The following is a 72,089-nucleotide window of genomic DNA, read 5'->3' as shown; positions in this document are numbered from 1 at the left end:
AATAGTTAGCTACTTGTTAGTAGTTGAAAGTTATATAAAATCAAACTAAAGCAAAAAGTTGTCATAAATGGAGCTTTTAATATTCTACCAGTCAAAAACAAGGGAACCATTTTGTTCTGAAATACGATACCAGCGTTCTTTGATGTCAAACTTAAATTTTCACTATTCTATTACATAAGTCAGTCTTAAAAACAATATTTACTTCCATTTATGCTCCATCACTGGTTATTTCTCTTATTACATTTTAATAAGTTTATGTAACTCAAAGCAGTGCCGAAAAACTCCTGCTCGGTTCCATAGGATTGATTTTGCTGTGCTTGTGTGTATTTCTTTAATTTTCTCCAGTTTCGCCCGCTCATCATTCAGACTTTCCAACACTAACTACACTAGTTTTGAGGACTTCATTACAAGCTGAGGGAAACTTTTCGGAGAATAAAGATCCTTCAAACAAACCAACATTCTAGGCCTTAAACTGTCAAACAAAATTTCGAAAGAATGAACGAAGCCTCACCGTTTTACTTTTATGTCTCCCAAATGGGCTGAAAGAGCTTCTCAGAGCCTACTGACCACCCCCAATCTACTCGACGCATTGGGACAGCCGGCCCGGAAAACTCGCGGCCCAAGTCGCACAGTTTCCCCCTAATCACAAGATGGTAACCTTAATGGAAAACGGTTCCGCGGCTAGAAACTCTTCGCAAGGGCCTTCTTGGAAAGTGTAAACACTTCTTGCAGGACAAAGCAAAAATACGTTGTCTACAAACCCTCACCACCCTTTTCACCCAATATCACTGTTTGACTTCATGGGCACCATTAAGGGTGGTTTCTTCGCGCGGCGTTTTACTTACACGCCCTCCAGCACGCGCGCGCACACACGCACGGCTCTCCATACGTTCCAGCGGCCTCTTGGGACTAGAAAGATGAAATATAGTCCCTGGGCCATTTCCCCCCAGTTTGAGTTAATTTAGTTCAAAATACCCGGTAACGTCCCCGAAGAGAAGAGACAGGGGATGAGGAAGAACAAAATTATTTTCCCCAAATAGCTTGGCTTCCCTCTCCCCAAACTCACAAAAGGCCAGAATGACACCGACTCTGCCGAGAGGGCGGGCAAGAAAACTTCAAACGCAAGGCGGCCGAGAGAAGTTTAGCGGGAACGGGAGAGAGGAAGCCACAAAAGGGGGCGCCCGGGGCTTGTCCCCCAAGCGCACCCGGGGCCCCGCTCCCCCTTTCCTCCTCTTACTTTTGGATGATCTGGGTTAGGCCGGCTTGGGGCGGAGGCGGTGGCGGCGGCTGCATCCCTCTCGGGCCTGGGGGCGCCGGGGGCGCCGGGGCACCGGGCACGCTGCGGGCATCTCTGTCCGGTTGCTCGGGGCCGCTGGGCTCGGCGTCCTGGCTCATGGCTGCGGCCAGCACCTTGCGAAACAAGACCGGCCCGGGCTCGCGGCGGGAGAGCGCGAGCGAGGGGCGACCCCGGGGCGCGGGCGCTCACTGGCCGGGGTCCCCGTGCCCAGTCCCCTTGTCCTTCCCGGTGGCGCGGGGAGGAGACGCGAGGGGCGGGGTGGAGGCAGTCCCGGCGGCCCCACCTCCTCCTCCTCCTCCCGCCGGTCCCGCTCGCCCGGCCGGGCCAAACAGAGGTAGGGGCCAGGGGGCGTCTCCCAGCCAGCAGGAGCCCCTGGGCGCCCGGGTGGTCGGGGGAGCTCTGCCCGCCGCCCGCCGCCGCGCGCCCTCTGGGTCCCCGGTGCGGCGCCCCGCAGCTCAGTGCAACCGCGTGAGGCGGCGAGACGCACGCCAGTCCGCCGCCGGACGCCGAGTTCTCGCCTCTCCCGCTAGCGGGGCGGCCTCCGGGCTATCCCCCGGGACCGCGCGCGCGGCTTCGCGCGCTCCTGCCAAGCGGGGCGGACCGAGCGCGCCCCGGGCGTCTGCGCTCTTCGCCAGCGCAAAGTGCGCGGGGCTTGGCACCTTCCCGCGACTGGAGCCGGGCCAGCACCACTGGTGGCTGAGGGGCCCGACCCCGCGGGGGGAAAGCCCGGAATTCCCGCAGGTCGGTGGGACTGGTAACCCCAGGTCTTAGATGACCGGACCCGAGGGCTCTCCAAACTGGCCATTCCAGCTGCTGATTTCAGGGGTCCCCAGAAGTAGCCGGCGAGGCCGCCGTGATTTCTCTTCATTTATTTCCTCACTTCTCTAAAGGACCTGCCACGATCCCGCGAGCGCAAAGACAAAACCACGTATATGTTTTATTCTTGTTATTTATTGCCCAGATCTCAGTAGGAATGTAAAGGATGAAAAGGAGTTCGGTGACATCGCACCCCCAAGTTCACCGCTTCTGAAGCTCTGTTGGTTGCTGGGGAGCCAGTGTGCGCCACTTCACCTGCACACACCAGTTCACAGTTGTGGACACAGGCATCCTGCGCGGAGGAGTCACCCCGCAAAGTGCAATGTGATGTCCTGGAGCACGGGTAGAGGTCTGGGGAGTCACCTGGTGCCGCAGAAACATCTAGAAGCTGGGCAAAGACCTCGGAGAGTGGTTACTCTGGAGATCCTTACCCTCCGTGGGGCACACGGCTTTTTAAATCCTGACACGGGCAGCACCGAAAAGCGTCCCTTGGGTGCGTTGGAAGCCAGAGCGCGCGTCAGGGTGCCCCACGGCCTGGAAAGAAGTTTGCTGAAGGTCTCAAGCCAACCCATCCTCCTCCCGCAGCCACGTGAAGGAAAATTCTGGAGATGGGTTCTCCGGGACCGGCAACTAATTGAATTCCCTGAAAGATGCTTTCTTCTCTCCCTAGACTGTGAGTTTCTGTCAACTTCCCTGCCAGTTTCAGGAAGGTAAGCCTCCCTTGATTGCTGTCATCCTACTTATATCTTTCCCGCTCCCTCCCTCTCTCTCTCCTATACATAAAATGCCCTGTCCACTCTCACCTTTCTTCTGTCTCTCTCTCTCCCTCCTTCACCTACAGATAAAATGGTTCCTTGTATTCATAAAAGTAATCTCAATTCGCAAAATTGAATCTCACCAGAAAACCCAGGTAAAGAGGTACTGATTGTTTATTCATTTCACAAATGAGGCAAGTCAGGGTGATTTTTCCAACTATATATGGCTAGTAAGAGGCCATCCCAAAGAGTCTTCTCGGGCTCTGGGAGTGGTTAGTTCATCATCTTTAGTTTCTATCACTGAAGTCCTGACTATGGTTTCCATAAAACTCCACCTTCCACTGCTCCCCTACCTCCTTGGTTGAGGGAAATTATCTGAAATTAACATTGCAACTGTCCCAGAAACTAAAACTTTCCATATGCTTACATTAAAATTTCACTCTGAGAATCCCCCAAAACCTTTGTGAAAAAAGCTTTGTAGTCAAAAAAAGACAGATCAGCAGTTTTTACCAGAGAGGTTGAGTGACTCAGTCTCTGAGTGTCAGTTACCAAATATGTAAACTGGCAGGGATGAGACCCGGACTTGCACAGTCACTGTTAGGATTAGAGATAATGGATCTTGCACATTTGGTGCAAGAGATATTCAGTCTGGCAGGTATCACAAACATGATTCCTTATATTCCAAACTTGTAGCCAAATAGAACAACAGACCTCAAACTCCAGGAAGCTGAATGCCTGGAAGTCACAATATTAATATAACTTAATCCTTTCTCATAACATTTTTACTGGCACAAAAAAACAAAGGAAGAAAGGAAGGAAAGAAGGGAGGGAGGGAGAAAATAAAGAAGGGAGGGAGAGAGGAAAGGAAATTCGTATTATACAAATGCACCTCTCTACATCTCAAAAATGATGTATTAGTTTTGTGACAAAATAATAACAGTGGGTAAATCTTGGGTATTCATTAGACTTTTCTTTCATCCTTTCTGTAAGTTGAAATTTTCAAAACAAAAAAGGAAAAAAATAATAATTCACAAGGTGTTTTTAAGAAGCCCCATTTCCATGAGTATAGCTTAATGTTTGCAGTTTATGTAAGAACTGAAATTTGAATTGAAGCAGATGTGAAGGGTGAGGGAAACACTGCAGCAAAAACCTAAAGCTAGTTCCTGTCTTATCTCAGATCCCCCAAAATGTTGTCCAGGATAATAATGAACAAGACTTTCCATTTTGCAAGTCAAACATTAAGTGTATTAAGCAATTCCAATGAAAACTATTTATTAACTTAATGTCGTTTCACTCCTTTCCAGGAAAAATGAGAAAGACCCCTGGCTGGGGTTGCAGCCATGTAAGAATCTTTAGCAGTCTTGCTTTTGTGGGTCTGTCCTGTGTCATCACCACCCCCATCACACTAGGATGTGCTTTACAGTTACTGAAGTGAGGGAAAGGCTGGGGAGGGTGTGTGTGTGGTCACCCGACTTGACAAATGGGGAGGGGAGGGCTGGTAACATCTCTGTTCCACTCTGCAGAAGCATTCTGTCCCTGCTGACATACCAGTAAACAGTGATCAGGAAGTGAGGCTTTTGCTGTCTATGAATATATTGAACATTTCACAGGAGTCAGCTGCTAAGTGCTTTCATAGATTATTATTTACTTCATACTCCCAATAATCTCATGACGTAGCTACTGTTGTTACCTTGTTTTAGAATTGAGGAAGCTGAGGCTAGAGGGCTATAAGAACTTGCCCCAGGTCACCTGGCTTTTAAGAGGCAGAAGCAGGACTGCAGTTAGGTCAGTCTGACCCCAAACCTCTCCCACTGCCTCAGTGGCACACCTAGACCTAAGATGCCACCTGTCTTCTTTTGCTGTGATGCGGCCTACATCTTCCAGTGAATGTAAAATGCCCCCTGCATTGTGATTCAACTCTGCCACTCATATTTATCCGAATCAGTAAATTAATAGGCAGGATCCAAATTGACGCCTTATAAACAAGAAAATTTAAAGAAATTAAGCAGCCTAGCAGTGGGTAGTAGAAAGGAGCAGGAAATCGAAACTAGGTCTCTGTCACTCTCAAACTTGCCAGGGACTCTGGTTTGTTTTGTAATATTGATAAATGTTTACTGGGTTCCAGACAGTGGTTCTAGGAGCTTTCTTATGCCTTATTTCATTTAATATCACCAGTTTGCAGACATAGAAGCTTGATGAACCTGTCCGAGGTCACAGGGATAATAAATAGTGGAGCTGAAGTTCAGACCCTGGTCTGACTCCCTGCAACTCCCTGCCCTCTGTTCAAGGTGATGTGAGCATTCATCTCTGCGGATGGAATCATTTAATCTGTACTGCTATTCCATATATGTATATTACTACTATTTTTTAATGACAATTTACTTAGTAGATTATAAAGTTTGATAATACTCAGAACTGGTGAAAATGCAGGACACAACATTCTCATATACTGTGGGTGAAATTATCAGTTGCTGCAACCTCTTTGGAAGTGAGTTGGCACTGTCTATTACAGTTACAACAAAGGAAACTGATTCAGTAGTTACCCTTTTAGGAATTTATCCTATAGGTTTATTTGTAGCAACAACTAAAGTTCCATGTTCAAGGAAGTTTATTGTGGCATTGTTCATAATAGCAAACCAGAGACAACCAGAATGCTAAGCAAAGGGACTGGTTACATAAAGGATGGTCCCTACATGGAAGGGATTACAAGGTAGCTCTCAAAAAGAAGGGGGCAGGTCTGTATGCACTGCTAAGAAGTTGCCAAGACCTGTTACTAAGGAGAAAATACAAGTTCCTCAGCAGTATTGCAGTATGATTAAATTTGTATAAAACCAAAGAGTATAAAACATTCCAGGAAAATTATACAAGTAATTAATTATTAACAGTAATTACCTCTGGAAATTGGGATGGGGCAGGAACCTTTTTCTTTTATGACCTTTTATATCGTTTTTATTTGAAATAAAATTTAATCGAAGTACAATATATATACTGTTTGAAATTTTTTTACTATAAACATGTGGTTTTTTAAATTAACTAACAACAAAACCTTTCTTTCTTCAACTAATAATTCTTAATAGCACTTAGCACATGAATAGGATTTTATTTTTAAGGTAAAACTTCGTCTGGAAGAATGAAGGAGAAACACACTGGACAATGTATTTTCCAGAGTAGCCTTTTGTTATTCTAACAACCCAAGTAGAGACAATTGAATAATTAACTCATCAAGTTGCCGTCAGTCATCTTGATACAGTTACAACCTACTAGTTTGATAATTGTGGATAAATATTAAGCAACCTATCAACATTAGCCATAACATATTAACTGTTATCTGGGTATTAATAACAACAGTTATCATTTCTTGAGTATTACTCTATGCCAGACTGTCTTGAGCACATAATATTTCTCATTTAATCCTCACAATTACCTTATTAGGTGGCTGTGTTTATGCCCATTTTAAGGATAGGAAAACTAAGGCTCAAAGAAGTTAAGCCACTCAACAGCTACTAAGTGGAGGAAGTGCAAATCTAACCCCAGTCTCTATTCCCCCTAGGATAGAGCTTTTAACTGCTCTGCATAGTGGCATGATGTTTCTTGGTATAATGGGGCTTCTGAGACCAGACATTTCCTCTGCTAAATGCTGGCTGGTTTGACACTCTCTGCTATCTCCAGTACCTCATCCTTTATTTTCCTATCTCTCCACAAGACCTGGCTTCTCTTTTCTATCCCCCTGAGGTGAGCTTTACCTGTTTGCTGGCTTCTCTCTCAGAGCTACACCCTAATCTTTTACTTAAACTCCATGGAATCCCCGCAGATGTCTCAAAACAATCATAAAATAAAATCCTGTGCTAGCTTCATAAAGGATTGCCTCTCTGAAAACGCAGGAGAGGCAGTGGCTGAAGGATGCTGTTTAAAAATAATATGGTTACTCATGGATCTGGATGCACGTTTGAATTTGAAGGAGACAGTCAGGGAACTTTAGCTGAGCAAAAGTGAGGACATGACCCAAGAGGTTCTTTTCTGCCTAACAACTCATGGAGAGCATCCCTCATTGGCTGTAGGGACAGGCTTAGCCTCCATCTCTCTGGTGGTGGATTTATCAGCCAGGCCCCTTGCCCTGTGATGAGCCGCACAGGTATTGTACTATAATCAAAGTAACAGTTGGCTGGGAGTCAGAAAATCTGGGTTCTGGACCACTAGGTGTATCCAGTGTTCCTGAACAGAAAAGCAGTCATCCCAAACCAGGAGTGACATCAACATCTTTGCCTTCCCTAAAAGCATCACTGCCCCAAGCCTAGGTAGCTTGACCTCTGTCTTTCCACAGCTTGCTCAGTACCTGGCCATGAACCAACAGTGGATTGAGTTAGAATCCTAGGCGCTCAGAGCCGGGTAGGGCAGGGTTACCTGCATCTGGCTTCCAGGAAAAGAAGAATTTTGAGCTGTGCTTTGAAGGATCCAGAGAATGGCTTTATCTCTTTTGCTATTACCAAGAGAAAGCAAAGCAGCAGGGTACAATAAGGGGTGTTATAAAACAAGTTGCAGCTGAATTTTCTTGGAGGGGGGATGGGAAGTGATGGAGGTATGAAATGAATGTGGCAGAAATGTTAGCTGGTGGCTAGTTGCATGATTTAACTTCCATGGGGCCCCGCACCCCCTGTGGAGACCCAGCTTCTACACTGCAAGCTTAATCCCTGGGGAATGTCACTGTCATTCAGAAGCTGGTAGTGTGACTCGGGCCCCAGCCAAGCAAAACAGCACTTCTCAGAGGCAGGGGATTCCTTTATCCAGCCCCTCCCTCCAGGTGCCTCCTCCGTCTTCCCTTATCACCAGGGCTGTCTGTCTGTCAGGCCAGTTGGTCGGCAGGGAATAAACATCTCAGGCTGTTTGCCTACTGGCTTGGGGATCAGGTGACCATTATGGAAAGCAACACCGGAGGCCTTTGCATGCCAGTGTGATGCCAGGAACAGTGAGAACCTGTGATATGCTGACCTCACTGAGTGGGCACCCATGCAGCTGGCCTGGAGTGGGGAGACTGGTGCTACTCCCCGATGTGGCACCTATGGTCATCCCAGGGTCACCCGAAGCAGGATGCCCTGCCCAGCCACCTCTCAGCATAGACTCTGGAGTCAGAATAGCTGGATGAGAAACCCAGCCCCATGACCTGTTAGCTGCATGGCTTTAGGCTACCTTACCTCTCTGAGCCTCAGTGTTCCCATCTGAAAAATGGGAAGAATAGTGCCCCCATCATAAGTGGGCCCTGATCCAATATGACTGGTGTCTTACAAAAAGAGGGCAATTGAGACACAGATTACACAGGGTGAATGCTGTGTGATGACAGAGGCAGAGACTGGCATGACACAGCTGCAAGGCTGGGAACACCAAAGACTGGCAGCCACCACCAGAAGCTAGGGAGAGGCAAGGAAGGATTTCCCCAGAGGCTCAGATGGCCCTGCTGACACCTGGATTTCTGACTTCTGGCCTCCAGAACTGTGAGAGGATACATTTCTTTTGTGGTAAACCACCTAGTTTGTGGTGCTCTGTTACAACAGCCTGAGGAAAGTAACACAGGGAGGAAAGGGACTGGTGGAGAGGGAGGGGCTGAGGGATTTTGTTCCCTTGGTCTGACAGCCCAGTAAGCCAGGTGAAGGGACGCACAACCAGAGGGGACTCGGGGGCTCCCCACCTTATCCCCCAGTCCCTGAGGGCTTGAGCTCAACTCCAATCCCAGGGCCACCAGGGAAGGCAAGTTGTTTGCACCCCGTGAGAATAGGAAGTGGGGAGGAGCCAGGAAACAAGGATCCATGGTCCAAGAAGGAAGGACTCTGACATCCAGAAACCTTCACAGCCTCCCCCCTGGTCCAGCCTCCAGGCTCAGCTCCTTTCACACTTGAGTCTGGCCAGGCTGGTCTAATCCTTTCCCTGGAAAACACCTTATGCGTTTTGCCCCCCTGCACCTCTTCTTCTGTGCCCTTCTCCCTCTGTGCCCTGCCTGACTGAGCCCATTTCCATCCCAGGAGCGCCTTCTAGCCCAGGAATGTCTCCCTTCTTGGAGAGCATATCGCACTGCTGGTCTGCACATCTCACTTGGCAATTAATCACGTACTCCCAGTAAGTGTGTATATTTTTTATTTGATAATGTGATCCTTCTTTACTGTTCTGTGGTTTAAGTTTTCATGTGTCGTGCCTCATTCTCCTGACTTTATCAGCAATGCCTGGGCTGCAGGGACTGGGCATGCCTCTCTGAGTAGCCCTTTCATCCTCAAACGTGGAGATTTGCCGACAATAGAATGTATATTTGTTTCTTTGATTCAGCACAAGAATGTTGGCTATGAAGACTTGGAAATCTGGAGCGGTTTTTAGTTCTGCCATTGGCTTGTTTGTAGCAGTATCATTAAGGGCATGGCCTTTAGAACCAGACAGACCTGGGCTTGAATCCTGACTCTGTCACTTTATAGCTGTGTGACCTTCGGTAAGTTACCTAACCTTTGCGTGCTTCAGTTTCCTCACCTCTAAAATGAGGTTCATAGGTTGTGAGTGTCATAGCGCCGTGTGTCTGGCACATAGTATGCCTTCAGAGTTCATCTGCGGATGAACAATATATGTAAGTGCTTGGCACCACGCCTGCCAAAATTCCCTGGGAAGCAGACTCTGAGACGGAAATGGGCTACGGCAGGTTTGTTAGGGCCTGCTCATGGGATCTATACATGTGGAAGAGAAAAGAAGGAAGCAGGATTGGGCAGAAAGAGAAGTCAGCCTATAAGAAAGTCTCATGGGAGACCTCAGCCAGCCCCATGGAAATTCTGAGACTGGGGTGACCCATCAGAAGAGGCAAATGGCTCTCAGCATTTCCACATCGACACTCCCCCTTGGTTCAAGTGAGTGTGCCTCTCCCTGTCATCTAACAAAATCCTTGTTGCACTTCTTTGGCTCTGATTGAGTCCTGTGCCTATTTGTGAACCAATCTACAGCCAAAACATGTGATAATCTCACTGGCTGAGCCAGAGACTCATGCTCACCCCTGGTGCCAGATGCCACGTCCACTCCACCTGAAGCAGGCACTTTGGAGAGCCTGTGATTCCCCTAGTGGAAAATCTGAGGGTGCCAGGAATAGGTGGATGCTGGACTGTGAAAGCCTGACAAACATCTATTCTTTAACCGAAAAGGGTGTTAGCATAGGAACAGCCTCTGGTAGGGCAGGTGTGTACTGAGAATGAAGGACATGATGATGTGTGATGCAACATGCATGGCAGGGTGTCTGACTCAGAGCAAGGTACTAAAAAATGTTTGCTGAAAAAAATTAAATAAATATTCCAAGTAAATGGGGGGAAAAAAGCATCCCCTGAGTGATCCCCAAGCTGAGTTTTCAATCTGAGCCCTAGAGAGGCTTCTGAGCTGTTGCATGTTCTGTGTCTGGATCTGGATGGTTTCATAGATGTATTCACTTTGTGGAAATTCAACAAGCTATACATTTATGATTTGTGTCTCTTTCTACACATATGTTATACTTTAGTGAAAATGTTCCTTAAAAAGTAAAAGAAAAAAAAAAGAAATCTCACATAGTCTAAGGCTACATAATAAGACTGCATTCTTTCTTCATATTCTAGTCTTTTCTTTCTGTCCATAATCTTTGACAAGTTACAACCACTCCATTCCTAGGTGTTCATTGCCTGAAGAACTATTTCATCCAGAATGATTTTTATGATAATTGAGTGTCTCTACAACCTTCACCCCAGACCTCCAACAACTAGAATTCAGATTTCTAAGGGTGTGTCATGAAGATGAAGATCATTACTAAAGCAACAGGTTTTTTGGTTTTTTTTCTTTTCTTGGCTGTACTGCGCGGCTTACAGGATCTCAGTTCCCTGACCAGGGATTGAACCTGGGCCATGGCAGGGAAAGCCCGGAATCCTAACCCCTAGGCCACCGGGGAACACCAAGCAACATTTTTTTAAATGTGTGTTTCATATTAAGCGTCAAGGATTCAGATAATTATCTAATATTTTTGTTGTTCCTGAACTAGTTAAAAATAAGTGGTAGAAACGATGACAGTTCATTCCTAAATACCAAGTATTCCCAAAGAACAAGGATGTTCTCCTCTACAACCACAATATCATTAAGACACCCAAGAAATATAACGTTGATACAATAATATATAATTTTCATTTCATATGCAAATTTTCCCAGTCGTCTAAATAATGTCCCTTATATTTGCTTTTTGGTTTCAGTCTAAGATTCAACCAAATTTTTGCATTGTATTTGTTATTCTCTTTAGTCTGCTTTATCCTAGAACAGTTTCCACACCATTTTTTTCCATCATTCATGACATTGACATTTTTAAAGAGTCCAGGTGAATTGATTTGTAGAGTTCATATTCTATATTCTGAATTTGTCTTATCATTTTCTCATTACTAGATTCAGGTTAAGATTTTTTAGCAAGACTACATATGTGATGTTGTATGTTTTCCATTCCTCACATGAAAGGCCCAATTTTTTCAGATTGTACCATTATTAGTGATACTAAGTGGTTTTGCTTGGTTAAAGCAGGTCTCATCTCTTTCCCTTTGTAATTAGAAATCATCTGGGCTTCCCTGGTGGTGCAGTGGTTGAGAGTCCGCCTGCCGACGCAGGGGACACGGGTTCGTGCCCCGGTCCGGGAGGATCCCACATGCTGCGGAGCAGCTGGGCCCGTGAGCCATGGCCGCTGAGCCTGCGCGTCCGGAGCCTGTGCTCCGCAGCGGGAGAGGCCACAACAGTGAGAGGACCGTGTACCGCAAAAAAAAAAAGAAAAAGAAATCATCTGTGCGCTGACACTTTGAGACTATGTAAGTGTCTTGGTCACCAGTAGTCATTCACCCAATGGTTTTAGCATCCACTAATGACCCTTGCCAGAAGCTGTTATAAATGAAGCCTTTTCTAATTGAATCAATCCTTCTATGCTTGTTAGTTGATTCTGTTTTCTTCTAGTACCTGTATGAATTTATTTTTTATGCTTAGACCTCTGATTCATTTTGAGTTTATTCTGGTGTACAGTGTAAGGCGTGGATCCAACTTTATCTGTCTCCAAATAGCCATCCAGTTGCTCCAACACCACTTATTAAAAGAACCAGCTTTTCCTCAGTGATTAGAGACAATATCTTTATCATATGCTAAATTCCCATGTGCACTAAGGTCTATTCCCGGACTTGCTATTTTATTCTAATAGTCTGTCTATTTATTTACCAGTTTTAATCATAGATCTTTTATAATATCATTTACTATTTGAGAAGCCTAGTCTCTTCTCACAACTCTTCTTTTGACGGTGTTTTTTTGTTGTTGTTTTGTTTTGTTTTTGGCTGCATTGGGTCTTTGTTGCTGCACGTGGGCTTTCTCTAGTTGCAGCAAGCAGGGGCTTCTCTTCTTGTGGCGCATGGGCTCTAGGGCACACAGGCTTCAGTAGTTGTGGCACACGGGCTCAGTAGTTGTGGCGCACAGGCTTAGTTGCTCCGCGGCATGTGGGCTCTTCCCTGACCAGGGCTTGAACCCGTGTCCCCTGCATTGGCAGGCAGATTCTTAACCACTGTGCCACCAGGGAAGTCCCTTTTGAGGGGTTTTATAGCTATTCTTGCATGTTTATTTTTCTACATGATTTCTGGAGTTGACTCCTCTAGAAAAGAATATGGTATTTTTATTAGGATCATGTTAAAATTATATATTAACTTCAGGAGAATTAGAGCTTTATGATGTTGAATGGTCCTGTCAGAGAACAAGGGATGTCTCTTGCTTTGTTCAAGTCTCCTATTATGCCTTTTGGGAGCATTTTAACGTTTTCCTCAGAGAGGTTTCGATTATTTTAGTGGTAGCAAATAAAACACTTGACACTCCAGCAGATCAAAGTAAAAGTTTTATTACAGAAAAAGTGATACCAGAAGAGAGGACAGAGCCAAGAAAATCACCACATTGACACCAGCTGCCAGTCTCATAGCGCAGAGGCACAAGAGACCTGGAGCCAGATGGATAAAACCAGCCAAGGCAGAAAGTGCCGCTATAGCACCTCTCCTGAGACTAGACGCCGCCCTCCTGATACCTGCGCTTGTGATAAACAAGGGATTCAAAATTACTTACATAGGTGGCTACAAGGAAAATATCTGCCTTTGGTTTCTATAGACGCTACATAGAAAAATATAGCCTGTTCCCTGTTTCCAGGAACAGGGATTTGTGTTCCTGTCATTGCTTTTGTGTACTTTGCCTTGCTCCTTTTTCATATTAGGTTAACTAGAGGTTTAAGTATTTTGTTGATTTTTCAAAGAACAAGCATTTGGGAATGTTTACTATTTCTGCCGTCTTTCTACTTTTTAAACTCATTAATTTTTGCTTTAATAGTTCCGCTTTTGGCCTGGTGGGCTAAGCCCACTGTAGCCTACGTAGACTATTAAAAGTAGTTTTCATTCACATGGGGCAGTCAGCAGTATACATCAATGGTCTCGCTCCAGAACTTTAACTCTCCTGTCATCTGTCATAAAATAGCCCAAAGGATCTTGGACAAGCTGGAAATTCTGCAGGATTTCACAAGAGTCCTCTATTTTGATAATATCATATTAATAATAGCAGATGAGCAAGAAATATGTTGGAGTCCAAATGGTGAGATAGTGAACCTTATAAAGATTCAGGGGCCTGCCACATCAGTGAACTGTTAAGGATCCAGTGGTCTGAGGCCTGCCAGACATCCCCTCCAAAGTAACAGACAAATTACTGCATCTTGCATCACCCACCACCAAAAAGGAAACACAACACTTGCTTGACCTCTTTCTGTTCTAGAGGCAGCATATTTATTTCACACTTGGGATACTGCTCTGACCCATCATCTGTCAAGTGATATAGAAGGCTGCCAGCTTTGACCAAGGCACCGACTAAGAATGGATTCTGCAGTTATGTCCAGGCTGCTGCTTGGGTCACATGACACAGAAGACCCTATGGTGCTGGAGGGGTTTCTGTAAGGAGGAGATGCTGTGTAGAATTCATTACAAACCCCAATAGGAGAATCATAATGTATACACCTGAGTTCTGGAATAAGCCATGACATGTGCAGCAGAGAATTATATATGTAAGAAAAGTAGCTGGGCCCTGGTAGAGACAGAATCTCTGACCTTGCTGACCATGGAGTAACAAGCGCCTATGTGGCCAGAGATGCTGTAATCTATTTTTATTGATGTGTGACAAATCACCACAGATGTAATGGCTTAAAGGAACACACATTTATTTGCTTACAGTTGTATAGGTCAGAAGTCCAGAATGGCTCAGATGGGTTCTCTGCTTAGCATATCACAAGGCCAAAATCAAGGTGTTGACCAGGCTAAGTACTTATCTGGAGGCTCTAGGTAAGAATCTGCTTCCAACCAGGTTGTTGGCCAAATTCAGTTCCTTGCAGTTGTAGGACTGTTCTTGTTGGCTGCCAACTGAGGGCTTTTCTCAGCTCCTTAAGGCCCCTACATTCCTTCTCATGTGGCCCCATCATCCTAAAGCCAGCAAGAGTACATCTAATTCCCCTCCCACTTCAAATCTCTCTGACTTCCTCTTTTGCTACCAGCCAAAGAAAGCTCTCCACTTTGAAAGGCTCATGTGATTAGATCAGGCCCACCTGGATAATCTTATCTTAAGGTTCAATGTGCTGGATAGCATAACAGAATTACAGGAGGCATAGCTCATCATATTCACAAATTCTGAGGATTAAGATAGGACGTTTGGGGGCCATTTTAGAAATGGTCCTTACCACAGCTGCCTATCATGAACTGGATTATCTTAAACCCACTAAGTCAAAAGCTCAGGTAGGTCCACCAGCAATCCATTGAAAGATGGAAGTAGTATGGCAGGTCTGGGCATGACCAACACCTGAGCACACAAGTAAGCTGCACCAGCAGGTGGCTGAGACCCCTTGTCATCCATCACTGTTGCACCAGTGCCTCTCCCTCAGCTCATATCTATGTTCACAAGGGAAGGTCCTTTATGACCAGCTGACAGAGAAGGAAAAGTCCTCATAAATGGGTTGTTTGGTACATGGAGCCAAAAATGAACTGCTGCCCATGTAGCTCCGCTCTGGTGTAGCACTGAGAGGAAGTCCTCCCAGTGGGAAGAGCTTCAAATGGTACACTTGGTCATTCACTTTCTGTGGACACACAAGTAGCCCAAGACAAGAATATGCATAGACTCATGGGCAGTGGTGAGTGAGCTGGCTCATTTGACAGGGTCCTGGAAAGAGAAGGACTGGAATATTAGGCACATGGAAGTCTAGGGTAGAGGCAGATGGGTGGAGCTATGGAAGTGGGTATAAAGTGTGGAGATCATTGTATCACATGTTAAGTGCTCACCAGAAAGCATTCACCATAGAAAAGGCAGGGAACATCCAAGTACCCAGAAAGACTTGGCCAGTTAATATCAGTCAGCCTCTGTCATCAGCCACCCTGGTACTGTCACAATGAGTACATCAACGAAATATCTAGAGTACCAGGAATGGAGGTCATTTATCAACTCAACAGCATGGGCTCCCAATCATTAAGGATGATCTAACTAATGCATTGCTGAACATCCAACCTGCCCAAAACTGAGACCAAAGCTGAGTCCCAGATATAGCACCATCCCTGAAAAGAGAACAAAAACTTGCAGGCAAGTCATCTTTTGTGGGGTCGTTATTCTGCGTACCATGGATGAAGTGTGTCAGTTGCAGCTTTAAGACCATTTCTAGCAGTGGGGTCTGTACTTTGTCTCACTAACATTTCTCTTGTAAGTTTTCCCCTCAAAGAAACCACTAGAGTCTTGGAGGAACTGTTCCATGCTGCGTTAAGTTTGTTATACAAAGCAGGTGCAACTGAGAGATACGAGGGGTGGACTGAAAGAGTTGCTTCCTATAGGCTCAGAAGGATGACACCTCTGTGGCAATTGCACAGCAGTTTAACTTCCCCTCTGCACGGTCCTGCTTCTCACATCCCTCACAGATTTTGTTACTGAGAGCACTTCTCTTGTACACAGATATCAGTCTTAGAGTCTTTTTTTGGGGAAACCCAACTGAAAATATCTGCCTTTGGTTTCTATAGACGCTACATAGAAGAATATAGCCATGGGGAATCACCTTCTGCTTTTCCAAAAGAATTGTTGAGGATATTATGCTTTACATAATTTAGTGCCATCATAAAAAATTGCTTTTCTAAGTTAGTGCCAGGAAAAACATGCATTGTATTCTCCATAATAACAGCTTTGCAACTTACAATACCTCCATTTTTACCATGGCTGCCACGAAGCTCAGAGCCTATCTGAGCAACCACAGCAACAGTTAGCATATTGGCTATAATTCCCACTCAGTAGTACCTATTTTTAAGCCATATTGTAATGCTTTTATTGTAAGCTACCTCAAGCACTTTATTAAGAGCAGCAGGGTATATATAATTTAAACACGATAACCCACCACTAGTACCCTTAGGGGAAAACCAGCACACTCTCACTACTCTTAACCATCTGAATGGTATAACTCTTGTGGTTCGAGAATTGGTTCCTTCTGTTTATTAGTAAGTTGAGCTCGAGCACGTTACCTAACCTCTCTGGTTTAGTTTCTGACCTAAAGAAATGAGGGTAACAATACTATCTATAGGACTGCTGTGAAGATCGATGAAATAACATTCACAAAGTGAGCATGTAGCTGCTCAGTTATTGAAAGCTGTCAAAACCAGCACCAGCACCACCATCATTGTCATCACCAATGTCATCACCACAAGGACAATAGAGGCATGCCCATTGCTGTTTTAGGCCCCTTTGGCCTAGGGAATGGCAAACAAGACTCTGATGAAATTACCATGGAATGAAAATAGTCTGGGGCTCCAAATCCTAAAGTACCTGAACCCCTGAGACCCCTAAGTTTCCAAGTTCTATCAAAGGGTCATGGATGGCTCATGTCTGGTGGCCGTAATGGTTTTGCATATGGTAACTTGTGACCATTCAACCCATTCCGGTCTTCCTGGAGTGACTTACCCTTAACTGGCAGCTGTTCTTCTGCCCTTGCTGGCATGGGTTAGGCTCCCTGGTCTGTGCTCCCACAGCATCCAGGGCTTCCCCCGTCCCACCCTGCCTTGTATTTGCCTCTTGCAGGCTACATACCCTGGAAGCTGTGGGCTGCTCTGTGAAAGTGAATGTTTTTGTCTTGCTATTGTATCCCCTGGATCTAACACAGCACCTGACAGCATCAGAGGAGCTAACTAAATATTTGTGCAACAAATAAATGAATAATGCTCCCCCCCTAGCTCTTTTAATCATCATACCCAACAAGGGAAAAGGAAGTGGGTGAGTTAGGAAACATTACTAGCATGTAGCAATTAACAACCCCAATCATGAACACTAAATGGGAAATTAGGAAAATAATTACGTGAGAATGTTAAGCAATACACAAGTTAAATTTCTTTTGGCCTCACCTGGAAAATGGGGCTATTAACATCTACTATACTGGTTTGTTGTGATGATTAAATGAGACAAAAAAGGTTTATCATAGCGCCTATTACTATGAACATGTGTTTGATAAATGATATTTATTTTGTTATTGTCATTTACAGTGATATTCAGTAGTAAGTGAAAGAAAAAACAGAACAAAAATAATTCTTTTAGGCTGATTTTGACTAATAAAACAACAAATTTTAACCATTTCTTTTAATGTAGCAAAATAAGGTTATTTTTTCTATAATTTCAAAAATTTTGTGATTAAAGTAAAAGTGACCAGGGTTTATTACCAGCTCCCTGAAACTCATTCATAAAGTAAAAATAAGTATCATGTCCTCCTTGCCTCATAAGGTTTCAGTGAATTAAATGAATTTCCAAATGTGAAAGTGCCTTAAATGTAGTCACATACCTTTTTCAGTTCTTTCTCTCTTGCCTTAATTTCCCCCTCTGGTGTCCTTGCGAAGGATGTACTGGCCATGAGGCAGACCCTGAAAAAGAAGCGAGAGTCAGTAATTCAAGTGAAAATCCGTGTGGGGCTGGCCATGACTTTACGAGTCAGATGCCAGGCTGGAAGGGATCTGGTGGGCACCTCCAAGGGAGAGGGAGCCCACAAAAAGAATCTTGGAATATCTGGGAAGTGGAGACAAATCCCCCATGCTGGGTCCTGGGTTTGGAAGTGCTCCAGAAAAATGCTATCAAGACTCAAGAATTTAATTTTAAAAATGCCAAAGGCGGCTTCCCTGGTGGCGCAGTGGTTGAGAGTCCGCCTGCCGATTCAGGGGACACGGGTTCGTGACCCAGTCCAGGAAGATCCCACATGCCGCGGCCAATGCCAATATTCTGTTGGCAGAATATCAGATTGCTCTGTTTCATTCATGCTGTACGGGAGAGTCAAACACAGTTTCAACTACAAAGTCAACATTTGGGAAGCCGGGCCAGGCACTTTTCACTTAATCCTCACAAAAAACTCTGCAAGGCAGGTGTTATTATGCCCATTTGTTGGATGAGAGAACTGGGTCTCAAAATTCACAAGCATGAACAAGATCATACGGCAGAGCTAGGATTCAAAAGTAGGGCTCTGGCCTGCTGAGAGCCTGGCTCTTTCTACTATACCACAGTATAGACAGAATGTTGGACTCTAAAGATTTGCTCTATAAGTTCATATTTTAAGGCACTACTGCTGCTTCAAGTACAAAAGAATAATAGATAATATCAAAAACAATTAATCCTTGCTCCAGAGCACAATAAACACCTCTGTGGACTACTGAAGATGAACCTGAAAACCAAAAGTCTTGAGCACATCAAGAAATCTAACCCTAAGAAAGAAAGCTAATAAAATCAAATAATAGAAAGGAAAATTTTAATACAGATTAAATTAAAATAATAGGATTTTCTGAATAACATTTCAAATGATTTAGGATGCATTTTTCTCATTGCATCTTAACAAGGTGCATGGTTTAAATTTGTCCCATTAACAGTGATGTTCATTTTGACCACCTGATTAAGATGACATCTTCCAGGCTTCTATGCTGTACAGTCACTCTTTTCCCCTTTGTAACTAATAAGAATTTTGTGGGGAAGCCATTAGAATGCTGCTGCATGTGTGCAAACTAGAGTCAATGATGTCTTCTACTGAGATAACAGCAAAGGAGGTGGGCATATTTCATAAACCTCAGGAAATAAAAGCCACAAGCCATGGTAGTTATTTGGATATGAGGAATGAAAGAGGGAGAAGCTAAGGACAGTGTAAAAGTATTCTGGCCTAGGCAGGTGGGTGGATGGAGATGAACTATGGCACACAAGAGAGAGAGTAGTCAGGGGAAGATGGAAAGTTCAGTGTGTGGGTAGATTCTCCTAACTTGTGAGTCATTATTCTTATTTTAAAATTATTTCAAATTTAATTTTTGAATAATATATTCATATCATATGAAAATATTAAAGAATACAGAATATTTGGAAATTAAACAGCAAACTACTAAATAATCCACGGGCCAAAGTAGAAATCAAAAGGGAAATTAGAATATATTTGAAATGAATGAAAATAAAAGTACCACATATCAGGGCTTCCCTGGTGGCACAGTGGTTAAGAATCTGCCTGCCAATGCAAGGCACATGAGTTTGAGCCTTGGTCAGGGAAGATCCCACATGCCGTGGAGCAACTAAGCCTGTGCACCACACTACTGAGCCTGCGCTCTAGAGCCTGCGAGCTGCAACTACTGAAGCCCGCGTGCCACAACTACTGAAGCCCACATGCCTAGAGCCCGTGCTCTGCAACAAGAGAAGCCACTGCAACGAGAAGCCCGCGCACCACAACGAAGAGTAGCCCCCACTCGCCACAACTAGAGAAAGCCCGCGCGCAGCAACGAAGACTCAACGCAGTCAAAAATAAATAAATAAATAAATTTTTTTAAAAAGAGGAGATAAAAAAGTACCACATACCAAATTTTGTGGGGTGCAGTTAAAGTGGCGCATAGAGGGATATTTATAGCTTTAAATGCTCATATTAGAAAAAAAAAAAAAGGAAAGCTCTAAAATAAATTATCTAAGCTTCCATCTTAAGAACCTACCAAAAGAAGAGCAAATTAAATTCATAATTTAAATTAAATAGATAAATTAAATTAATTTTATCTATTTAATTATCTATCTAATTAAATTAATACTAAATTAAATTAAATAATTAAAATAAATAGAAGGAAGAAAATAATAAAGACAAGGGCAGAAACCAAAGAAATAAGAAATGGACAAATGGATAAAAATCAATTAAACCAAAAGCTACTACTTTGAAAGAATCAATAAAATTTATCCCAGGGATGCAAGGATGGTTCAGTATCCATAAATCAAACAATCTGATAAGTCATCTTTAACAAGAATAAAAATTATATAGCCATCTCAATAGATGCAGAAAAAGCTTCTGACTAAATTCAACATTCATTTATGGTAAAAACTCACCACAAAGTGGGTATAGAGGGAACATACCTCAACATAACAAAGGCGATATATGAGAAGCCTACAGCTAACGTAATACTCAATGGTGAAAACCTGAAAGCATTTCCTCTAATATCAGGAATAAGGATGCCCAGTCTTGCCACTTTTATTCAACATAGTTTTGGAAGTCCTAGACACAGAAGTCAGGCAAGAAAAAGAAATAAAAGGAATCCAAGTTGGAAAGGAAGAAGTAAAACTATCACTGTTTGCAGATGACACGATATCATACAAAGAAAATCCTAAAGATGTCACCAAAAAAACTACTAGAACTCATCAATGAATTTGGTAAAGTTGCAGGATACAAAATTAGCGTACAGAAATCTGTTACATTTCTATACACTAACAATGAACTATCAGAAAGAGAAAATAAGAAAACAATCCCATTTACGATCACATCAAAAAGAATAAAAAGGAAAAATAAACGGGACTGTATCAAACTAAAAAGTTTTTTGCACAACGAAGGAAACTATCAACAAAATGAAAGGGCCACCTACTAAATGGGAGAAGATATTTGCTAATGATATATCTGATAAGGGGTTAATATCCAAAATATACAAAGAACTCATACAACTCAACATCAAAAAAACAAACAACCTGATTAAAAATAGGTAGGGGACCTTAAGAGACATTTTTCTATAGAAGACCTACAGATGACCAACAGACACAAAAAAAGATCCTCAAAATCACTAATCAAAGGAAATGCAGGGCTTTGCTGGTGGCGCAGTGGTTGAGAGTCCGCCTGCCGATGCAGGGGACACGGGTTCGTGCCCCGGTCCGGGAAGATCCCACCTGCCGTGGAGCGGCTGGGCTCGTGAGCCATGGCCGCTGGGCCTGCACGTCCGGAGCCTGTGCTCCGCAACGGGAGAGGCCACAACATTGAGAGGCCTGCGTACCGCAAAAAAAAAAAAAAGGAAATGCAAATCAAAATCACAATGAGATATCATCTCACACATGTCAGAATGGCTGCTATCAAAAAGAACAAATATCAAGTATTGGTAAGGATGTGAAGAAAAGGGAACTCTTGTGTTGGGCTGGTGGGAATGTAAATCGGTGCAGCCGTTATAGAAGACAATACGAGGATTCCTCAAAAGAATTGAAAATAGAGCTACCATATGATCTAGCACTTCCACTCTTGAGTATTTTTCCAAAGAAAACAAAAACACTAATTAGAAAAGATATATGCACCCTTGTGTTCATTGCAGCATTATTTACAATGGCCAAGACATGGAAGCAACCTAGGTGCCCATCGATAGATGAATGGATATAGCAGCCTTGAACTGAGCCTGGGAAGGGCCTGAGCTGGTGGGGAGGGGACAGGGGCTCAAATCCTTTCTCTGCCACTTAGCTGTGGATTCTTGGGCAAGCTACCTTAGCTCACCTTGGCTCAGCCAGTTCACTTCTCTGCAAAATGGGGATAAATGAGGCCTGGCTTAAAGCGTTTTCAGAGGTAAGTAAGAGAGCGTAGGAAAAGCACCTGGCACCCGCCTAGCACAGAGGACAAACCCTCTAGACAAGGTACTTCTCTCTCTCCAAATGATGTGTGTGCCGGTGTGTGTGTGTGTAAAGGTGTAAATACACGTGTGTGTTCGTGAGTGAGAAAAGTCAGGGCCGGCGGTGGGATACAGCACACAGTTGGCTCAATTACTCATGGCCTCAAAATAAAAAGGCTGCTCCAAGCATGTATGGGCCCCAGGATGACTGTAAATCCCACAGCCCCGGGCCCAGGCCAGAACGCTTGCCAACCCTACCCCACCTCCTCTGCTGGTGGCCAGAGCCCTGCTGCCCTCCTCTCTCCCCAGATGGCCTGGTCCATGCCTACCCAGGGCCCTGGGAAGCCACAGAGCATCAGGGGCTCCAGAGTGGTCCTGAAGGGTCCAGGGAGGGGGTCCGGGGCAGAGGCTGGGACCCCGGTTGTCTGCAGGGCTTTTTGGAGACTGCGCTGCTTGCCTGCTCCGGGGACCTCTCCAGGTTAAGGAGATCCATCTGGAACCAGCGAGTGGAGGGCTGCACAGCCCGGGCCTCTCGCCTTACATGCGGCTCAGCCAGGGGTGTGGATCCTTAGTCCCTCCCACACAGGAGCTGGCAGAGCAGGTGGAGCTCTTTAGCCTCAGCGTTTCTGAGGGCTCAGGGATCCCCTTCCTGTTCTGGAGCTTTGGGAGAGCTGGCCGTCTAAAGGACTCCTGCTGTGACTTTATTTCTAAACAGATAGCCCCCTCCCCGGGGGAGCTCCTTTTGGCCCCAAATATTACAAATGTAACTTGGATGCCAACTGGCATAAAAAAGAATTAAACCTAATTCTTACGAGCAACCAAGGCGTGCAAAGCACTCTGTTCTCATTTAATTCTGGAACCACCTTTTAAGATAGTTTCATGTGGTATCTCCATTTTCCTAGAGAGGAAATGGAAACAGAGGTTAACAAGCTGGCCTAAGACCATAAAACTAGCAAATGCCAGGGCTGGGATTCAAACCCCTGCTTTTTTCCAGAACCTCCCTCGATGGCGGGTGCTTCCACGTATGAGACAACACACCTGGACAGGCTGTGTTGGTGGCACTAGGAGCTCTGGGCAGACGCTGGAGTGAGGGTCCCGAGGCCCCAGGAGAGCTGCCTCTAGGATAATGAACGAGCACAAACCCCAGGCCCAGCCTTCCTCCACCTGCCCAAGCCCCTTCCTCAGGCCCCTGGCACAGCTGTCGCCATCCCAGCCTGTGATCCGATTACAGACCCCAGAGCCGCTGGTCTCTTCCTGCCGCTGCCGCTGCTGCTAGTGAACAGGAAAGCAGAGGCCCATCCTGCCTGCGAACAACGCGGAAGCAAGCGGAGGACGAAGCTATCAGAGGCCCTGCCAGCTGCCGTCATCGCTGGGGGCCCCGCCCTCCGAGCTCATTCTCTGGGGTCTTAGGCGGCGGCTGCTGAAGAGGGGCAGGAACGAGGGCCCCGCGGTGAGGATGTGAGGAATCCTGCAGTTGGCTTTGTTTAGACGGGTGGTAGGGGCGCCTCCTCCCTTGCACCAGAGTGCGGACACGTGCGCACACACAGAGGAAGCCCCCTCCACCTCCCACCCAGTGGCCTCGCACAGGAGGCCCAGACCTGGATTAATGCTGGGCTTCACCAGTTATGAATTTGGCGACTCTGGGCCTGCTCCTAATCTAAGCTTGCTTCCTCACGTGTAAACTGGGTTCATCATAGCACCTAACTCGTAGGTTTTTACATCCCAGGTCCTCACCAAATGCTTGTTGAGTAAAACCAGTCCCCGCCACATCGACCCATCCATTCCCTGTGGTACAGGCCCCGGACCCCTCTCTTTTCTGCACTTCTTTCCTTCCTAGCATCCCTACACCTACTCAGCTGGGCTTGACCCGAGGTGTTCTTTCCTAAGCCTCCCCCTTCCAACCCTGCAAGTCCGTGAGCTACTTTCCTCAGGGTCACACTTCTGAGGGCTACAGCGGGGGGTCCAAGAGGCTTCAGATGTTTAGAAAATGTACCCAGTTCTTGGAAATAAGGCACAAGCCTACTGAATGCTCTTTCAAGGTCACACTAGAGCAGTGTCCAACAGGCCCCCTAGGGGCCTTCTGACTCTCTAAGGGAAGGCCATTTCGTTTGACACACTGTCTTCCACTGATTAGGGTGTAGACTCTGCAAAGTTAGATGTTAACTTAGAAAGAAATAGAGGATTGGGAATTTGGAAATGATCCTTGTAGGCTAGAAAAATAACCCCAAAGATTATAGTTTTATTGACCTAGAGAGCTTCTGTCATGCTGCTGGTTCCCTCATTAATGAGATAAATCTCTTAACACACGCTCACTATATTGTGTATGAGAATCGTATTTTCAACTTTTCAAAAATGATGCTTCAACACGGATCTCATGTTTCTAGGAAGAGGCCAGGGTTGGGGTGGGAGGATCCCCCAGGGTGGAAATTGGAAAGAATGCAGCCCCTGTGGAGGATGACGGGCTGTGGATGGAGAGGAAGGCTAAGCTTAAGGCCAAGTGCACCTGTGTCCTGAGAGCGGTGATGCTTAGGATGCTGGTGGTGATGTGTGTGTGTGTGGAGGGGGGTGCGGAGGAGGGGGGTAGATGGAACTACAGAGGGGCGACTGCTGAACATAGTGATGACGCAAAGGGGCAACAGAGCGCCCGGAGCTCACGGGTCCCTCTCCCTAAGCCTGCGAGAAGAGACGGGTGAGAAAATGTGGTCTCCATCAAAAGGGCTTCAACAATGAGAGACCTCAGAGGAAATCATCAGGGGGGTAGAAGGAAGGTTTCAGGTGTTGAGATTGAGGCTGAAGGTTCCAGAAGCTTTTGCGATATAAGAGGTTTCGGAGGAGGTGGGGCAGGTATGGAGGATGGCTGGCTGCAAGGACCTCGCCTCAGGCCCAGGGGTGAAGGCAGCCAGGACGGCAGGAAGCCGCCTGGAAGGAACCGGAGCCCTAGTGAGGCCGGTGACAGCCTGGGCAGGCCTGGGGCTTCTACCAGAGCAGGGCCTGGTGCACATCAGAGGTCAGGACTGCTCCTAGTGGGGACTCTGGGCAAGAGGCACTGGAGGTTTTCCTGTGGTCTAGTGGTTAGGATTTGGGGCTTTCACTGCTGTGACCCGGGTTCAGTCCTTGGCTGGGGAACTGAGATCCTGCAAGCCGTGCGGTGTGTCCAAAAAAAAAATGGGATTAAGAAAAGGGGGTTTTCCTCCCTGCCTGGGCGAGAGGACACCCTGAGTTGGTCACACTCATCTTGGGTCCTGGCTCTTGGCTTTCAACAAAAGCTCCCCAGAAACCTCAGGTGTGCAAGGAAGGTATCAGGGCAGCAGGGAGCAGCTGTCAGGCCCTCTAGCTGCGTCCACTGCAGCACCAGGGCGGTGATTATCCCCCGAGTGTCACCCTTAGAACTGCTGGCAGCAGGCACGGACCCTCAGCTGGGAGCCTCCAGGCCCCTTCTATTGAGGAAGCCCGTGAGTCAAGCTGGTAAGTTTAAAACTACTCTCCCCTCAGGATGGGAATTCGTTTAAAGCGCCCAGTACAATGGGGGAGGTGGAACAGTCCTGAGGCGGGTTGGGACAGCGGCGGCTCTGGTCTGCCAGTCGCAGGGGCCTCCCTCCCACCCGCCCCCCTGCAACCAGCTGCCACCCACTCTTTACCTCGGTTCAGATGAAAGTTTCATTTTCCTCTTTGGATGAAGCATAACCAAAAAAGTCTGCTGCTTTCCTTCGCATAGACGTCTTCAAAAGGATCTCTCCCAGGTCACCGGCCATTCTTTGTTCCAGAGGTCAAGGATTTCAACAGGCCGGAGCCCACTCTTTGAGGCCCGTAGATTTCCCCAGTTAACAGGCAGGACCTGAGGCCTTCCTGCGCCCTGCCCCAGACCTGCTGATTTAGAATCTCCAGGGGAAAAGGCGGGAGAAACTGCATCTTCCAAAACCACTCCAGGTGGGGAGTTCCCTGGTGGTCTAGTGGTTAGGATTTGGGGCTTTCACTGCCGTGACCCAGGTTCAATCCTCGGTTGGGGAACTGAGATCCTGCAAGCCGTGCGGCATGGCCAAAAAGGAAAAAGAAAAAGAAAAAAGGGGGGGGGGCGGGATTAAAAAAAAACCACTCCAGGTGAATTTGATGATGAGGCAAGGCCTGGGTAACATAGGTTTCTGTTAGAACTCCACCAGGATATGGGGTATTCATACACTTCTCGTCAAACATCTACTAAATTGTTCCAGCTTCTTCCCCAGCCACCAGGTTCACCCCTAGGGTGGGGCAGCGTGGACCCCACAGAGCATAGCTTTGCAGAGCATCCACGCCCCCTTCCGCATGGGGAGAACCCTGTCAAAGGGAACCAGGGCGATGATAGAAATAGTCTGAGGGAGAAGTCGGAGGGGAGAAGCAGCCTGGGGTGTCCCAGGACACGGCCCGCAGGCAGGAGGAAGTCTCACTGACGGGGAGGCACCACGTGCCTGTGGACCACAGAGGAGGACAGACCTGGGCTGGGGTCCGGCTGCCCCCACGTAGAGCTGCATAACTGGGGTTCGGGGTGGGGAAATAGCCTCTTCTTTGGAAAACGAGGACAGCAGTTCCTCTCTCAGGGCTGTTGTGAGGTTTGTCTGCCATAAAGAACATAAGTCACTGAGCACAGAGCCTGGCACATAGTAAGCGTTCAGTAAGTCCCAGCTGCTATTATCAATTGTTCGTTCTACAAACACTCTCTGCATAAAAACGGCAAAAACAAACAGCAAAACAGAAACTTAGACATGGTCCCAGTCCTCATAGTGCTTACAGGGTACAGGGTTTTAAAGGGATTTTGCTCTAAAGTAAGGCAAATAAAAGGTTTTTGTTTTTAACGTGACAGAGGAAAAGAACTTTGGGGAAAAGCACAGGTTTGATTCAGATGAGAGTTCTGCCCTCGCTCCTGCTTTCAGATTCAATCTGTTGGAGCAAGAATAGATTGTGGAGGTCCCAGAAAGGGGGCCTGACTTCCTGAGACCAGAGAACCTTTTCAGCCTTGAAGAACAAATAAAATTTTTACCCCCCCGTGCCCTGCCCCTGCACTAGTGTGTCTAAAGTCTTGGTCACCTGCAACTATTCTTAGTTCTATCAACTTCCAAGTCTGCCTCTACCTCAAATGTCTCAAGTTACTGCTTTAAAACCTTCCTATACCTGCAAACTACAAAGTGAAGACTAATTAAATGGATTTGAGAACCAAAAGAGAAAAGGGATGGTATGGGAAGGGGCACAGAATCACAGTCCTGCTCTTCAGAACTGGAAGATAAGATGGATGAGGACTGAACCCAGGATCTCCTCAGGGAAAACTGAGCTCTAAGAGGCTAGGGAAGAGGAGTGGCAGTGGTGGCAGTGCGCAATGTGCAACCTTTGCCTTTTTCAAATTGGGAGCAGAGAATAGGGTTGGGGGACTTAAGAGGAGTTGATGGTTAACTGCTAGAGAATTCCAGAATCAAAAGCACTCAGCCAGCATCCTCCTCTGCAAAGATGCTTGTGTGATACAGAGTGGGGGGGTGGGGGGAAGGGGGCTCCTGGTTTTGGATTTGCAGTTCCTTTTCGGGGACCACTTACAAGTCGACCACCTGAAATTGAAATTTTTTTTTTTTTTTTGCTGCACTGCGTGTCTTGCAGGATCTTAGTTCCCTGACCAGAGATCGAACCCAGTGCCTGGGCACTGGGAGTGCAGAGTCCTAACCACTGGACTGCCAGGGAAGTCCCCAAACGTTTCGTTTTAATACCCAGCCAAGGGCAGAGGTTAGACAGACAGACACCCCAGGAGCATGTCCACAAGAAAAAGAAAGCAAAGAGTCACTGGAAGGACCTCTTTGGCATGCAGCTTCAGTAATTTCTCTTTCTTGAAGGTTCCAGAGCTTTAATCTCACAACTGAGATGAAAGACAGACACTCTCACCTCAGAAGTGAAACACCATGTTGCTTATTTCTCTACTTGTGCCTTAAACTCCAGTGCGTCATAAGGCCACGCTTGGTGCCAGTATTTGCATCAGGGGCATGGATGGATGCCTGTGTGACGCCAGCTGAGGCACAGAGGCAGGGCCGTGCATGTGCACAGGCAGGCACACATGCTCCTTCACACCTGCTCACCAAGAGGATGAACACTTTATTCTCCAGCAGTACAGAAACTGGACTTCTGGGAAAATCCTAAAGAGGATAATAGTGCTTTCTCCAAGGCTACAGGGGTGCTAACTAGGTTTCTAACAAGAAAACAAATCATTAAGTATTGTCATCACTCTGTGGGAGAATGTAAGAGATCCTAATTCTGACTCAGTAGTGTTGGGGAGATGATGCTGAAATGGTAAACTGAAAAGCAACGTAATAGGTGAAGGTGTTTCCATCAAGGGATGCAAGGTGTGAGTCAGAAATAGGAAACAGGGAAAACGAAGACAATCTCTTGTGGGTCTACAGAAGGATTCAGAAGGCACCAGCAGAAAAAAATGCTGCTCTGAGAAACAAGTAGGGCTGTTGGAAGAAAGTGTTGCCATTTTGTTAACGAGATCCTATTAAACAGCTGCTGTGTATCTTTCTAAATAGCAATACAACCTGTTGCGAGCACTAGGTACCTTGGCTGAAAGCATCCACTTTATGAGCACTTAGCTCATAAACTCCAGCAACAGGGCAATCTCAAGAATATCACACCTTGACCTTCTCGTTGCTCCTGGAACTCTACTAATGAGGAACTAAAGAGGAAACTAGTTTGAAAACTAGACTGGAAAAATGGAGGGGTTGGCATGCGTCAAGGTCCCCCTCTAGCGGTTCTGGAAATAAACAAAGTAACTTGAAATTTAGAATATCAGGAGAAAAAAATAGCTGCATAGACAAAGCTGAAGCAAACCTTTGCAGTCATCGTTTCTAATTCTGAGGGCGTATGATAGATTCCTGTTTGAAAAACCTCTCCTAGCAAAGGCTTCTGCCTTAGAAGTGGCACGACCCTTTTACTATGTTACACATTAACTGCCTCTGTGACCTTGGTTCCAAATGATTTGGTCTCACATCCATGTCCGTCAAATTCAACTTTCTACTGTTTGTTTTTCTCTCTCTCTCACCTATATGTACTTTTATGTTACCAGTCTTTATAACTATCATCTTTAATGAAGGAAAAATTTCAGACTTAACTTATGAGGCTAAAGCAGGACTTGGCATCACTGCACACCTGACTGCTTGTGTATTATATAATCAACATGCCATGCACTGGTCTGAAGCACAGAGAATACATAAAAGGTGACATTCAAATGTTAATGTCCTCTTTGCAATAGACTTATACCAACCAATGTGATGACTTGAGAGAGTAAATATATCCACATTCTCCTTGAAAACCTAATCTCTATGCTGCCTCATATCCCTGTGCAGTTACTGGCTGCCACAAGGGCTCTTACACCCAGGAGACTCTCTGTCTCTAGGAAGGGGAGACTCGGTGCCACATGGTGGCAGATTTATGGAGCAACACTAACATCTTTCATGCAGAAGTCTGGCAACCGGGAGTAACCCAATCCCCCTAGGACATTCAGGGACACAAGTGATCAGAGTGTACCTAAATAGGTAAAGGGCTAAAGAAAAGGGGAGAAGGGTGGGGAGGGAAAAGGTAAAGAAAACTAAAGATGGTGGTAACTCGCCCTTAAAATCTGTTACTGGGTGTAACGAGGAGGACCAATCAACACTGTACAATTATGGTACAAAATATCTCTTACTTCCATAGTTAACCAGGGAGAACAAAGAGCTAACCATTCCATATTTTACATTCTTTAAAAAGGTGCAAAAATTATACAAACAACTTTCTATCTTGGGAAAATAATCCTAAATTTCCACAGTTCTGTGTAAAAATGCTCAGTTTAAGGGGGTTTGTTTTTGGCATTGTAGCCAAAAGGAAACAATCTAAGCACCCAACAGGAGGAGGTATTTTAAGTAAATTAGGCTACTTCTATTTGACAGAATTTTGTGGCCGTTAAAATTTTGTTTCTGAAGAGGTTAAACAGAGGAATATTTTATATTGTATTACTAAGTGAAAATTCAGGATATAAAATTGTATACACACTTCAAATCTACTAATACTTGGTAACAATATTAACAAAATCTCAAAGTGGAAAAATCAGGACAGGACTATCCAGCCACAGAGAAGCACTTTTTAGATTTATGAATCACTGGCTAATTCCTTTGGTGAATTTCTTTCCTTCCTCTAAGTTTCTGGGTTAGCCAAGTATGTCCAGGATTGTCACATTTTTCTATTCATTTTCATTAAGAATTAATAATTTATAGGGAATTTCCTGGCAGTCCAGTGCTTAGGACTCTGCACATCCACTGCCGGGGGCCCAGGTTCAATCCCTGGTCGGGGAGCTAAGATCTCACAAGCTGTGCAGCGCGGCGCAAAAATAAAAATAAAACAATAAATTTATGACTGAGATATAACAAGGAATATGGGTTTTATATTTATATTCTATGTTTCATTATCTAGGTGCTTATTGTTACAAATCCACTGGAGTCTCATTTATACTGATATTCTTGGGGAGATGCTTAAGATTATTAGGAAGTTCTAGAATGATGGCATGCAGGTAACATCCCTTGCCAAATTCTTTATTATAGAGGGTGGGTCATATCAGGACAAAGTTATAGATCATAAACTATATACCATTTCAATCTCCACAGGTAGTGACTCATAATGATTATTCTTGGGGAGATGCTTAAGAAACATTTTAGGAATATCAGAAAGATACTGTGCTTACATAACCCTTTGAATGGGGTCTTAGAGTATTTCTTATACTAAATTCTCTGTTAGGGAAGATCAGTTATATTATGGCAAAACTATAAACAATATACTGAACGTTTAAACTCTACAGAGATTCAGCTGGTCAAAATGAAAACTCAAAGTGAATGTACATTTTAAAGTCACAATACTTCTTCCTCCTTTTAGAAGTGCCTCTTTAGGGATTTCTGGCTCCCACCAATGGAGACTCCTAACCAAACCTCTTGTAGATAACAACTATAAACTTTGAGGGTAAACAAAAGTCAGCAAGAAATAAATGGTATATATATTAAAAAGGAAGAAATAAAACTGTCTCTGCATATGACATGATTATGTAGAAAATCTCAAAGAATCTACAAAAAAGACCTAGTAGAATAAGGGAGATTTCCAAGGACACAAGAGTATTCAACCCAGTATAGGCTGTACTGGTGACTTGCTTCCAAAGGAGCGTCAAAGGGGGAAAAAAGTAACTATAGTGAAGAAACCCGACAAACAATCTTGGGCAGGTGATCGAGGTAAACATCACCAGTGATAAAGCATGTTAATAACAGGCACTGCTGATGTGATGTGATGAGGACATTTCACCTCTATAGTATTATATATTTAACTCCAGTTTAACCATGAGAAAAATAGCAGACAAGGGCAAATTGAGGGGCATTCTACAAAACATCTGAAAAGCAGTCCTCAAAACTGTCAAGGATGAAAAACAGACTAAGAAACTGTCACAGACCAGAGACATGACAAGTAAAAGTAATGTAGTATCCTCTGTGGGATCTGAGAAAAAAAGGCATTAGTGGAAAAACTGGCAAAATCTATAGTTGAAAAACTAAATGTACCCACGTTGGGGGGAAAATGTACCACAGTAACTGTTATGGGCTGAATTGTATCCCCCCTCCAAATGTACATGTTTAAGTCCCAAACCCACTACCTCCAAATATCACTGCTGTTTTGGAGATAGGACCTTTTAAAGAGGTGATCAAGTTACAATAAGGCTGGAGAGAGTGGGCCCTAATCCAATCTGACTGGTGTCCTTAGGAGGAAATCTGGACAAACGAGCTTATTTCTTTTAAATGTTATGCTTCAAAAGATACCATTAAGAAAGTAAAAAGACAATCCAAGGGCTGGGGTATTTACAAGTCACACACCTGACAAGGATCTTTTGCATCCAGAATAAAGAACTCTAACTTCTGTTATTAGTATTCTATAATAATGCAAACTATGATTCTATAATAAAAACACGAGTAACAGAATTTAAATATGGGCAAAATATATGAATAGACATCTCACTGAAGAAAATATATAAATGACCAGTAAGCACATAAAAAGATGCTTAACATCATTAGTCATTAGGAAAATGCAAATTTAAACCACAATGAGGTACTACTTCACATAAGAATGGCTATACTAAAAAGACAGAAAAATAAGTATTGGTGAGGATGTGGAAAAAAACATAGCCCTCATATATTACTGGTGGAAATGTAAAATGGTGCAGCCTTTGGAAAAGTCTGGCAGTTCCTCAAAATGTTAAACATACCATATGACCCAACAATTCCAATCCAGGGTAAATACCCAAGAAAAATGAAAACATATTCACACAAAAAAAACTTGTTCATGAATAGCATTATTTATAATCGCCAAAAGGTAGAAACAACCCAAATGTCCAACTAATGAATGGATAAACAAACCATGGTATACAGTTGACCCTTGAACAACATATACGTTAGTGGTGCTGACTCCCCTTTGGGGTTGAAAATTCATGTACTGTTATCTCTGCCTCAAAAACAAAGGAATTGATAAATTACTCACCCAAGGGCAGGAAGCTAAAACAGTTTGGATAGAATAAGGCCTCAAACCCTAGATCTTTTGATTCCTCATATTATGAACACAATCTTTATCCTCATACTTAAAGATCAATAAAATGACAATACAGGTGCTATACTGAAAAAAACCCAAGTATAAGTGAACCTGAGCAGTTCAAACCCATGTTGTTCAAGGGTCAAATTGTATATTCATACAATGGGATATTATTCAGCAATAAAAAGGAATCAAGTCCCGGTATGTGCTACAACATAAATGAACCTTGAAAACATGCTAAATAAAGGAAGTCAGTCACAAAAGGTCCCATACTGTATGATTCCATTTATATGAAATGTCCAGAACAGGCAAATCCATAGTATGAGACACAAATTAGATTTGTGGTCGCCAGAGAAATGATAAGGGGAGAGGGAGATGTAGAGTGACTGCTAATGGATACAGTGTTACTTTTGGGGTAACTGAAATGTTCTAAAATTAGATTGTAGAGATAGTTGCACAATTCTGTGAATAAACTAAAAAGCACTGAATTGCACCATTTTAATGGGTGAATGTTACGGTATGAATTACCTCAATAAAGCAATTTTAAAACACAATAAGCAGCAAAGCTCTAATCTGGGAAAAGACCAATGTTTCAATAACAAGGTTTTCCAAACTACTTATCCAGAAAAACAAGGAAATTTTATAGCTCAATTTCTTGGATACTCTCCCCAACTTCTATTAAACACACTGCCATTTTAAATTAAAAATACTTTTTAAAGGACTGTTACATTGAGTTAAAGCAGGGGTTCTAACCCTCACTGAGGGTCAGAATCACCTTGCAGAACTTTAGAATTAACAATGAACAAGACCCTATGCCTTAAAGATTTCGATTCAAGTGGTCTAGGGAAAGATTTCAGCAATGTTACATTTTTTTTTAAATTAATTAATTTATTATTGGCTGTGTTGGGTCTTTGTTTCTGTGCGAGGGCTTTCTCTAGTTGCAGCGAGCGGGGGCCCCTTCATCGCAGTGTGCGGGCCTCTCACTGTCGCGGCCTCTCTTGTTGTGGAGCACATGCTCCAGATGCGCAGGCTCAGTAGTTGTGGCTCATGGGCCTAGTTGCTCTGTGGCATGTGGGATCTTCCCAGACCACGGCTCGAACCCATGTCGGCAGGCAGATTCTCAACCACTGCGCCACCAGGGAAGCCCAGCAATGTTACATTTTTAAAAGCTCACTTACGGATTTAAAAATGCAGCCAGGATTGGGAATCACTGCTGTAATTCAACAGAATATTAAACTGTGTTTTAAAAATCTTCTTTTAGGGGCTTCCCTGGTGGCACAGTGGTTGAGAGTCCGTCTGCCAATGCAGGGGACACGGGTTTGCGCCCCGGTCCGGGAAGATCCCACATGCCACGGAGCGGCTGGGCCCGTGAGCCATGGCCTCTGAGCCTGCGTGTCCGGAGCCTGTGCTCCGCAACAGGAGAGGCCACAACACTGAGAGGCCCGCGTACCGCAAAAAAAAAAAAAAAAAAAAAATCTTCTTTTAGGTGAAGGCAGATCTTTTCTTAAGCAAAACAAAAGGTAGATATTTAAGAAAAATTTGTTTCTAATCATAGAACCATAAATAAAAAGCCACATAAAACACAAAGTTAGTCATAAAACCAATTATTTAATTGAAGCTATAAAAAAGAGGCAATATAACAGATAAAATAATTAGGAAAGACTATTTAGCACATTTTAAAAGATTTAAAATAGGAGGACACTTTACAAAAGGTTGTGTGGGAAAAATTCTTAAACTATAAGTAGAAATGTAACATTACAGAGCATGTTATAAAATACAATGACAGAAATATAAAAGGGCTATGTATGCTCTAAGTCTGAAAACTATTAATAATGACCAGATATTTAGGTTTAAATTTACAGTTCCTGGGTATGAGGATCATATTACTATACACATCTTCCAAACCAATGGGAAGTATTTTCCAATTAACCATGAGTGGTATCATCTTCTACAAAGTCTTTGGCCATCTCTGCTGTGATCACATCAATATGACTAACCTGAAGAATAAATGTTAAAAACAAAATCTGTTAAATCTTAAAGAAATATATCAGTGTTCCCCTGTATAGGGTAATATTTTAAAAATACACCCAATCACCTGAATATTTTACATAACAAGTCAAATGACTCTAAAACACTGACTGATAAAACCTTTATTTACAATGCTGTTTGTTCAATGCATGAGTTTAAAAATATTTGAACCATGTTTTTGTTCAGTTTTTATTACTTTGCTATTTTAAAGAATCTTAAGGCTGAAAGCACCAGGAAGAGTTGTGTGGTCTAACCAAATATAAATGAACTTATGTAACTGTTTAAGACTGTGAATTAAATAAGCACTAAAGAGATAGATAGGAAGATAGTGTCTCTTAATGCCAATAAAAATAAAACCAATGCAATGAATGCTACAAAAAAAACTGATAACCTTCACAGGCATTTTAAGTTTTTTTCAATAACTTTCTAAATTTTCTTTCATACTTAAGTAACATAAAACAAGAATTCAACAGTATAATGGATTGAATACTACATAAACTTAAACTTAATATAAAAAAAATTACCTTATTTCTGAACTTTACACCATAGAATTTGTCAGCTGACTCAAGCAATTCAGGCCTAAAAGTAGTTGTAATAAATTGAGCATGTACAGCAAGTTCCATAATCATATCTGTAAAAAGAAACAGTAATCTAATAAAACCCTTTTTTAGTTGAAATGAAAATTTAAAAAGCAACTATCTTTTTACTCTTACCTAAAACTTAAAACTGCCTGCATGCATACATCTACAAAAAATATCAACTTGTTTCTTAAACTAGGGATAAATCTTTAACACAAATAACTTAGTTACAGAATATAAAGAAGCAACACCTTCTAACACAGCATTAGAAATAATGTCAGAGCAAAGTAAATTTTCTCACACAAAAAACCAAAAGCAACCTTTTCCTGCTACCCACACCCCCAACCTGTATACTGGATTTGTTTGCATAAACTTACTAAAGATCACATATAGATTATTTAAACACATCAACATTGTTTATGACAGGGACTATTCAAGCATTGAGAAAAAGTGTTTAAAGGAGAGACGTTTGTATAAAAGTTTAACTGGAGGAGGATTTTCAATTATTACATCTATTTCTCACAGAACTAAACTTTGCAGTCTAATACGAGGTTTTTGAAAAATTGTTCAAAGAGAAATTATTTTATTTACTAATACCCTGTCCAGGCTCCCTGGATATCTCAGGCAACAAGAAATATACTATAAAAGAGGTAAGCTATTGGGGCTTCCCTGGTGGCACAGTGGTTAAGAATATGCCTACCAATGCAGGGGACATGGGTTTGAGCCCTGGTCTGGGAAGATCCTACATGCCACGGAGCAACTAAGCCCGCGAGCCACAACTACTGCTGCCTGCGAGCCGCAACTACTGCTGCCCACGTGCCACAACTACTGAAGCCTGCGGGCCTAGAGCTCATGCTCCGCAACAAACCCACCTCAATGAGAAGCCCACGTACCGCAACGAAGAGTAGCCCCCGCTTGCCACAACTAAAGAAAGCCTGAGCGCAGCAACAAAGACCCAATGCAGCCAAAAATAAATAAATAAATTTTAAAAAAAAAGAAAGTGAGGGAATTTAGTGGAGTGGGGATGAAGGGGAAAAAAAAAAGTAAAAAAAAAAAAAAAAAAAAAAGAGGTAAGCTATCATTTCTAGCAAGTTACTATGAAACTATGAAACCAAAACTGTACCTGACACAGCCTTTCTGTGCTGAGCATCCAGAGCCTGGTCAATCTCATCAAACAAGTAAAAAGGAGCTGGGTCACATTTCTGAATGGCAAAAATCAGAGCAAGAGCTACCAAGGATTTCTGTCCACCTGAAAGCTGTTGCATTTCTCTCATTTCACCTTGTTTTCCTGTAAATGACACCTAAGAAAATATTTAATGAGTTATATCTCAAAGGGGTAAAAATGTACCAATTTAGATTCGCAAAATAGTCTACAAATTCTACTATGATAACGCTCTGGGGAAAATTGAATGTAAAGGTATTTTACCCTAATTCCAACTCCAGTGAACTGGTCAACTGATGGAACACTGCTTTGTGACCCAGAGCCCCTCTCACTTTCACCACTCCCTTCTCCTTCATCCTGAGACTGACTGCCTTCCACATCTCCTTTCTTCATCACCAAAGTAGCTTTGCCACCAGGTACCAACTTTTGGAATACTTCACTGAAGTTTTTGGATACCTTAAAATAAACAGATAGATAGATAGATAGGGTGTCAACTGGAATATGTATTTTTTTAAAAAAAGATAAAATTTAAAAGCAATCAAAAATAGTTTTATTTTTTTAATCTTAAGAACAAGAATAACAGATTGGATCCCCTTTAAGAGCTGTATAAAACATTCCAGTTACTATATTTGCAACCTATATACTGGATTTGTTTGTATGTTTCAGATCCAATTATCAGTGGAAAAAAAGTTTAAAAATCTTTACAAATTGAATAACAGACTGAATAATACCTGAAGACTTTAGCTTGTGTGTTTACTACAAATAGAAACATACCTGTTTGAAAGTCAACTGAATAGCTTCATATTTTCGAAGTTCAAGTACATTCATCAGTTCCATGATTGATTTGTACCCCCTATCCAACTCTTCTTGCCGCTTTATTAACTTTTCTTTCTGCTCAGAGAAATTTACAAACTGATCTAAAGCTTTTTTGTTAACATGGCTGTACTTCTTCAATTCTGTGTTGCACTGTTCAAGTTTTCGAAACAACTATAAAGAGGAAAAAAATGTGTAAATAAATCCACATACAGGGAGATTTGCAATGAGATTTCAAATTTAAAACCAATTAGATTTACCTGTTTGAGGCTCAGTGTTTGGTATTTTTCAAATGCTTCCTGGGGAAGTGATCCAAGTTCTCGAATTTTCTTCATACACTCTTCTTTCTTCTTCAGTAGCATGCCTTGTCGATTTGTCATCTTTTCTAGTTCTTTAGTGTCATGATTTATAGCATCCATGTGTTCTTTTTCCATATTTTTCCAGCGCTCCATACTTTTCTGCAACTCCTTAATTCCAGCTTCTGTTTTATCAATGGAATTGTCCAAATCTAAAATGGGGGGAAAACCAAATTAGGCCATAACACCTAATTTTATTATTTTTTTGACCAAGCTGCGTGGCTTGAGGAATCTTAGTTCCATGACCAGGGATTGAACCCAGGCCCTCAGCAGTGAAAGCATAGAGTCCTAACCACTGGACCGCCAGGGATTTCCCCAAAACACCTGTTTTAAAGCCAGAGTGTTAGGTGACTAAAGATTTTCAAGGTCAAATCTATCAAAATAAATAGGTTTAAATTTTACTGTGAAAACTTATGAAAAACTTCAGAACAAAATTGGGAGTGTACATGAGTCAAGGTATACAGTTTACATTTAATGTTTATAAAAACCTAAAATAGTTTTCTTCTCAGCAACTAGTGATAAGAAACTTGATTCAGCTATTTCGTACTTTTGTCAATGAAACTAGTAATATTATGGTCTCTCATAAAATTGTCACAAACATTTCAACAAAACAAAGGTTACTATTTATAATCAACACCCTAAACTCTGTTCACTATAAACTGTTTATGATGATGGAAAACACATAAAACTATTGGTACATGCTTTTGCCTATTTGGATATTTCATTTTGTAGTAAACAATCCTATAAAACCAATAAGCTAAATTTAACTAAATACCAAAAATATTTTTACTAAATAAAAATTCACCTTCTGATCGTGCCATGGTATCTTTTACTCTTTTATTGATGGCTTCAAGTTCTGAGGTTGTAGCAGTGAGAACAGTACCCCCTTCTGTCTCTCTCAGTTCATTGAGTTCCTACAACACAAAAGGAACTTAAGAGCATTAAACCACAAAAATATGAATTTTGTTAGTTTCAAAATGTTATAACTGCCGTTTATATAGCTGTTGATATGTCTGAATAAACACTTAAGAAAACCAAAAAACATATTTAAAATAATTGTAAATACTTAATGTATCCATTAAAGGGGAAAAAATCACCAGAAAACTTCTTAGCATCTGACTACTGATGAGAAAATATTCATAACTAATATTTACTACCTAGAATGTGCCAGATAATCATACAAAACGGGTACTACTGCTATGCTTATTTTACACAAGAGGAAACTGGAGCTTAGAAATATTAAATGACTTGCCCAGTACTGTACACTAGGTGGCAGTGCTAGAACTCCAAGCCAGGGCAGGTGGTCAGACTGCTAGGCTTTCTGTCCCCAGAGCCCATACTCTAAATCAGAGTCTCTCATATAAGCATTATCAAAAGGTTATGCTTGTCAAGGAACCCTAGAAAAAGAACATACCTGTTCTACTTGGTCCAAGCGCTTTCTTAAATTCTCGTTGAGGTAAGTCTCTACTCGAGTAATAATACCTTCTAACTTAATTCTTTCATTTAGCAACTGTCTGTTTTCCTAGAAGAAAAAACAAAATTCTTTGTCTACACAGCCATGCACATTTCACATACAGGAATGCTATCAATCTGTTGTTTTCTCCATTATTTTTGTTCAAATGAGCTGAAATAATTTTACACCTTTCCAAAAGGCCCTATATTAAAAAAAAAAAAAAAAAGCCCTATATTTTCTTCATTTTCCCTCTTATCTATTCAGAATGCTGTTTCTGTGCCTGGTTCTTTTTATAAGGCATGCTACCAAAAATATTTTTCTTTTCCTGCTTTTCGTGTTTTGAACTTAGTATTAATTGCTTACATCTCTGTATTTAAATATCAAATGTTGTTAAAATGTTTAATCAAGACAATATTATTAAATATGTAAAGGTGGTCAGGTCAATAAATACAGCAAAGCTGACAAGCTCCATCTTACCAATGACAAATGGGCATTAAGTAAGATGAAAGAAAACAAAGATTTCTTACACAATCCTAACATATGGTTTGGAAAAACTTATTAAAACCTCATTTACTTTAATGGATATTAGAAGTCTAATAAGTCTTATATTTTCTCAATAATCTCTTTCACATTCCTTTATTAGCCAGAAAGACACTTTTCACAACAGCCAATTGTCAACAAAAAATTTTTTTCCTGTCAACTCTACTTGCCTGCTGAAGTTGACGAATTTCATCATTCAGTGCATCTACTCTCTTCTGATCTTCCAGACTAAGTTGAGAAAGCAAATCAGTTCCAAGTTCTGCTTTCAGCGATTCTCTGGTGGACTCCATAGCATGCAAACTTGCCTCCAAACTTTGTAAGCTACGTTGCTATATGACAGATTATCCATTTATTAATAAACGTACTAGTCAGTGTATCACTTATAATAGTGAAAAATTGGCAACTATCTAAATTTGATATTAAAGTGAGCTAAGTAATCATATTAACTCAATTAAATATTAGATATCCATTATATTTGATAATTAGAACTATGTAGCAACAAGAAAAATATTTATGATGCAGTATTTGCAGGATGTGTGTAACACATCATATTCCATGGTCAAACTATAAAAAGAAGTTGCTAGAATGTTAGGGTGGTATAATTGTGGGTGTGTATATATATATATTCTAAACTTTGTTGTTTTAGTACTATTGATGTACAAAATTAATAGTTTTTTGTCAAAACTGCTTCATGTTTATGACACCAATGTGTATTATCATTTGTAATAGCAGTAATAGTTTACTTTCTACTCATTTTAGCACAATCTGGACAGAATACAATCAAATAAATCCATAAATAGTACTTTATAGACAAAAATGGATACTGGCTGACTACTATCAGGCAGTGCTATTATGCCGCAGCTCAAAATGCCTATTTGTTTAATGAAGTTGGAAAGTCTGAATGAGGCCTACAAAAGGAGACTCTGGGTACTCATGGGTAAAAGTGTGATAAAGATACATGTAGATTCCCAAAAGTATGGGCCTAAATGAAAATGGAACAGAATGTATATGTTATATAACTTATATAATATATGGTCCACCACAAATCTTTATAATTAAAACAAATCTATTAAAAAAAGCATACTTAACGAACCTTGGGCATAAAGGTTTTCTCTGACTGCTGCCTCTTCTCTTTTAACATCTTCATTTCTGATAATATGCTATCTCGAGATGCTTTAAATTTCCTTTGCTGAGTCTCTATCTGCTGCATTTGGTTCATCAGCTGATCAATTTCATTATTAATCCATATACAAGGCTAAGGAAAATTCTCTTTGGTGCCTGTTAACAAAACATTGTGTATCCCCCTTCCTTTTCTTTACCCGTAAATAAAGCTATTTCCACAAATTTATGGACCATAACAACGCTGAATTAAATACTACACTGTGTTCAGTCATAAAAGAAGCTTAAAACATTTCACCCCACTTCTCTCTCAAAATAACACACATACTGTTTTACTAATTGCTATACAAAAAAATAAATAATAAATACAATCCTGGGAAGCCCTAAAGGAAGCTAAATGAAATATAATACATATATATTTTTTCATTCAATAAATATTTACTATATAATCTATTATGCTTATAGCACTATATAAGGGAGTCAGATATGAAGAGGAGGCCTTGCCCGATGTAGAAGAATAACTCCATCTATCTGGATTATCAAATACAGGAAAGTAGTTGGTGCCTACTGTAAACCTCTTTTTTATTAGTATTTCCCCATGCTTCGTGTTCACATCTTGCCAAATTTGGGCAGTTCTCAAAAGTATGCTATGCAGACCCCTGCAAAGTTAAAACTAAGATGTTTGTTTACCTTTTTCTTTGTGCTTTTGCTTGCAACTGATGACAGAAAAGCTATAAACTCACATTTTAAAAAATACCAGTTCCAATAAAGAATATCCTAATGAAGCAGTAAAAATAATTATTTTTGCTGCTTGAGTATCTGTACTTAATATTGTGTGACATAATGCAAAGTACACACAAAGCACTTCTACCTTACACCATGGTTGTTTTAAGAAGATGCACGTGCACAAGTGTCTCACAGTTGTGAATCGAACTAGTCACTCTTCACAGAACACCATTTTTATTTGAAAGAACTAAGAGAACTACGGTTACTAAGACTTGCATTTTGATGGCCATTTCCTCCACTAATACTAAATCTGAGCCTCAAGATAATAACCTCTAATGGACATTTTTCAACCTTTATATATTTAACTTCTATGTAGTATGTGGCATTCCTGATACTGTCCACCCTTCTTCCACTGAAATACTATCCTGGTTTTCCTCCTATAAAACTGTCTGACAAATACTCCTCAGTTCCCTCCATAACCTTAAATTTTTGTATTCCTCAGGTTCTTTTCTCTCAGAAGTAGATTTATTGCTACTAGCTATTTAACAGCTAAGCAAAGGATGTTAAAATAGTTTTTAGTTTTCCCTGTCTTCAGAATTTAAAGACTTACTACATAAGCTCCTGTGCTTAAATAAAAGTCAAACACATGGGATACTTTTCCCCACGGCATATGAGAAAATACATCTAACATGCAAAAGATTCTATATTCCCAACCAAAACAGTTATTTCTCTACAGCAACACAAGACAAAAAGATATTTTCAATATTTCTGCGCAGATTTTCATTGAGCTTTGCTTCAAGCTCACCTAGTTCTTCTTCTGCTTTTCTAACATCTTTTTGTAATTCAAGTCTAGACTTCCTTGTATCATAATAGCCTCCAGTTAAAGCACCCCGATGACTAACTTGGTCACCTATAAACAAAACATAAGAAAATTAGTAATTCTGTATAACAACTTCTTTATTCAATAATAAATTGATTAATAATCAAATGACTAATCTAAAGGCTTTACCTATTTAATAAGAATGTAAAAGTTAAGAGTTTAAGTCACTCTGGAAAAAATTTTGCTTTACAATATTAACATTTGCATTTAAAAAAATATACCTTCTAGGTGAGCCTGAACATCCGCCAGAAAGGAAAGAAGTGTTAAAGACTAATAGGAACATGTCAACAGGACACAGAACCTAGCTTGAAATTCCCACTAGCCACAAATGGGAAAATCTGAAAATCAAAAATGATGATGGCAATGTGATAATACACTGAATTAAAAGAAGTCCATGAATCGTAGCAATACATAAAAAAGAAAAAAGGATGGGGCTCTTTACAGAAGAGTGACAGCTAATAAATATAGAAGCAATCACAGAATTTTAGAACCACCATTTAGAAACCCCCAATGTATTAACTTGAGTCAAGCAAGGGTCACCAAAGCATGCTAAACCACTGGTGAAGAAGTTTGGGGGAACCTGATATTCATGTATTCTTAAAGGATAATCCCACATATCACTTATTAATTACAAAGGGGATAAGGCATCTTTACAACCAAGATTTGTTAGTGGTCAAACCTGGCATCAGTAACAGTGGGAAACATTGTGTAGTGCAATAAGAAGTACACATCACTCATGCCAAGAATGCTTAACCTAAACCTAATGAAGAGAAAGCAGTAAGATAATCCAGAACAAAAGACTTTCTTTGAGAAAGTGAGTTTCTTGGGGTGGGAGGAAAACGGGAGACCTGTCCTATACTGAAACTGAAAGAATCTAAAGAAAAGGCACTGAATGCATCCTTGATTGGATCCTGGATAGAAAAATATTTTTGGACAACTAAGAAAATTTGAGGACTCCCTTGAGGTGCAGTTGTTAAGAATCTGCCTGCCAATGCAGGGGACATGGCTTTGAGCCCTGGTCCAGGAAGATCCCACATGCCACGGAGCAACTAAGCCCGCGAGCCACAACTACTGAAGCCTGTGGGCCTAGAGCCCGTGCTCCACAACACGAGAAGCCACCGCAATGAGAAGCACGTGCACTGCAACGCAGAGTGGCCCCCGCTCACAGCAACTACAGAAAGTCCGTGCGCAGCAACGAAGACCCAAATGAGGCCAAAAATAGATGAATAAAATATAACATTTTGAGAACAGGTCCGGAGGCTTCACCAAAGAACCAAAGGAAGTCCATGGTGCAAAAAAGGTTAAGAACCTCTACTATACATCAAATGATTATACTTAAGAGACATCAACTAAATATAAAGAGGTTGACCCTTTTTACATTCTGACTTGAATAAACCAAATATTTTAAAAATGAGAAATAACTGGACATGAATTTTCAAACACTCTTAAAACTAAAATGGAATTTATTTGTTCAAAGCTAAGAATTATTATTACAAACCTTCCAGGGTAATGCAGTCCATAGTGAAAGCACGGGCCAACTGGGTTGAAACTTCCATACTACGACAAATAAGTGTTTTTCCAAACACATGTTTGAAAGCTTTGTCAAATCTGGGATTGTACCTCAATTTACTTATCATAGGAATAGCATCCTAAAAATGAATATTTTACAAGCAAGCAAAGAGATCAAAACACAGTTAATTAAAATGTGTTAGCAGAATCATGAATTACATCTTCCTGAAATACAAACAAAATACCATTGTATTTCAAAACTGTTGGTTTTTATACTGAAAAAGTTAGAAAAATCATTCTACTGAAATATACTGGAAATTGTGCTCATGTAAATCATCCAGGTTTTCAGTACTAGAGTACCGTGATAAAGAGCTTAGTGGCTCTGGAGCCAGACTGCTCAAGCTCAAATCCCAGTTCTGCTGTTCAGATGTGTGCTCTGGACAAGTTGCTTAACTTCTCTATGTATCAGTCACTTCATCTATAAAACTGCAATAACAACAGTACCTTCCTGACAAAGTTGTTAAGTCTAGGCAAGTTATATATGTGAAACACTTAGGATAGCCTCTGTCACATAGAAGGGCCAAATGTAAACTAGTAGTATTTCCTCAAAATATTTTCATTTTATTTGATCTCTCTCTATCTACAGATATATAACCTAAGTTAGATATTCAGAAAAAAAATTTTTCAGATAAAATTTATTTTCCCTTTTTTCTCTCGACTGGCAACAGAATTTTTAAATTAAGAAATACGGGCTTCCCTGGTGGCGCAGTGGTTGAGAGTCCGCCTGCCGATGCAGGGGACACGGGTTCATGCCCTGGTCTGGGAAGATCCCACATGCCGCGGAGCGGCTAGGCCCGTGAGCCATGGCCGCTGAGCCTGCGCGTCCGGAGCCTATGCTCCACAACGGGAGAGGCCACAGCAGTGAGAGCCCCGCATACCGCAAAAAAAAAGAAAAAGAAATACATCCTACATACAGAAAAATGCAATAATATGTTAAGCTTAAATTAATAATTATGAAGCAAACACCAATATAACCACCATGCAGGACATGAAACAAAACACTACTGACACCCAGAAGCCATGAGTGTAACCCTTTCCTAATCATAGTGGTTACCTTCAATGGTTACCTGCTGGGGATGACACTATTAAAAGTTCATTCGGGTTTTTCCATAACCTGTTAGGAAAAACCCGAACGAACTTCTTGGCCAACCCAATATAACTTTTGTGGTCACTACTTCCTTGCACTTCTAGTTATATCATCTAAGCTTATTTTGTTCAGGTAGTATAAAGGGAACCATACTTACATGCATTCTTTTGTGTCTTGCTTCATTCACACATCACATTTATGACTCAATTTCTCCTCCCCAAAACTTCACAGATAATTCGTAAATTTAAAAGAAGAAAAAGCTAACCACTAAAATGGCTTATAAGATTCTCACTGTTCCTCTTAAATCGTAGATCATTCTCATAGGGTTTTAGCTTTAACCTTAAAAAATAGTGAAGTAGTTGCTACTACCATCAATACTCTGAAGCCAAACACCTCAAAGCAATTACATTTTTTTCAAGAATGATGTCTAGGGAACATTTTTAATCTGTTTAAAAATATACCAGCTAATAACAAAAGCAACAGTATGCTTTCAGAGCCTGTCATCTTGCTAGGTATTTTTACTCTAATTTATAAGCCATTTAAAAAAAGTACATTCAGAAAACTTTAAAATATTTACTTTAAATGATAGTTCCTCAGGGAATTCTTCTCCAGCTACTTCATCTTAATTTTGTCTCCCTGAGATACATTCTCAAAGTATCCTGTGCTTATGTATGGTTTGGCCAAAAAGTTCGTTGGGGTTCTTCCGTAACATCTTCAGGAAAAACCCAAATGAACTTTTTGGCCAACCCAATATTTTAACACTTTGCACATTTTGCAATGGTTTGTTTTATGTCTTGGCTGTGACCTCTGTCTCCCTTCCTTTCCTCATCCAGCACTATGCTCTTCGGTAAGACAGGAATGTTTATCTCACAGACCACGTGAATCCCAATGTACAGTGTGCCTGTGCACTAGGATGTGCTAAACACAAGAAAAAACGTATTGAAAGGAAGATAGACCTTAACACACATCAACTCACATTGGTTTCAGGATAGGCAGTATCCCTTACATCTAATTTGTTAAGAGGCAGAAAAGTAACCTCTCCAGGTAGGTTCATTTTATTAAACTCCATCAAAATCTTCGTGCTGACTTCATCTGAATCAACAATGTGATAAAACAACCTACATGTAAAGAGAACAGATACATCTGAAGTGCTATAAACATTTAAGCAAACAATTCACTTTTTTTCTATGCAATCCAATTTGTGTGGGGAGGGCTACTTAGAAAATTTCAACGGAGGGAAAGGAAGTACAAAAAAGGGAAATTTCTAGCTTCTACAATTAGGAACAAACACTTAGCATCTACATCTTTAATTAGAAAATTAAGTAACTGAGGATAGACGACAATGGGAGACATACTGTATTAAAACTACAAAAAGTTGTTTCTTAGGTTACTCTTATTCCCTCTTTCCTTTAAAAACTCAAAATATCAAGCAAAAACATCTCACCTATTTCCAGCAGTGACTTCCACGCATGTGTAAAAAGCAGGCTCACATTCAAAGTTATTCATCACAATACCATGATAGCCATTTTGAACATGCTGGTTTATTCCCTTTCGACGAAAGTGGTCTAGCACTTTGTTTATACTATCTATTCCATTTAAAATGGCCTGTTTAGAAGTGAAAAATATTAAAATAGTGCCAATGGCACTCCTGCTGGTAAGAAATGAACCCATTACTCTAAACATTAAAAAATATACCAAATTGGGAGAATGGGATTGACATATACACACTATTATATATAAAATAGGTAACTAATAAGGACATACTGTATAGCACAGGGAACTCTACTCAATACTCTGTAATGGCCTATAGGTGAAAAGAATCTAAAAAAAGACTGGATATATGTATATATATAACTGACTCACTGTGCTGTACACCTGAAACTAACACAACATTGTAAATCAACTATACTCCAATAAAAATTTAAAAAAATAAAAAAAATACCAGAGATTAAACACTCTCTCCAAAAACAGGTCACTCCCTTGAAATATGCCAACTACGTGCAATACTTTGTATCATGGATTCTGTTCTATGACATCAACATTAAAAATGGACTCACCATCTAAAAATCAAAAGTGCTCTCTTTAATAGCATGGGTGCTTAAATGGTACCCATTCTTTCGTATTTATAAGACAAGTAATTTGCCCTCTACTCTTGAAAGCTAATAAATTCTTGCGCAATAATAACTGACAATGCAAACTGAGGTAATGAAAGAACCTGCCCACCTTTCCTGTTGCAGCTCTAAGAAGTTGCTGTTTCTTTTCAAGATCTTCTCTTTTAGCAGCAAGTGCTTGCTGTTCTGCATTCTCCTCTCTCCACAAGTAACTAATCAATAAAAATTAGACTGTCTTTAATTCTAAAAATATTAATATTCTAATAGTATACAAATTTGAATAAATACTGAAATTAAACTTCAATAGTTAATTTATAACTTAAAGACTGTTTAACAGCCAGTAATTACATTACTCAAAAATATTAAGACATATTTTAGGCTATACTAACTTTCTTTCACTTTGTAATTCATCTTTCTTATTTTTTACTTCATAGTATTTTCTGTCCAGTTCTTCAACTCGAGCTTTGACTTCATTAAGATCCTGATCCAGTTTCTATGGAAATAAAAATAATTCAAATTTAAAATCCAATTCCATATAAACAAATCCACAGTGACAGAAAGCAGATCAGTTGTTACCAGGGGATGGAAGGGGAGGACAGGAAAGGAGGGAGGGAGGAATTACCAAGGGGTATGGGAAACATTTTGGGGTGATGAACAGGCTTGTTATATTAATTGTGGTGATGGTTTAACAGGCATACACATATATCAAAACAATTAATTTGTTCATTAATGTCCTTACTACTTCTATAATACACACCCTAGAATTTTAAAAGAAAAAATACATTAATAAATTCTCAAAACACTGCAGTGCATACTTTTCATACTTCCCCCTCTAAACATACACTAGAACATAAGAGACGCAGGAACAGACTAAGAAGCAAAAAGGCTGTTTTGTACAATTAATTAGCACTGTAAAATCATCTCTACCCATTATAAAGCACAGAGTTCACCCTCACAAGTGGTCATTTTGATACACGTAAGTGTGGCTGAAATACTGAAAAATAACTTCAAGCTTGAGAAAGAATGAATAAAACCTCTCACTGGAAAATCTTGGTTTATCACTAAACTTTTTCAAAAGGGCATCTGTTGAGGTCGATATTTCCATGAACTCAAGACAAAATGCCTTTTCTTTATTTCAAGACAGAACTGTAGCTATCGCAGCTGAAACTATACTAACAAATTCGCAAATAACTGACTACCTCAATCAACCTGTGTTTTCCATCCCCTCCGTAAAATATCCTGAACAAAGCCCAAAGTACAATGGACTCTCAAGGCCAGTAGGCTATTACTCCTGGTCACTTTTCCTACCAGTTGAGTTGTTTATGGTTACAGAGTCAGTTCTGTTTGCTTCCTACTATGTTTTTGTTTTGGGGTAACTGATTACATTAAATATTAGATAAACTGATGATATGAGTACAAGGAAGAGTTGTTTCTTTAAAAAAATTGATTTAGTTTTGGACAAACTCAAAGGTGAGTCACTAAAAATTGGATTAAATGGGCAAATCAACTCTAAAAGACTAGGGAAAATAATTATTTAATATATAATACATAAGTTAATAGATACTGTGCACTTTATATCAGTAATTCAAAATGTCAAGTCGCAAAGTCAGAAAGACTGAGGAACTGATCCAGATTAAAGGAGATAACAGAAACATGACAATTAAATGCGATATATGATCTTATACTGAAACCCGAATTCTGTTCTCATCCAACTTCAAGGAGAACTGTATTTACATGTGTGGTCCATAACATGAAAGTCCCCTAGGAACTCCAATCACTACTCATATTCATAAGAAATACCTTGGGCTCTACATCAAAAGACTGGTACACACTCTGCTGGAGGAGGTTGATAAGGAGGCTATACATGTGTGGGGGCAGGGGGCATATGAGAAATCTCTATACCTTCCTCTCAATTTTGCTGTGAACCCAAAGCTACTCTTAAAAAAAAAGTCTAAAAAATAAAGATTGGTACATATGCATATATTCATCTATTTAAAATTAAATACTTATAAATATGTACATTTATATATGTGTAAAAAATACATATAAATATTACACATAAAATATACATAAGTATACACATTTAAGATTTTATGCTTTTAGTGGCTTTTTTTGATAAACCAACCATACCAAGTGGTACAGATCTCATGGGGTAAGAAGGTTCCTTCTGGGCATGTATATATATATTCTCCTCACCCTACACCTGTCCTACACACTCCCTTCTCATCACTTCCAATCATCTATATATATCCACACATATCACTTAAAGAATTTTTCTCCCTTTCTAATTTTAAATAATGTAAGATCTTTCTTGTTCTGAAAGTAATGATTTTACCTTCTACTTCACTTTTCAAGAAAATGCTAACTAAACATGCATAGTAAATGTTTAATTCATTTAGAAAATGTTATAAAATCACCAATGCTTTAACAAAATATATATACATTCTGCAGTAAGTTATTACATTGACAGAAAATTACATTAGAATATAAAAATGGAAAAATTTTAAGTTACTATAAAGTCATGTTTTAGTTAAGGGTAGAGTTCAGGTACATATTACCAAGTCATAAAAATATATTTTAAAATACATTCAATCTATACGGACACTCACTGACATGTAAGAACTCTTCTTCGAAAAAGAGAACTACCATATGTATCATATTACATTGTGCTGGTCTTGCCTAATTAAGTATCTGGTCTTGTATATTTTAAGATAAACCATTTACAAATAAAACTTAAAGAAATAGATGAAACTGCACATGTTCACACTCTTCTGAAAGATTTCACAAAGCAGCTATGAAAGTTCTTACATTATACTGCTCCAGATTTTTCTCTTTATTTGCCTCAGTGTCCTCCAAATCCTTATGTATAGCAGCAATCTGTCTTTTCTTGTCATTAATAGCCTGATCTAAAGACTTGAGTTCCTTTTTAATCCACTTATCCCTTTCTTCTTTTGATGTAAACTGGCTTCCTCGACCCTGCTTTGCATAAAGATCCGTTCTTTCCTGCGTAGCTTGGGCCAATCTACACAAGATAGAAGAGAATGGTTTGAAAAGGACAACAGGAAATAACCAAGTTTAATTGCAATAGATACCTCAAGAGTACACAGAGACAATAACCACTTCTATAATTCCATAAAAGAAGGAATTAAAGGGAATTCCCTGGCAATCCAGTGGTTGGGACTTTGCTCTCTCACTGCTGAGGGCCTGGGTTTGATACCTGGTCTGGGAATTAAGATCCCACAAGCCGCATGGTGTGGTAAAAAAAGAAAAAAAAAAGAAGGAATTAAGTATAAAAAGCAACTGTTATCTAATGGAGCTCCTGGGACTAGTTCTATATAACATTAATTTAACTGCAAAATCACAGTTACAGTCAGGTAAAACAGCCCATCCCCTAAGGATTTAAGGTCATTCCAGGTCTGGGTTAATCAGTAAACCTACACAAATCTAGTACCCCATATCTCAGGAATTTTCAAAATAGCTCCAACTATATTTAACTATTTGAACATTTTCAACTCCTTACAATAAAAGACACTATAAAGATTAAAAGGCAAGAGAAAACACTTACAACATACAGAACAAATATTAATGCCCAGATAACATAAAACAACCCTATAAAACGTAAGAAAAAAAATCAGAAAAAAGGGGCTTCCCTGGTGGCACACTGGTTAAGAATCCGCCTGCCAATGCAGGGGACACGGGTTCGAGCTCTGGTCTGGGAAGATCCCACATGCCACAGAGCAACTAAGCCCATCCACCAGAACTAGTGAGCCTGTGCTCTAGAGCTCATGAGCCACAACTACTGAGCCCGCGCGCCTAGAGCCCGTGCTCCACAACGAGAAGCCACCGCAATGAGAAGCCCGCACACTGCAACGAAGAGTAGCCCCCGCTCGCCACAACTAGAGAAAGCCCACGCAGAGCAACAAAGACGCAACATAGCCAAAAATAAGTAGGATAAAATAAATTATTTTAAAAAGCCGACAAAAAAAATCAGAAAAAAATGGACACAAGATATCAACTGGCAATTCATTAAAATGAACATAAGTGGCATAAAAACATGATAATGTACTAAATTGTGAAATCAGCAAACGTTGGCAAGTCCAATCTACGGATAGATATTAAAATGTCTAGATGTTAAAACGACATAAAGTGGGAGAATGAACACACAGCAGGATACAATTTGGGTAAAAAAAGAACAATCATCATGCATGTTTTTAAATGCCCAACATTTAGCTATGTTATCTTGGGCAAGTTACTGAACACCCCCAGAGCCTCAAGTTTGTCAAATTTACAGTGGTGATACTGTGGATCTCCTAGGGCTTTTGAATAGGCAATAAGCATACAATAATGCTTGGCCGACACTGCCTATTACTTTGAAATGGACATTTAACTTTTGCCCTTATTTACTGTACCTTCTTAACCCATAACTACTTAATAAGGTTCTATAGAGGAACAATGTAGAAAATTAGAATTGTTGGTGAAAAAAATCCCAGACCTAGCAATTCCTCGCTCTTCTTTTTCTTTTACACTGTTGAATTTAGGTTCTGTTTCTGCCAGTTCTTTCTGCTTTTCTTCTATTTTTTCAAGCAGCTTCTGCCTTTCTTTTAATAAGCGTTTCTGTAAATGAAGATAAGTAAAAATGCAATCTATTTAAAAACTGTTGTTTAATTTATAAGTCTAGCATAAAATATTTTCTCATGAAAAAAATGCATGAGACTGATCACGCAACACAAAACTAATTTTTAAACTGATCCTGCAACACAAAACTAACTTTTAAATGTAAGTAACAAAGATAGTACTCAGTTGCAACTTGAATGCAAATTATTTTAATGTGCCAAATCTTTTACAAAAATTCAAGCACCCGTGCCACAGAAACGACTGTCCTCTGCAGTTCCCACTCACCTGAACATTTATATCTTTCATTTTTAGCACTTTAACTCACCCTCTGTTCACTATTGCCTGCCAATTCATCTTGTAAATCCTTGGCTTTAAGCTCCAACTTAGTCCTCTGCTTAATTTGTTCTTGTCTTTCAGCACTGAGCTGCTCCTTTTCTTCTTTCATAGCTGAAATTTTTGTTTTCAGTTCTCTAACTTGGCGCTCAATATCCTACTCAAAAAGTATCAAATAGAAACAAGTTAGACAACTAGAAATATAACAGCAAAATCAGGACACCACTGATTTGTCTCTTCTTTTTCTTTCATTTAAAATTTCAGTACTACTGTCTTTCCAATACTCAATCTCGGTGACACCCCACTTGAAGTTACCATTCTATAATTCTGGTACAAAAAGTTTACTGTGGTCAAAAATGTGACTAAACCTGGTTTATAACCTTACCTCCATTTTATCTCTTGCATCCTGCTGGGCGTCTCTTAATTGTCTGGATTTTTCTCCACTAGTCTCTCGCTTAGCAGAAAGCTGGGAAAAAAACCAAGCTATGATTTCTAACTCATTTTGAATTTGTTCAGTATTTAAAATTTTAAAATATCTGCTAAATTTTAAAATATCTGCTGAATTTTTTAATATCTGCTAAGTATTTTTAGCAAAATTTTAAAATATCTGTTAAAATAAACATTCACTTAAAAATTTTTTTCCAAAAATAATTGTAGTGGTTTTAAATAGAAAATGCCTGTAGTTTTCAGCATTACCTAAAACAAATTTTTGTACAAAATGTCAGCAATACTAATTACAAATTACACCTTAAAAAGCCAGGGAAAAAATTCATGAAACTTTAAAGGTGGCTTCCTCTCATCCTGGTCTGCCTGACATCACCACCTAATTATATTTCAAATACAACTACAGCAAGGACTATGTGGGTCTAGGCATTTTCCTTGGAGTAAACTGATAGTGTAAATTTGCTGAGTAATGAATTCACTAAGAGGTTTTAAAATTTTGAAGTTTGTGTTTAAAAATCATTGAAAAGTATAAATATAGAATGAGTTTAATATATTCGTAAAAATAAAATTAAACTGAAGTGGCAAAGTATTTTACCTCATCAAGTTTAGCACGAGTCTCGTTAAGTTCCTGATTGTAAATGGTGTATTCCAGGGCTCGTCTCATCTTATCCCACTTCTGATACTGAGCTAGTTCTTCCTTTTCTTCCTCTAAGGTATGTAATCTCTCTTCAATGTATTTTAACAACTCATTGATTTTTTCCCGTTTGCCCTCTTAAAAATAAATGGGAGAGGGGTGAAGGAGTTCAATAAAATTTTTATGTAACATCAATTCTCAAATATACCGTGAGTTAAACTTAATCTTAAGAACATTAGCATTATTTCTTTGATATTATGTGGTAACCAAATCCAAGATGCTAAAATTGCCATTAAAATGCTTTATTGTGAAAAGCATCGGAGAATAAACACATGGTGACACTGATTCTTATACTACATGTGGTAAAGGCCTCTGTTTAAACTTCCTTGAAAAGCCAGTGTGCCTTCCCATGACATTAAAAAAAAAAAGTACTTAACATCACTGGTGTCACTAATTCTCAATTCTTACAACAGCATTATCTATAGCTACCATATATTGAATACCAACTATATTCCAATCGTGGTGATACTTTGCTCCTCTACTCACCACTACAAACTATAAAAAAGGATTTCACAAGATGGGAAAGTTATGGACCAGGGAGGTCAAGTCTAAAGTCACAATATCAGGTAATTATTAGTAAGATTTTGAACCCAAAACTGTCTGACTCTAAGCCATGAGAGGGCACAGCACTTGAAAAGCAAAGTAGGGTTTCCATAATAAATGTACTAAGGAAGACTGAATTTCAAAATTTCATATTTACTTGCTCCTGAACAACTTAAAGCCTAATGCCAACTGATATTCCAGCAATTTTTTTTGAGGAATACATACATTATTATCCTCACTAATAATAAAAAGGACATTAGAGGCACAAAGTAGGTGACCTAGAAAAGCACTATTATCTCACAGTAACAACTCTTTATTCAAAGAGACAAATTATTGGAACTCTCAAACCTTAAGCTTCCTGAAACTAATTTTTTCTCCATTCAGTATATAGGCAAATTATCATACAATACACTTCTGAGAATAGGTAACTCCTCTCAAGTATCGTAACACAATGAAAATGTAATTCACAACAAAAAGAATAATGTAGAATCATATTTATTTTACCTGTTTCCTTCATTAAAGAGATGCTTTCTTCTTTTCGTTCATCATACACTCTAGTACCAGCTACTTCTCTTAATAGTTTTAGTCTCTGAGAATCTGGTGCTGTTGCCATCTGGTTGATCTAAAAGTTTTAGAAAAATAATTATTTACAGAGCTACAGAATGCTCTTTAAGAGCTCTACCTTGAAAGTTATTCACATGCTAAGCTTTAAGTATGAGTTCACACTGGGAAAATAGCAATGAACAGAAAAGGTCTTGCCCTCGAGGAACCTACTTTCTAGTGGGAAAAAACCAGGAAGTATGCATACCAATACATTATAATTGCTATGCGGAAAAACAAAACAAAATAAGAAAATACAGCATAAAGAGTTGGAGTGACAGTAATGCTCTTGTAAAAGAGGCAGACATAGATCGCTTATATGAAATGACATATGAGCAAAAATTGAAATGATGTAAAGGGACCTACTATGTTGCATGTGTGCAGGGAAGACTCAGATAACGGCTTTCAAATCAGCCTCCTTTTATTTTATTTTTTAAAGTTTTTTTTGATGTGGACAATTTTTAAAGTCTTTATTGAATTTGTTACAATATTGCTTCTGTTTTCTGTTTTGCTTTTTGGCCCCAAGGCATGTGGGATCTTAGCTCCCCAACCAGGGACTGAACCTGCACCTCCTAAGTTGGAAGGCGAAGTCTTAACCATTGGACCGCCAGGGAAGTCCCCAGCCTCCTTTTAAAGAAATTTCTCTTATAAAGACAGTCTTTTCAAACTCTTGCTCTTAAAGTGAAACTCCATATTCTTTCTAATCACTTCTTCTGAATGCTAACTTTCCAACACATACCTAAAAAAGCCTCCAACATGAAATAAGAAGTGGACATTTTAAAAGGATTTTCCCCTAGTTCAATATAGCACAACAGAAAGCTATTAGGACACTGCAGGTATGTTCTAAGAAAAAGAAATTATTTTAGATATATATAGTTAAAACATACGAGGAAACAGTAGAACAATCAGATAAAGTATGTAACTCCTAAAAACTATAAAGCATATAAATTGTATTAAGGGAAAATAATATGTAGCACTACGGTAGATTTCTGGTAATTTAAGCATTCTAGCATTTTAACTCTGTGATATACTAACAGAGAGTATTAATTTCAGAGAGTAACTTTTTTCAAATGTGATTTTTATAAAGTTTCTACAACATCCTTAAATATGATTGTAACTTCTACAAACCAAAAATGTCTTCCAGTACAGTGCACCTTGGTAAATGATACAGATCACCAAGAAAATAAGATCCACTTAAATAATTCTACTGAAATACTTTTATCCCACTATGCAATGGATCTATTTTGTACATAAATTTATGGCCACAGAAAAGGTAATACAAACCTCAGTGCAAAATAAATCAATGAAAACAGAAGACAATAAGGTCTATTTTCACTCCAACTTAACCACTAGAATGAAATCAAACTCATCATTCAATGAATATACTCAAAAAACAAATTCCACTTAAAAAGATACTATTTCTTACCTTTCCTTGTTTAACAATATAATAAGGATTGCTTCGAGAAAAACCAGCACTTTCAAGGAGATTCATCACATCATTTTTCCTGTTGATAAACAATTAAAAAAAATTTCAAATACATAACAATCCAACTATAAGCAAAAAGAGTACACTAACTCCTGAGTTAAGGTGCATGAAGGAGTACAGAACAGTCATTTAACCCTTCTGTTCTATCAGCCTCAGAGAATCTTCTGATTCTTATGTTTATGCTCTAAATTGTGATTTGTTGAACATGAGGCAAAAGTACCATATATGAGGCAAGTAAAAGAATACTTTTAGTCTTTTGTATAGAAATTACAAACGTAAAGAAAAATGCTTACGTGACCATTTTCTTGTCTAAGAAATACTGATCCTTTTTGGCACCGATAACTCTTCGAAGTGAAACTTCCTCTTTGTCGATCTAAGAAAAAAAGGAAAAGCCTAAAGTTAAATCTAATAGTAAAAGTGGAAACTTTATAGTTAATAAGGTCATTTCAGAGTCCCTCACCATAGCAATTATTTTGAAACTTCAATCATCTCACTAAAGATATGCCACGAATACTCAATACTATGACAAAGACATTTTTTCACAATGGCTTGCACATTCCCATTTGTTTACCAGAATATTCATTACAACTTTAAGACAAAATTAGTATGTAAGCTGTAGTTATTTTAGTATGAACTAAATTATAAAAGCCTAAGTACAACTATAAATAAGTGTTTCAAAGCATGAGAAAAGTCAGTTGCATCAATAAAATTCTCAATGTTACTACTGAAAAGAAAAAGCAGTTACTCACTGGCAACCGGTTGTCTGAATTGTCAAAAATAATCTCCACAAAAGCAGAAATAACACGAGGTCCTGTACCCTCCTAAAACATGAGAAAAATTAATATGTTGCATAAGTGGGATTTTCATATTCTTTAAATACATCTAAAGTTTAGTGCATGATAACAAGCCTGATTCAATGGAGAAAAATTTCTATCAGACTAATATACAGCCCTCTTGCCAAAGCAGCAAACACTGGATTAGGATAATAAAACTCAACCAAACAGCTTCTGATTCTGAATGTTAAAAATGAGAACTATGCAAGAGACGTCAAAGTTAGATTTACATAGGTCTTGTTCTGCATATCACCTCATTAGAGCATAAGACCCCATAGCCACCCAATTTTACCTATTTGCTAAAATATAAAACACTTTGAGGCTTCTCTCTTATAGATTCACCTTAATGCTAGAAAGGAGCCCTAACAAGTCACATGATAAAAACTGTCTTTTTAAACATTTGAGATATTCTATATAGTTTTAAATCTGCTATGAAAACATATGCATTTAACATATGGGTCACATGCAGACCGATTTGTGACCCAACTACTTACATACCAAGCCCAGATAATTTCTAGACTATGAAAACTGCTATTATGTAGTAGTTCAATACAATGAAGAATGATACCTAAAGAAATTATTCTTTTAATGCTAATCTGAGAAACCTAAAGAGAGATTTTTCTATAGGGAATCAATCCTGATTACTGGACTAAAAATTCAAATGTAAGAGGTGGGGGAGGGAATTTCCTGGCAGTCCAGTGGTTAGCACTTGGTGCTTTCACTACATGGCCCTGGTTCAATCCTTGGTTGGGGAACTAAGATCCTGCAAGCCACACGGCGCAGCCAAAAAAAGAGTGAGGCGGAGAAAAATATAATGGTGAGAAAAAGAACTTTAAGTCTGAGAGATACTGTGGAGATATATTGAAGAATCTCGCTTTCTGGTCTTAAAATTAATTATAAGCCATATTTAAACAAGACAGGGACTTCCCTGGTGGTCCAGTAGCTAAGGCTCTGCGCTCCCATTGCAGGGGGCCCAGGTTCGATACATGGTCAGGGAACTAGATCCCACGTGCTGCAATGAAGATCCTGCATGCCGCAACAAAGACCCAGTGTAAGTAAGTACATAAGTACGTAAGTAAATAAATAAAGTTACATCATTTTATCATAGCCTTTTATACTTTCTTATCCTAAAATTAGTTTATTATTCATAATTATCTAAAGAAAAATTCTAACAATTTTCATTACTATATACTGTCTTTCATATTGGATGTTACCGTTGTTACCAAATGATGTTACCATTTAAGTATAAATATGGCTAAAAGTAACTTTATGTTGTTTAGTTTGTAATGGTTGCTTTTCTATGCTCCCAATTAACTTATTTATTTATTTACTATTTATGTAGGCTACACTGGGTCTTGGTTGTGGCGCATGGGCTCTAGAGTGCGTGGGCTCAGTTGCTGCAGCACGCAGGCTTAGCTGCAGTATGTGGGATCTCAGTTCCCTGAGCAGGGATCAAACCTGGGCCCCCTTCACTGGGAGTAAGGAGTCTTAACCACTGGACCACCAGGGAAGTCCCCACAATTAACTTCTGATTCTGAGTCTCAAAGTTTCTAATCCCCAACCTAACTTTCTTCTTTCTCAGCAAACCTGCTTCCAGACCGTTACCAGGCCATACTCCTAATAAAGAATTTATATTTATATGGAAGGCATATCCATCCATAGGGAACTCGCACAATTTTCTTACCATTATATAAAATTTAAGCCTTTATCCTGCATTAATATAGTAAGCTAAATTTCACAGCAGAACAACATACATAAGAGACACACTGTGTCATGTTCACAAAGGATCTGAAACTTGAAAAAATAATTTTGTTTACCAGAATTGACAATGTATTTTTAGAAGTATTTAATATCCATAAAGCAGTCTCACTCACATGTAACAAAGCCAATCTCTGTTCCGGACGAAGATGGCTAAACTCATCACTGAGAACAAACTGAATTGCTAGAAATAAAAAAAGAACTATTAGTAGGATCTAAAAAAGGATTTATGCCTTAGTTATAATTTCCCATACCTTCACAGAATACAGTATATCAGGTAATGAACAATGCAGATAAAGTAGATTACCTGTTTTATATAGACAAAAGGAATGCAGAAAATTTGCCTGTACTTCAGACTAATCAGCTAGGAAATGATGATATTAGAAAAACATTAAGTTTTCACTGAAATATTTAAGGTAAGAAAATAAAAACACTGAAATACACAAACAGACTAGAACTAAGGTGTACCTCTTGATCAAAGTATACATGGTTAGGTTTCAAGCTATAGTTGCTTTTATCCAGTAGATATAAATAATATAAATTAAAATATTTAACAAAATAGGATATATTCCTATAATATCCTTAATTGCATACTTTTTCAAAATAAATAGCACTAAGTAGGAAATGTTTCAGATTTCCACTTTCTACTGCAGTACTTACTTACCCTTTGTCTTCTGCAAGGAGCCATTCCTGCTTCCATAGGATGCCTAACTGGACCACCCTCTCCTAGAAATGGAACTCTTTACTCAACTGTTCTATTCCCAGTCCACCCAAGAGAGCTTTGACACTCTAAAAGAGGGAGTATGTATATATGAATGTGTATGCTGGGGGTGGAGGTGGGGATTGGTTTTCTTTTATAATCACCTTGGAGGGGACAGGTTCAAACTGCCCTCATCCCCCCTGGAGATCAGGAAATATTAATACTTCCACTCCAATCCTACTCTTCTCACCATCCCCAAATTACAACCACTGATGGGGTAAAGAGTACCCTTTAGCTTTATAAGTAAACAAGGGATAGAACCTTTGCTATTACTACACCCTCCTTTTCCTCAAGCACTACTAAGAGGTTCAAATTTTTTTCAATCTACTCCTTGTACAGTCCAAATCTGTTAAAATATTTTTTCTCCCCAAAGAATTTAACAGAGGCATTACTATGCTTAAACTCATTTTATATTTAGAGATAGTTTTTAAAGTTCTACTTACTATCTCCTGACAACAACTGTCTTTGTTGAGTCTAGTTTTTTACACCCCTCCATCTTTTATTAAAATAATTGATTTAGATGAAACAGATAAGCCATTTTCCATAACAATATTAACTATTCTACTGCACTTACATTCTTTGAATCTCTCTCTCTCTCTCTGCATTTACAACATTTATATACAGCACTGAAGTTTAGAAAGCACTTCCATACATATTATCTCATTTGATTCTCACAACCCATCTAAGGTAGGCAGGGCAAATATCTCTGTTTTTAAACTGAAAGAGTACTTTGAGAAGTTAACTGTTTTGCCCAGTCTCACATGGTTAATCACTAGAGTAGAGCTCAGATTCTTATACTCTAAACCCTCTACATTAAATTGCAACCTCATTTGAAGAAGTATTTCTTGTGTTTCATGCAGACATAACCTCAGATAAACTACCATAAGATACCTAGGTCTTACTATGTTTAGAATTCAAAAAACAATACCTACCATAAAAAAAGTTACTTTTTCCAGATCCATTTCTGCCCACTACAAAATCAAAAAGTCCACGTTATTTTGTATAAAAAACAATAAAACTTTACAGAAAGTATTCAAAAAATATAAAATCCAATTTTCTAACATAACATCTTAAAAACTGAAATTAAGTACAACAGAACAGTGAACAACAAATCAATAAACAAAACAGCTTTAATTACCAGATGAGTGCAATTTTTGCATAGTCTTCAGATAATTTTTTTCTTAAAGGAATTTATTTCATTGTTTATTTTTTTGCTCTTTCCCAATACTTTAAAATTAACAGGAATAACTAAATATACTACCTGGTTTTCATGATTTATAATCATTACAATGGACATGTAATTCTATTTAATTGTATATAATAAAATATTTTTAACAATTTAAAGATTCACATAATGCTAAAAATTTTAAATACTTAAACAATCATTTAAAATTTTCAAACCATTTCCATGTTAAACAGTTTCTGATCAGCCCTATACATCATGTATAGTTCTTAGAATCACAAAAATATAGACAACTATGAGGCACTTTCTTTTATTACCTGAGTTCAGAAATAAGCAATTCTATACATAAAAGGATATCAAATATTTTAGATTTAATGAATTCATTTGAACTTCTTTTGTTTAACAAAATTTTCATTGTTAAGAGTCACGAATAACTATGCCACTCTCTCTCACAATCTTGACCAATCCTGAACAAATTAGCCCCAAAGTCATCACCTTTAATCCAAGATAAATTCTAAAGAAATCAGAAAGTAATGAAGTGCTTTAAAAAAAAAAAAAAAAAGGGCATATAACAGACACAGAGGCCAGCCTGAAGGGGGCTTCTATTAGCTAAATCTAGGACAATTTGAGCACCAAAATAATTAGATGAATTATAAATTAGTGCTGGGGCAGCGGTGGGCGGGAATAATCCATGAGTCCATACTGATAATAAAAAGATAAATATATAGCTAAGGAGTGAAGATGTTTGATTACAGTAGAATACCAAGTGGTAAATGTGAAAGGAGTGCTGGAAATGGAACATCATCATTCTGCAACCATCAGAATAAAGGCAAGAATTATCAATGAATGCTAAATCTAAGGGGAAATTTTGATAAGGAGCACAATATGTGCATAGTCCAAAAGTCTCTCCCCATCTCCATATTAGTTGCAAGGGAGAAAACACTAACTATACAGTGGAAAAATTGGACAGAATCTCTACTCAGTGATCAAAATTATCATCATCAATAAGAAGCAGATGGATATCATGTGCCTCCAGGTGGAATACCCTGAAAAGGACACATCATTTATGTAATATTTTTCAAAAATAACATTGTAAAAGACAAAGGAAGGCTGTGGAAATTATCCAGATTAAATGAGACTAAAGAGGCATGACAACTAAATGCAACGCCTGATCCTAAATTAAATCCTGTACTAGAGGGGGAAAAATGCTACAAAGAAAATTTCTGGGTCAGCCAACATAGCTAGAAAATAAAATAACATTATTGTATTGATGTTAAATTTACTGACATTGATAGTTACACTGTGATTATATAAGTAATATCCCTATTCTTAGAAGGTACACATTTAAGTCACAGGTAAAGAACCATGATGTACATAACTTACTCTAAGGAAAAATAAGTGTGAGAGCAAGTGCAAATGATAAAGCAAGTGGGGAAATGTTAACAGTAGATTTGGGGGACTTCCCTGGTGGTGCAGTGGTTAAGAATTTGCCTTCCAATGCAGGAGACATGGGTTCGAGCCCTGGTCTGGGAAGATCCCACATGCCGCGGAGCAACCAAGCTTGTGCGCCACAAGTACTGAAGCCCGCGTGCCTAGAGCCCGTGCCCCACAACAAGAGAAGCCACTGCAGTGAGAAGCCAGCGCACCACAACGAAGAGCAGCCCCCGCTCACAGCAACTAGAGAAAAAGCCCATGCGCAGCAACAAAGACCCAATGCAGCCAAAAATAAATACATTAATTAAAAAAAAACCCAAAACAGCAGATTTGGGTAAAGGATACACAAGTAGTGTCTCTGTATTCTTTTTATTTATGCAACTTTTCTGTAAATTTGAAATTATCACTAAATAAAAGTTTTAAAAGGTAATTTATCATTAAAAAATTACAGAAATAGTTCAAACCATAATCCATTCATAAATAACTGAAAAATTTATAATTTCCCTAAGAATTACTCCTACCCACACAGTGGAATGCTACATAGCAATTTTAAGGATGTTGAATACTTAATGATAGGGAAAGATATTTCAGTTTATTCTGAAGGAGAAAAAAATAGATTACCAAAAGATTACTACAAACCAATTTTTATTTAAAAAGGCGTACTTATATATATGTACACAAAAACTGAAGGGGTAGTGAGATAGACCCAGTTTATGTGTGTCCCCAGATTCACCTGCCCTAACCCAGGCCTTGGCTGCCTGTCAATAGAAAGGCTAGTCTCCCAACACCTCAGGTTGTTTCTGCCTACCCTGGGGGTGCATTCAGATCTGTGAAAACCCAAAGGAGGTTGCAGTTCCCCAACCACTCCAGGGGGGTTAGTCCCCAGAGTAACACAATCCAAAAGCACAGTGTGTGGGGGGGGGGGGAAGAGGGGAGGGGGGGAATCAATGCCCTATGTGGTAAACTTTGACCAAAGAGAGACAGAAGCCAGCACATAAAACCTTCTCCATACCTCTCCCACCTGAGCTTTCCAAGGTGTGGTGGGTTTACAAAGTCTGTCTGTAAGTTATCCAATGTGACGGCAAACCAGGTGTATCTTCTTTATAAAGCTATGACCACTACCCCCCACAACCCCTTGCCCTCAGACTGCTCCCTCCCATTAAAGCCTTAGCAGCTAAGCAGGCCTCCGGCTCCGTTTTCCAGGAAACCACAAGCTAGCTCTGGGGAGGATTACAGTTTAAATTTTTTCCTTTTAGCTTTTATGCTCTTTATGTTCTATAACTTCACGTATATTTCTTTTGTTAGAAGGCCAGGAAAAAGGTAAACTTAAAAAGGTTTATGGTTCTTGCACTTAAACATCAAACATTCAAGTATCAGCACATGAGGTATCTGCCTTCAAATCTTGTGTTTTTTTAAGGGTCAAAATCATTAAACAATCAAAGTGGTAAGCTTTCAAAAGACATTTTTAGGAACAATCTCACTGTATACTATTTTTGGTCTTTCTTATATGATTAAGGGACCTATTTTTAAAATATGTTAAACAAAGTCATATTATGTTTTTTCAGTTAAAACGAAAGAACATTTAGATAATGTCCTTTCTAACTGTGACTATTAACAATCTTAATGTTGCAACCAAAGTAGTAAAACAGCTGTCTGATAATAGCTAAAACAAAAATACTTGATAGGCCCTAAAGATATAATTTAATCATTCTAAGTAATAATGGCCATCATTTTACAGTTCATTTATAAAATTACAGTCAGTCCTCCAAATCCCAAATCCCTGTGCTTCACACCTGGGGATTTAACCAACTGCGGATTGAAAATATTCCGGGTGGGGGCGGTAGGGGAACTTTCCAGAAAGTTCCAAAAAGCAAAACTGGAATTTGCCACAAGCTGGCAACTATTTACACAGCAGGTATATTGTATTTACAACTATTTACATAGCATTTACACTGTGTTATAAGTAATCTAGAGATATGCTTAGGTTATATGCAAAAACACTAAGATTTTATAACAAGTTTTATACAAGCATTCAGGATACCAAGGGACAACTGTATACAATTGACATATTAAGATATTTATCCACTTTTAATTTGTAAGTTAAGGAAATAATATAAATCTAGTGATTATTCATTTTTCTCCGTTTCTAAAGATTTTTTTATTGACGAAAATCAGAAGGCACTTATAATCAAAATGTAAGTAAAACTCTAGTACAATCAAGTTACCCTTATGGCACACCAATTCAATTAATGATTCTCCAGTAGGCAAGGCAGAGGGAAAAGTATGTTTTCTTTATTCCCAACTACAAAGTTGCAATTGATGTACCAAGGGCAGGTGTTTTCCTTGCCCTCAATTTTTAAATTGTATTATATATTCATTTATTTCAAAATAAAGTATGATTCTCCAAGTTTCTCTGGGAACATCAGTATTCATTGTTCACTCTTTGCTGATTTCTCTATCTCACCTCACCCATGCTATGGACTGAATTGTGTCCCCGCCCCACCCAATTCATATACTGAAGCCCTAACCCCCCTATGTGAAGCTTTTTGGAGAAGGGGGTCTTTGGAAGGTAATTAATGTGAGGTTAGGAGTGTGGGGCCTTTATGGTGGGATCAGTGCTCTTGTAAGAGGGTGAGGGAGAGGCTCTAACAAAGAAGGTCCTGTGAGCATGATGGAGAGGGAGTCCTACAGAGCAGTGAAAAAATAAATCCCTGTCGTTTGAGCCACCTAGTCTACGATATTTTGTTATGGTAGACCAAGCCGACTAGCATGCCAATAAACTCTGTGAGGACACTGTAGCAGAAATCTATGTCAATAGCAATCTTTGCTTTTCTGGTGTCTAGAAGCACTCATTTCACCTATCCTTTAAAAACTCAGCAGTGTCAGAAAACACTTTTGCTGTCTGTACGAGCAAAATGGAACCTTATCATCTGAAGAACCTATAGATTAACTATTATATTGAAAGGCAATCACCATTAGCCCCTTGTCCTCACACAACTGCCTTCTCATTTAATCTTCCCAACAGCCCCATGAGATGTATATCATTATTTCCACTTTGCAAATGAGAAAACTAAGCAGCTCAGGAAGTCAAGTTTGAAGAATACATGGCAGAATTGGGATTTGAACCCCATTCTGTTACAATTCAAAGTTTATGCTCTTCCCACCAACCTGTGTACTCTGTCCTTAGACATTATAATAGGAAATAAAAAAAAATCTGAGAACAATCTAATTTGTAAAAAAAGAATGGTCACCTTTGAAATAAGGCAATAGTGTCCACTTTAACTAGAAAATGACATACCAAGAAGAGCTGAAACGCTAAATTTAGTGTCATTCACTATAAACTTAAATCTGTCAAAACATACACATACGAGGCTACCAAATAAAAATGAATAATTTATGATTGTCTTATTCAAGTATTTTAACCGTATAAAGGAAGCAATTTCATCAGTGCAGATAAAAAACAGAAAAGTAATTTCATATAAAAAAAATACACATATATTTATGTAATATTCAGAGACAATTCCTGTCTCCTTAAGCCTAAACACAGGCAGGATTTAAACGGCTGTAGAGACATAAATCTGATCTAGTAAACCATGAACACTTACCAATAACATTATGTTTTGAACTGAAGGGATCTACAATTGTTTGATCTCTGTAACTTCGAAAACCCTGGATAATAACCTAATAAATAAAAGAAAGATTTTTTTCAGAACACACCCCAAAAGAAATAACTTCTAAGCTAACATTTTCCTTCTGCACTCCTTCCCGTTCTGGTTTCTCATTTAACGCAAGACAGAAAAGCTTCCATGTCCTAGAAGAAAAACTCATTTTGGAAAGTGATTTAAAAAAACTTCTAAACAGCCCGTTTATCAGTAACCATTGCCACTGTTGCTTTTTTAAGAATTATAATTAGTAACCTGTTAGGGAACTCTCAAAACCAAGCACCCTGTATACGGTTCGTTGGAACGCTAACCCTTAGAGGGCCGTCTAAAAGTCTATCGAGTATGCAGACCGGCCCAGCTTTCCTGGGAGCCCCTGTCAGTCACACATTCGGGCCGAAAAGAGCCGCCGTTCCAGGACAGGGCTGCCTGGAGTCCAACACCTCCAGCAGAGACACTTCTTGTAAAGAGTGTGAAGGGGCTCATCTGTGGGGTGGACTCCAGCGCGGGAAGGCCATTCTGACAGAAGTAACAACGGAATGAGGCGGCGCTACACATTCAGCAGGAACGAGGAGCCCTTTCACTTCTCCGGTTAAGTCGGGAGACACCCCAGCTTGGGCCTCAGGGGCGTCCCCGGAGCCGGGGAGACCCTCTCTCCACACATCCCACGCAAAAGGCCCACGGGGGGCTAGCCAGGCCCACGGGGGGCTAGCCAGGCCCACGGGGGGCTAGCCGGTCCCGCAGCACAGGGCCGCTTCTCACCCTCCCGGGAAGGCCCGGCTCCCTCCAAAGGGCCCCGCCCCGCCGACCCCTCCACCCCTCTCCCCGAGAACCCGCCTCCCTCAGGCGAGCGCCCTGCGGGGAGGCCTGGGCTGCAAAGCGGCGCCCCAATTCTCCGCGGCCCCCGCGCTTGCAGGCCGGGGCCGCACCCCTCCCACCCAGTCCCAGTCCAGCCCCGCGCCCACCCTGCGGGGAGAAGCGACACCCCCGCCTCAAGGAGCGGTCCTCACGGGCCCGTGAAGGGTGGGAAGGACACACAGGCCTCACCTGCTTTATGTACATGGTTCCTCGCCCCGAGCCGGGGAGAAGGCCTCCCGCGAGAGAACCAACAACTTGGCAGCTGGATCAGGTGAGGCGCCTAGGAGACCCCTCCCCCCAAAGCGCCGCTCTCTCCCCTCTAGCCAAACAAAATGGCGGCGCCCAAGGAGGCGGAGTCCCCGCCTCGGACGGAACCACCCTCGCAGCCCCCAAGGAGCGTAGGGGGAATCAAAGTCAGATCTGCTCTTTCTTTTTGGAAGAAGGAGCCCTTCTTCAAAGTCTTTAGGTGAATTTCACTTGATTCCTCAATTTTTAGATGAGTTTTTCCTGAGAATTAGTCGGAAGCTTCACTCGGACAAGAGCCTTGATCGTGAGGTTGGCCCGTATTCCCTCCGAGCGTGGAGCCAATGGTTTCGACCACAAGGGGGGAAAGCTTCGGCGCCAAAGCTAAGACTGGGAGTGTAAGGGCCAGTAGCGGTGCGGGCAGGTGCCCACGTGGTCTCGGGCTGTTTGGAAATACGGTGCTGGCGCGCGTCCCCGAACACGGAACGTACTGGACGCGGGTGGGATTCGGTGTGCAGAATCCCTGCTCCTCCACTATTCTCTCTCGCTCTGGGAACTTTTATAAATTTAGAATTGCTCCCACTGGGTCTGGACCGCCCAGTCGCAGGACACCCCAAATGGACTTGACGCTCCAAAATTAGTTTTAATAATGTCATAATTATTAATACCCCGGGCGATTTTTACTGCTCTGCCAACTGCTATAAATCTAGGCAGTTGGACAACTGCAACAAAAAGAGATTTAGGTAAGATGAAAAGCTCCCCTCCCCTCCCTTTTTATAACAGCCTAAAACATACGAAGTGCTAGTGGCAACCCTGGGTGTATCTGATATGTTATCAATCGTAGGGGAAAAACATGTTGGTAGAAATTGGATCTCCGGGTCCCTGTAAAATTACCTGCCACTCAGCAGCCACTCAAGTTGGTTGGTCCTCGCCATCCCTCCCGCTGCGGCTGGCAGTTCTAGACCTTATTCTTTCTAGATTGAACTGTTTCTAGTAGCCTCTTAACTTCATCCCTGTCAGCGCCTCTTAGTGCTGGCAGAATTCTTCATATACCGTTTCAATAGATGAAGGGAGAAGGACACTTCAGGGAAAACAAATGACTTATTTGAAGGTGAAAAGGGGGAGAGAAAGAGCACATAAGGGAAAACAAATGACTTTTAGGAAAGTCAAATGGGCCCTTAGGAGATCAGATGGGAGACCTGCTAGTTTTTGTGACTTTGTTTGGGTGTTACTCAGTGATAAGAGTCAGACTTCTCTGTGAGTTCCCGGAGAGAGGATTTATGACAGTTGAGTTACTTTCATCTCTTTTGGGAGGCAGATAAGAGATTTCAGGAACTCAAGTACTTTAAGCTCAAAATAATTTTTATGCCACAGTAGTGGATTCTGGAGCCCTTCAAGAGGGTATTCAGAGTATACTTGCCACTTCCTCCCTCCCAGGTCTGAGGAACATGGTGTCAGTATAGTGGACCAGCATGATAATCTGCTCAATGATGAGAGAATTAAGCACTCTAGGCTATATTATGACGGAGAGCAAAGAAGTAATGTGTCCTTGAATGTGAATTGCTGCAGGCACCGTGGGAGTGCTCCACTCCTTCCAAATGAAGATGAAAAAGAATACATTTTGCCGGATAATAACTGCCAGTCTGTGTTGATCTCTTCTAGTAAGGATTCTACCTCCAGCCCTGCAGCTGAGTTACTTCTCGCTTAAGTTCTGTTAGTCCACTGTCTGTCAGGATCAATCTGGTTTTTGCAAGGACCTAACGGGTGAATTAAATGGAGATTTAATGGGGACCACACCCCCTCATCCTTTAAACCTTTGAGAGTGGCACTCATTTCCACTATTCTGTCCAAGATGTGGTACTGCTTCTAATTTATTATCTTGGCTGGCCTTAAGGCAGTTTTAGGGAATCTGACTTTTAGATGAAAACATGGGAGTAAATCTTTGTGACTATGGATTAGGCAATGGTTTCTTAAATATGATACTAAAAGTACAGTGATGAAAGAAAAAAATATATACTTTATCAAAACTTCTGTGCTTCAAAAGAAGTAAAACGACAAGAAAATGTGAATTATATATTTGACAAGGGACTTGGATCTGAAATATATAAAGAACTCTTACAATAACTTAGCAACTTAATAACTTAACAATAAAAAGACAAATAACTCTGTTTAAAAATGGGCAAAGGGGGCTTCCCTGGTGGCACAGTGGTTGAGAGTCCGCCTGCCGATGCAGGGGACACGGGTTCGTGCCCCGGTCCGGGAAGATCCCACATGCCGCGGAGCGGCTGGGCCCGTGAGCCATGGCCGCTGGGCCTGCGTGTCCGGAGCCTGTGCTCCGCAACAGGAGAGGCCACAACAGTGAGAGGCCCGTGAACCGCCAAAAAAAAAAAAAAAAAAAAAAAAATGGGCAAAAGATTTGAATGCACATTTTCCCAAATGGTCAGTAAACTTATGAAAAGATGCTCACCATCATTAGCCAGTCAGGTACCACTTCACACCCACTAGGATAGCTAAAACAAAAAAGACAGACAATAACAGGTGTCAGCTTGGATATGGAGAAATTGGAACCGTCTTATACTATTACTGCTGGGAATGTAAAATGGTGCAGCCACTTTAGCTATTCCTCAAAAAGTTAGACATAGGATTACTATGTGACCCAGCAATGTCATTCCTAGGTATATGCCCAAGAGAAATGAAAACTTCCACACAAAAATTTGTGTATGAATGTCCATAGCAGCATTATTCATAGTAGCTAAAAAGTAGAAATAACCTAGATGTCCATTGACTGATGGATGAGTAAAATGTGCTCTATCCATACAATGAAATATGAGTCAGCAATAAAAAATAATACCAATACATGCTGAAGACTGTACTGCCACATACACTCACTGCTATGGCCCGGGTTCAATCCCTGGTCCAGGAACTCACGTGGCACAGCCAAAAAAACCCCACAAATAAACATGGATGAATCTTGCAAATGTTAAGCTAAGTGGAAGAATCCAGTCACAAAAGAGCACATATTGTATGATTCCATTTATATGAAAAGTCCAAAATAGACAAATTCATGGACACATAAAATAGATTAGTAGTTGCCTGGGGCTACAGATTGGGTGGGAAGGTTGGGAAATGGGTTTTGGGGAAGGATTTTGGGAAGGGTTTTCAGAATATTCGAAAATTAGATTGTAATGATGGTTATACAACTTTTTAAACATAGTAAAAACCACTGACAACATTACAATTCAACTATACTTCAATTAAAAAAATTTAAAAACTGTACACTTTAAACGGGTAAATTTTATTATATGTGAAATATATCCCAATAAAGCTAAAAAAAAAAACTAGAAAAATTTTCATTATGGATTTTTAAACCATACCCAGGTCTTCCCTCGTGGCACAGTGGTTAAGAATCCGCCTGCCAGTGCAGGGGAGATGGGTTCAAGCCCTGGTCTGGGAAGATCCCACATGTCACGGAGCAACTAAGCCTGTGCGCCACAACTATTAGGCCTGCGCTGTAGAGCCCGCGAGCCACAACTACTGAACCCATGTGCCACAGCTACTGAAGCCTGCACACCTAGAGCCCGTGCTCAGCAACAAGAGAAGCCACCGCAATGAGAAGCCCGCGCACCGCAACAAAGAGTAGCCCAGCTGGTTGCAACTAGAGAAAGCCCATGCACAACGAAGACCCAACGCAGCCAAAAATAAATAAATTAAATAAATTAATTTTAAAAACCCACACACAACCATACCCAGATTTAGGTCATGTGCAGATTTATATAATGTACAAATTATCTGGGTCATTGTAGAACCATTCCATAAAAGTCACCAGTGATATGTATATATAAAATTATATATGTATATATAATTAAAATACATTATAATTTCAAATATGCTATTGAAATCTCATGTTTATATCATCTTTACTCAAAACTTTAGCTATTTAGGTTAGCGCAGAAATTCAAATTCTGGCTTGGAATCAAATATGCCCTCTTCCAAATTCTCGATTTTGCATTCTGTAATAACTATCACTACAGAGTTAAGCACAAAATTACATTCTTTAACCAATAAGATGATAAAATTTCCAATTTAATTGGTATTTTAAAATGTTCTACAATTTAAAAGTTATTTAATGCAAAATCGCCAAACAGTATAAGGGTTTTTGGTGGGGGGAAGAAGCAACACAATGCAAAAATGAGTTATTTACTAAGAAGAGGGAGGTCTACCTCCTCCCCACACCTTTTCTAGAACCAGAGTTTTTGCTATAGGCAAGATTTAAAGACCCTAACCTCAGGACCAAGATTTTTTTCCCAAATTTTTGGCCTGTAGCCCAAAGTTAAATTTCTTTTTCCAGGTTGAAAGTCAGATGGAAAAAAAGAATTATTGATTTAAAAATCATTTAATGCAGACATTGTATCATCTGTTTTTCTGGCTAAAGAACAAACAAAACCTCATTCAATCAACTTTCTCAAAAGCAACTTCATATTTTATACTTTTCAACATACAGACTTCAGCTGTTTGTTTGGCACCTTCCCAAAGAGACAGTTCTCAAGACCCTGAAATCTCTGATCATTTTAAAACTCAGCACACTTAAGATTTGTTTTTGTACCATTATACACGCATCAGAATGACTAAAATTAAAAATACTGATAACACTAAAGGTATTAGAGGAGGTCTTAGAGGAACTGAAACTCATACATTCATGATAGAAATGTAAAGTAAGTGGTAGAACCAGTTTGCAAAAAGTTTCTCTTTTTTTTTTTTTTCTTTTTGGGGCCAGTCAGCTGACAGCTTTATTGCATTGGGGAAGGGGATAGATCTGTCAGGAGCTCTTCGTGGGGCGGGTCCGCTTTCTCTTCACCATCACAGGCTTCGGGCTGCGCAGGATAGCGCTGGCTCTGCGGGTGACGGCCATACGCAAATCCGTATGTTCTTTCGGATCACGTGCGGGATGCTGCTGAGGGTGGCCCGGGCGTTCTTGTTGATGGTGGTCCGCACGAAGGAAGTGGCTGCCTTTCGCTGGCCGGATCCTCGCTTCATGACCACCACGACCCCTTTGCCGTCCGCCGCCGGCTCCACGCCCACAGTCTTGCGGTGAATGAGCCCGTTGTAGCGAAAGGAGTTGCGGGCCTTCAGGTTATTGGGTTCAGTGCTGTACGTCTGCTGTTCCTCTCTATCAAGAAGCTGGAGCAGTTCCGCACGACCATCCGTTGCAGATGCGCGGACTTGACGGCAGCTTCTCTCGTGGCAGCGGCCGGATACGGAGTTTCTTTCTTATAAAACTAGATATACATCTACCCTAGGACCTAGCAAGTCCATCCATAGGTATTTGCCTAAGATGAAAACGTAAGTCCAACATGATTTGTATATCAACAGATGACTCAATCAATAAACTGAGGTATATATATTGACAACAAAAAGAAATGAATTACTGATACATGCAATGACCATTGATGAATCCCAACAATATTAAACTGAGTGAAAGAAGTCCTATCTACATGAATACATACTGCATACCTCTATGTATAGGAGGTTCTAGAACAGGTGAAGCAAATCCATGGTGGGAAAAAAAATCAAAAAAGTAATGATTACTTAGGGGAGGTTCCAGGGGAAATGAGAAGGAACGTAAGGGAATTTGGGGGAAGGTTATGGTAATTATATCTTTATAGGAATTTTGGTTCCAAGGTTTCTGCGTGTATCAAAACTGCATGACTATTCACTTAAGAATTTTGCATTTAATTGTATCTTCATTTTACATCAGAAGAAAGAACATACTAAATATAGAATTCTAGGTAATGATAATGAATGCTGAAGTATTTAGGGGGAGGTGTATTGTTGTCTGCAACTTAC

The 72,089-nt window shown here is 40.3% G+C and overlaps 1 protein-coding gene and 1 pseudogene across 1 annotated transcript; both read right to left on the bottom strand.

The window, feature by feature from the left end:
- Nucleotides 1-33,968: 33,968 nt before the first annotated feature.
- Nucleotides 33,969-66,331, bottom strand: SMC3 (structural maintenance of chromosomes 3). The gene is made up of 29 exons (XM_027112560.1): nt 66,192-66,331; nt 65,091-65,166; nt 59,801-59,839; nt 58,225-58,292; nt 56,267-56,338; nt 55,811-55,890; nt 55,458-55,536; nt 53,936-54,053; nt 52,790-52,965; nt 52,136-52,216; nt 51,743-51,907; nt 51,296-51,417; nt 49,612-49,825; nt 47,193-47,296; nt 46,916-47,015; nt 46,137-46,297; nt 45,669-45,810; nt 43,535-43,685; nt 41,914-42,066; nt 40,405-40,556; nt 39,482-39,640; nt 38,733-38,840; nt 38,124-38,232; nt 37,223-37,470; nt 36,924-37,136; nt 36,414-36,605; nt 36,111-36,288; nt 34,934-35,040; nt 33,969-34,378 (listed from the first exon to the last, which is right to left on the bottom strand). The coding sequence occupies exons 1-29, from the start codon at nt 66,204-66,206 to the stop codon at nt 34,307-34,309; spliced, it is 3,654 nt and encodes a 1,217-aa protein (XP_026968361.1). The 5' UTR covers nt 66,207-66,331; the 3' UTR covers nt 33,969-34,306.
- Nucleotides 66,332-71,019: 4,688 nt separating this feature from the next.
- LOC113623613 (60S ribosomal protein L28 pseudogene) overlaps nt 71,020-72,089 on the bottom strand; it is a 1,411-nt pseudogene continuing 341 nt past the window's right edge.

Source organism: Aethalodelphis obliquidens, unplaced genomic scaffold, assembly GCF_003676395.1.
Source record: "Aethalodelphis obliquidens isolate GAN/ISIS:26980383/991018 unplaced genomic scaffold, ASM367639v1 scaffold11, whole genome shotgun sequence".
Classification (NCBI taxonomy): Eukaryota; Metazoa; Chordata; class Mammalia; order Artiodactyla; family Delphinidae; genus Aethalodelphis; species Aethalodelphis obliquidens.
Note: the sequence above shows the minus strand (reverse complement) of the source record. Positions and strands in the feature narration are given on the sequence as shown.

What these genes read in the sequence shown, in the direction of transcription:
- SMC3 (XM_027112560.1), bottom strand. An exon ending in ATATTGTTAAACAAGGAAAG is followed by an intron (nt 54,054 to 55,457) that starts GTAAGAAATAGT and finishes TAAAACTTTTAG; the next exon opens with ATCAACCAGATGGCAACAGC. An exon ending in AAACACTGAGCCTCAAACAG is followed by an intron (nt 37,137 to 37,222) that starts GTAAATCTAATT and finishes TCCTCTTTATAG; the next exon opens with TTGTTTCGAAAACTTGAACA.